We start from the raw sequence: 63670 nt of genomic DNA on the forward strand, positions 1-63670 counted from the left end.
CATGACGGTTGACCTGATACAGTCACATTATCGCATGACATTTGCTTTAGGTCAGCCAGATCGGGTATCAGTATTTATTTAGAGGTGTAAATATATGCATACATCATGCGCAAGCGTATTTTGTATGTGTATGCCAGATAAAATTTCCATGGGTCATGTGGACTCTGAAAGACACCTCACCCTATTCCCTTTAATATTTGGTCCACTCAAACACACTTCTTATTGTCTCAAGTAGACGATAAACTGCGCTCGATGCCTAAGGATGCTTGAATAAACTTCAGCCATCTCTGCCAAGTTGATCTAAACTCACAGCCAAGTCCTGTTTCAGCTGTCAAATATAATTGCTTGGCTACTACTGTCTCCGTCTTTTCTTTGTGGTGTTGTACGGCTGCCAGACTGCTTACTGAACTTCGCATTGACAAAGTGACAATCAAGGAACTGTTTGGTGTTCCTCGTGTGATTCATGTAGTGAGCAGCTACTGGATTATCAATCTTGGAAACGAGTCAATCCAGAGTAAGTGCTGATTTATGCAGATTTGTCCATTCGGTGCTTTGGAAAAATCCATTGTAGAAGAGAATTATTTTTTTAATTGAACAAGTTATAATAGCTTTAGCTAAATGTTTTCACATGATAAGATAGTGAGCTGTTTTTGAGTCTGTTTACACAAACCTTCCCTTTGGCTGTTTGCTCTGTTGTTGAGTTTTTGCTTGGAAGATTTTCTGCATTCAAATATAAATTGACTACATTGCTTGGCTCCAGTGTGCCACATTACTTATCGACTTCTAATTTGCATAGTGGTATAACTTCTAACCTGGCGTGCAAATCACAATGACTTTGTTTACATGCAGTCAATCAATATTCAGGTTAACTAATTCCCACCGAGATGGAAATCATTATACAATTTCTGCCACGAGCTGCTAATCAATTTCATATTGAGACATTAATAAGTGTAAAATTGTATATCTTCATTAGACTGTGAATGAAATTGGGCCTATCTGAAAGTCTGAAAATGATCGAGTGCTGTACATATACTCTGTTTATGTGTAAAATGTTAGGATGACTCCAAGTTACTCTACTTTGGTTGCATCAGTATTATGGAATCTAAAACTAAAAACAGTCTTCAATTGTTGTTACAGGATTGCGGCTTCAGTCACTCGTGGTATCTTTCGGTGTTCAGCGTGTTGTGCTGCCTCGGCATCATGTTGTGTTTGACCTCCTCTGTGGCTGTGGAGTGGACCGGCCTAAATGTGGCCAAGAAGCTCCATCAGAACTTACTGAACAAGATCACCCTGGCCCCCATGAGGTACATATCATTGTTGATGCTGATGTGTTAAAGAGATGTTTGTATTAAGAGCAGACAACACACTTAAGGGCAGGCTTTTTTTCGCCCCATTACTCTAAGCACCATCTGCTTTCCTTCCACAAAGCCCAGAGACATTTGTTACATTGACAGACTGTTGCACATGTCGTGTGTAGACACACGTACACAAGCACATGCACACACACACACATTTAAAATACAATAACACGTGCTTGCATCTCACGTTAAACCTCAACCACTTAGCTGAGGTCCGAAGCTAAAACACAATAAGATCAAGAGGTCCTGGATTTGAGTCTTCCTCCATAGTTAGCGCCCAAATTCCAAAAAGATGCAAGTCACGCTCATTGAAGACTCCAAATTGACTTTTCTTTTTTTTTTTTTTTTACAGGTTGTTTGAGACCACACCACTTGGCAACATCCTCAACCGCTTCTCCACAGACACAAACACGATCGACCAGCACATCCCCACCACCCTGGAGTGTCTTTCTCGCTCCACTTTGCTCTGTGTGTCCGCCCTGGGGGTCATTTCCTACGTCACCCCCGTGTTTCTCATCGCCCTCCTGCCGCTGGCTGTCACTTGCTATTTCATCCAGAAATACTTCCGTGTGGCTTCCAGGTGAGATTGACAGAGCCGAGGCATGTGGGTGGGTGTTTACGCAAGACGCATGATGACACCAAAGTTCTTTGGACCTACATAGCATCCGTTCCATTGTTTGAATTGATCAAAAGAGGAATTGTTGCCTCATTAACTATTATGATGAAGGTGTGATGTGAGTGAAGTCTTTTATTGACTTCATTCTGGACAAATGTATTGGGACGTTTTGAGAGTTGTCACAAGTGTCCCAATTAGCCTCATTTTGCCAAACTTTGCTTAGGAATCTGGTTTTTTTCAACTCTTTTGCAAAGGGACCTGCAGCAGCTAGAGGACAGCACCCAACTGCCTCTGCTCTCCCACTTCTCTGAGACAGTGGAGGGTCTCACCACCATCAGGGCCCTCAGGTGAGCGCACAAGCTTCTTGAATGGGCTCATGCAATTATATCAGGAATATTCTGGTTTCATTGTACTTAGCAAGATCTCTTCTGGTTAAATTACAACAAGAAACACGTTTTCTTATCCTTCAGGTACGAGCCCAGGTTCAGACAGAGGTTACTTCAGTTCATAGACGCCAACAACATCGCCTCGCTTTTTCTCACAGCAGCCAATCGGTGGCTGGAGGTCCGCATGGTAATGACTTATTTGTATTTGTCCTGGTCTTGTTGGCTCTCGCTGTTAGGATTACAAAAAGTCTAGTCTTCGTCCATCTCACATTTACGACATGCAGCCTGGATATGATGTTTTATTTTGGGGTTGCTCCTAGTGGAAATTACTTAGTTTATAGATCCCTGGACAAATCCGGAACTTTTATTGGCGTGTGTTTGTCAGGGAAATAAGCAGTCATCCCTTTTTATTTTTAATATGCGCTGCAGCACATTTCTCTAATGACTTTATCTGCCTGTAGGAATATATCGGGACCTGTGTGGTGTTGGTAGCAGCTGTGTCTTCCATTACAAATTCGCTCAACGATGGGCTGCCTCCCGGACTAGTGGGGCTGGGCCTCACCTATGCGCTCATGGTGAGACTATCTGTTGTTTGGATGATGGCTAAAGATGTTCTCCTAAGACAGTAAACGTGTTGTCGCATCCCAAAATGGAGCCGCAGATTCAATGCAAAAATGTAGGAGTCGATATCGGAGCAATCTTCTGAAATGAGTGGTATTTCATGCATAGATTATTCATGATTATGTCATGTATTTGTTGTGCTATTTAAATGAAAAAATATATTACATTTTTAATGCACTCCATGGTCATTGAAGCATCATCACCTTTTTTGTATCAGGTGTCCAACTACCTGAACTGGATGGTGCGTAACCTGGCAGACATGGAAGTACAGCTTGGATCAGTCAAGAGAATTAACGGCCTCCTCAAAACGGAACCCGAGAATTACGAGGGTCTGCTCAGTGAGTTGTCCCTTTAATTAGAAAACATTAGCAGTTCTATACCACTGAAAACATTGAATCTGTCATTTAAACTTGTCTCTAAGTACGTGTTGTGGTTGCCAGGCCTGTCTCAGGTCCCAGAAGGCTGGCCCCAACGTGGCGAGATCCAGATCCAGAATCTGAGCGTCCGTTACGATGCCACCCTCAAGCCTGTGCTCAAAAACGTCCACGCGCACATCAACCCTGGACAGAAGGTAAGAAGGCTTTTGGCGAGAAGAAAAAGGCTTCTCGCCTAAAAAGCCATTTAGGCTGAGTCGGCGTAAATGGTGACGTCGTTTTGCAGGTGGGGATCTGCGGCAGGACAGGCAGCGGCAAATCATCTTTCTCCCTGGCCTTCTTCCGCATGGTGGACATGTTTGAAGGTTGGCACTCTCAAATCATCACGTTTGATGCAGAGCTTAATAATATACTTAATATGAATCATTTCTTTCCTTTGACAGGGAGAATTGTGATCGATGACATTGATATTGCTAAGCTGCCCCTGCAGACGTTGAGGTCCCGTCTGTCCATCATCCTGCAAGATCCGATCCTCTTCAGCGGCACCATTCGGTATGAAGAACAACAAGCGACTGTTTTACCTGCAAATGTTTTTGTCAGGTCACATTAGATCCGGTGACACTTGAAATAGAGAGACGAGATCAAAGACCCTTTGTATGTTATTTTTAGACAACCGCCTGTACCAGCTTTCAAGAATAGATTTTTGGAACCTTTGTGGTTGAGCATGATCTGGTCCAGGGAGTAGTCTAACTTCCTTGTATTGGTAGAAGGTTCACCTTGGAAGTCATTGAAATAGAACTCATCTAATCCCAAATTTACAGTTAAGAGGTCCCGACTTTGAATCTCAGATCAGGTTTGTGTATTTCCCTTTCTCCGGCTTCCTTCCACATTCCCAAAATAATGACGTTTCCAAATGTGGAAATGCGAGTTATGTTCATATTGAATTTTTTTGGTCTTGTTATGTTGATAAGCTACGAACATTCTTTTCAATCGAATGTAAACATTTCATAATCCAGTGTGCTTTTTACAGACGTCCATTTAATAATTAATGTACGGTGTCCGTTATGCTTTAGTTTCACCTATTGTGTATGTTTGTGTTCGTGTATAGGTTCAACCTGGATCCAGAAATGAAGGCCACGGATGAGATGCTTTGGGAAGCTTTGGAGATAGCTCAGCTGAAGCCTGTTGTTAAGTCACTTCCAGGAGGACTGGGTGAGTTTATACTTGGATCTATTTTAGTGTGTGTACAGACATAAATGCAACACTGTTGTGACCTTGTCATGCCAGAAACAATAGAATCAAAGGTCAGGTTGTTTCCAGGCATCCTCCATTGCACATCTGCTGTATCACAATACATGAGCATCAATATTTCATATAGCCTGCAGATGCTTTTGATACACAGTGCCTGTTCTCAGGTGGCACTCTCATATTCAGATCACATCTAATAGTAGACTTCACCTTCATCTGACTTCTCTCGATGAACGTGATGAGTGCCTGGTATGCTTACGACTTTATTTAGCTCCTCCTGGCTCGCTGGTTATCGCTCTGTACTTAAATGTTCTCTTGTAAGTGTCTGTCATGACCGAAGCGGTCAAGGTGATTATTCAGCATCGTTTGACGCTCACCTCACTCACTCCACAATGACAGCCTATCATTCGTCTGTCTGTCTGTCTGTCTGTCTGTAGGTGTGAAGGTTGTTTGTCTTCACGTGCCCTGTGCTTGGTTGGCCAACCAAGGAGCATTATTATTATTATTATTATTTTGTGTTGGTCGTATGAGATTTGATTTGGAACGTTGTTTCCAGATGCCAACGTGACAGAGGGGGGAGAGAACTTCAGTCAGGGTCAACGTCAGCTCTTCTGCTTGGCAAGAGCTTTTGTGAGGAAGAGCAGCATCCTCATTATGGATGAAGCCACGGCATCCATCGACATGGCAACGGTCAGTTTGTGCTTGTGGTGACAGTGTTTCTACAGAGAAGATGGTGACTGGGAGGTCACAGTGATATTCTGTCTTTATGCTAACTATAAAAAAGAAAACAAGGAAAAGGAGCTTGCGGCAACATCTTAGTAGGTGATTCACATACAAAGAAAATTTCTTCTGCAGGAGGACAGAATAGAAAGAGTGCAAATAAGAGCCTGAGGGCTGGTGCGGGCAGTCGGCTGTTGCTTACTCAAGAGCATCTCCTGAATGCTGGTTGACAAAAAGTGACATTTGTGGTCACAATAACAATAGTGATGCCCTCGAGGAGACAACACTGATCTTTTAACTTCATTCACCCAATTCAAACTCAATAATTCAATTCCATTGGAACCAAAAGGGGTTGAAAAAAGCTTGACACAGTGTGAGGTTTCATTTATTTGTTTATTTATCTATTTGTTTTAAATAATTACTGATTTTCTAAAAGCACTACATGGTGGCACTATATCATCACAGTGAATTCAGCTAAACTCATTTGATGGCAAGCAGAAGCTTGGCAGATAGTGAACAATTCTTCAAAAAGATTTAAAATGCTCATAAGCATTCCAAGCTTACTGCAAAAGTAACATAAAACAAAGTGAATTATATGATGAAAAGAACCACGTAAATAAAATTAGGAACGTTTCTTTCATTGAATGCTAACAAACAACGCAAAACATCATAGATAGGCTAACAAATATCATGTGTGTTGTAGTTTATAATGTTTTCCAAACCAATGGTGAAATAATACATATAGAAAGATAAAATAACAGTACTCACATATTCTTTATCATTTTAAAGAAATTACTATTATGTATGCTGCAACTGCTGGAGTCAATTCTATGTCTGTGTCACACTGCTCCCATGTGGCCAGCAGGAACTCAAAAGTTGGTCTGGAACCGATTAATAGCTTTTCCATTAAATTCAGAGAGGAAAGATGATTTGAGATACGTAGACGTAGTTACGAGCACTATCTAAGAAACCATTGACTGATGAAAATTAACTTCTTTTTTACATGACTTACAACCAAGTTGTTTTCCTGCCCCCATAGGAGAGCATCTTGCAGAAAGTGGTGATGACTGCCTTTGCTGACAGAACAGTGGTTATAATAGCAGTAAGTGCACACGCAGCAGTGTATAATTACCACTCCCCCCCCCCCCACACACACACACACACTCTCACTCACTCTCCCCAAACATGTTTGTTTCTTAAGTGGTCCCTCTCTTCTGTGCCGCACAGCATCGCGTTCACACCATCCTGAATGCCGACCTAGTGATTGTGATGAAGCGGGGGATCATCCTGGAGTACGATGAACCCCAGGTCCTGCTGGGAAAGGAGGAGAGTGTCTTTGCCTCCTTCGTGCAAGCAGACAAGTAGCACAAGAAAAAGAGAACATGTCAAACAAAGGAAGACATTCAAAGTGCAATTGATCCATGGAATATTTACCTTTATTTTTTATTCATACTGTATTATATTTGTAAATAACATTGTGAAATGATTGCTAATAAAATATATATTATCATTGAAATAAAATATATATTATCACTGAGGCTAATGAGGTGCTCTTGACTCAGTGATCTACATTGACACTGCCAGTAACCCATATTCAAATTCTCATGGGTGTCACAAGATCCTGCAGGAGCCATGACTGACTTGAGAATGCTATAAGGTGCCCGAAATAGCCACGGCATGACGATCTATGCCAATCACAACTTACTCTTCCTAAAACACCAACTCCGAAAACATTTGGTACATCAACTTCCTTCATTCCTTCCCTTTGTTTAATTTCACTTTCTTCTTCCAAACTACTTTTCATCCTTTCTTTTCCCTTAATTTTTTGCCCTTGCTTTATTTTTATTATGCGGTAGCTTCCTTCCTACCTTCATGTATTTTTCCATCCTCTCTTGATTATTTTCCTCATTTTTGTCCATTCATTCCTTTCTTTTTCCTTCCTTTCTAAAGACAGCTTTAATCAAATCCATACAGCAGTGATTATAACTTTTTATATTCTGAGTTATGAATATTGCTCATGGTTGTCTTGTTTTTACTCCAGTTAAATTTATATTGTGGTGTCTCCTCTAGTTCTAGTAAGTTCTAAATTGAATAAGTATCAATTGAGTTCTAGTAAATAGCTGGATGCTAAAACATTTTGGAGGCTTTAAATACAAAACAATCAAATTAATAATTGTTTTCAAGACGTTTGCTACTGTCCCCCTTTGTGCATTCTCATTCCCAGGAAGGGCATGACAGAGATTGCGGAGGGAGGGTCTCCTCAATACCCACCCCCACCTCGTGCTATCGAGCAGGAGCGTCAGCACAAAAGCAAAGTGCATTACGGAAATTGACCGGCAACAATAAAAACTATTGGAGACAGTTGCGTCTAATCCGTGTGAATGCGCACTGAATTTCTCACAATGCCGTGTGCGCCTGCTGCGCTGGTGAGGTGGTGTTATTATTATTATTATTTTTTTGATGATGGTGGTGCACTCTGAGTGACGGTGGCAGCTGAGGACGAAGGAGAGGAATCTCCACATGGGACGTCAAGCCACTGACAGGGGGGCAACGTGAAGAGAGCGCATAGCTGGGACGAACATGAAGGCTGTGGCCGAGCGAAAAAGCTGACAGAAAGCTGCAAAGCTATACGAAAAAAACCCAACACGATTTTATTTGTTCCTGCCTTTGGGGGCGTAATGCGTGAGAGCCATGTTGTCCAGAAAAGGCCTCATTCCGGAGGACTACTTGCTGACACGCTTGGCCGAGGATGTCCAGCAACCCAAGTTCAAATCGAAAACGAGGAAAGCCCGCTTCGTGGCCAAGAACGGCACCTGCAATGTGGCGCACACCAACATCCGCGAGCAGGGCCGCTTCCTACAAGACGTCTTCACCACTTTGGTGGACATGAAATGGCTCCACACGCTCATCATCTTCACCATGTCGTTCCTGTGCAGCTGGCTTCTTTTCGGGATGGTCTGGTGGCTCATCGCCTTCGCGCACGGCGACCTGGACCGGCAGGCGGCCGACTTCGTGCCGTGCGTCACGGAAATTCGCTCCTTTTCGTCCGCCTTCCTCTTCTCCATCGAGGTGCAGGTGACCATCGGCTTCGGGGCGAGGATGGTGACGGAGGAGTGCTTGTCTGCCATCATCGTGCTTATCATGCAGAACATCGTGGGGCTGGTTATCAACGCCATCTTGCTCGGGTGCATCTTCATGAAGACCGCGCAGGCGCGCCGGCGCGCCGAGACGCTCATTTTCAGCAAGCACGCCGTCATCTCCGTGCGTAACAACAAACTTTGCTTCATGGTCCGCATCGGTGACCTGAGGAAGAGCATGATCATCAGCGCCACAGTGCGGATGCAGGTAGTAAAGAGAAGCACCACCGAGGAGGGCGAGGTGATGCCCCTGGATCAGATCGACATCAACATGGATACCGCGGTGGGCACTAACGGGGTCTTCCTGGTGTCCCCGCTCATCATCAGCCACGTAATCGACAAGGCCAGCCCGCTGTACGCCATGTCTGCGGCGGACCTGCTGCACAACGACGTGGAGATCATCGTGGTCCTGGAAGGCGTGGTGGAGACCACCGGCATCACTACGCAGGCCAGGACCTCGTACGTGTCCGAGGAGATCCTATGGGGGCAGCGATTCGTGCCCACCGTGTCTGAGGAGGACGGCATGTACGCGGTAGACTACTCCAAGTTCGGCAATACGCAGAAGGTGCCCACGCCGTGCTGCAGCGCCAAGAAACTGGACGAGGTGGGAGGCATCGCGAGGTTTAAACTTACCGAGGGCGTCACCTTGCGGCCGTCGGTGAGAAGGCGGCGGGGAGCCTCCATAGCCCGGCGCTCCAGGTTGGACAGTCGATGAAAACGTGCTTTCTCTAACCGAATACGTCATTGTGGACGACGAGAATGCACTCGTGTGCTATCGCTACAGTTCCAGACAATTCAACGTGATTTGCAGAGCACAGCTAGTATCTCCATTTTGGGAACCAGTCCTAATTTACTTGACGACAGAATGGCCCTTCTCCTTTGTGTCCGCAAATTTCAATCGGGGATGGCTTTGACATGTTATTGAGTGTAGTGCCCATTTCTAAAACGTGTTTACTTTTTTTTTTTTAGCATATCAGTTTTTGAGATATTTTCTTTTTTTTCTGTTTTTAAGTTTGACCTACAAAAGTTGTATTTTACACTACCCAAAAGTGTTGGAATGGCAAGCGCAATTATTTCTTTTTTGTTATCCAGTATACTGAAGACTTGGGTTTATGATAAAAGATGACTATCACACACGAGTTGCACAGAATTGCAGCTTTTATTGAACGTGTTAACATTTAAATGTGTTAAACAAGTCAGAACAGAACACCTTTTGTATGAAGCCACCCACTTTTTGAGTGAGCAAATGTATTGGAATGGATATTAAAAAAAAAAAAAACTTGCTTGCGAAAGCTGCATCAAGCCCTTGACTGTCCTCTTTAGGAGGTGAAATGCATGCTCAAATGGTTAACAGTATTTTACTTGGCAGTCCCAAACATTTCCCCTCTGATGAAGTCCTTTGTTGTGTTGGCAGTGTGTTTTGTGTCATTATCTTGTTGCATGAAGCTTCTCCCAATTAGTTTGGATACATTTTTCTACAAATTGCCAGACAAAATGATTTTGTAGACCTCAGAATTCTTTTTTTTTTCTCATCAATGAAGACCAGCGAGTAGTGTTGGCTCGTGAGTGAACGATTGGTGCAAAAGAACGATTTATTTTCAGTGAACGAGATCACGTCACAGATCGAACAGCCAATCAGAAAGTGGGGGTGAGGGCGGGTGTGGCACTTTTCACTTTCATTTAAGCTTTGACCATGATTTTTCCCTAATGAATTGGCCTGTTAATAGGAACACCTGAAAATGGCGGTGTACCTAATGGAGTGTCCTTGTGACGTCACAGATCAAACAGCCAATCAGAAAGTGGGGGGTTGTTTGGGTGTGGCACTTTTCACTTTCATTTAAATTTTGACCATGATTTTTCCCTAATGAAGTGGCCTGTGTTAGGAACACCTGAAAATGGCGGTGTACCTAATAGAGTGTCTGACTTAACTGAAAGTGAAAAGTGCCACACCCGCCCTCACCCCCACTTTCTGATTGGCTGTTTGATCTGTGACGTCATTTGGACACTCTATTAGGTACACCGCCATTTTCAGGTGTACCTAATCACAGGCCACTTCATTAGGGAAAAATCATGGTCAAAATTTAAATGAAAGTGAAAAGTGCCACACCCAAACAACCCCCCACTTTCTGATTGGCTGTTTGATCTGTGACGTCACAAGGACACTCCATTAGGTACACCGCCATTTTCAGGTGTACCTAATCACAGGCCACTTCATTAGGGAAAAATCATGGTCAAAATTTAAATGAAAGTGAAAAGTGCCACACCCAAACAACCCCCCACTTTCTGATTGGCTGTTTGATCTGTGACGTCACAAGGACACTCCATTAGGTACACCGCCATTTTCAGGTGTACCTAATCACAGGCCACTTCATTAGGGAAAAATCATGGTCAAAATTTAAATGAAAGTGAAAAGTGCCACACCCAAACAACCCCCCACTTTCTGATTGGCTGTTTGATCTGTGACGTCACAAGGACACTCCATTAGGTACACCGCCATTTTCAGGTGTACCTAATCACAGGCCACTTCATTAGGGAAAAATCATGGTCAAAATTTAAATGAAAGTGAAAAGTGCCACACCCAAACAACCCCCCACTTTCTGATTGGCTGTTTGATCTGTGACGTCACAAGGACACTCCATTAGGTACACCGCCATTTTCAGGTGTACCTAATCACAGGCCACTTCATTAGGGAAAAATCATGGTCAAAATTTAAATGAAAGTGAAAAGTGCCACACCCAAACAACCCCCCACTTTCTGATTGGCTGTTTGATCTGTGACGTCACAAGGACACTCCATTAGGTACACCGCCATTTTCAGGTGTACCTAATCACAGGCCACTTCATTAGGGAAAAATCATGGTCAAAATTTAAATGAAAGTGAAAAGTGCCACACCCAAACAACCCCCCACTTTCTGATTGGCTGTTTGATCTGTGACGTCACAAGGACACTCCATTAGGTACACCGCTATTTTCAGGTGTACCTAATCACAGGCCACTTCATTAGGGAAAAATCATGGTCAAAATTTAAATGAAAGTGAAAAGTGCCACACCCAAACAACCCCCCACTTTCTGATTGGCTGTTTGATCTGTGACGTCACAAGGACACTCCATTAGGTACACCGCCATTTTCAGGTGTACCTAATCACAGGCCACTTCATTAGGGAAAAATCATGGTCAAAATTTAAATGAAAGTAAAAAGTGCCACACCCAAACAACCCCCCATTTTCTGATTGGCAGTTTGATCTGTGACGTCACTTGGACACCGCATTAGGTATACTGCCATTTTCAGGTGTACCTAATCACAGGCCACTTCATTAGGGAAAAATCATGGTCAAAATTTAAATGAAAGTGAAAAGTGCCACACCCAAACAACCCCCCACTTTCTGATTGGCTGTTTGATCTGTGACGTCACAAGGACACTCCATTAGGTACACCGCCATTTTCAGGTGTACCTAATCACAGGCCACTTCATTAGGGAAAAATCATGGTCAAAATTTAAATGAAAGTGAAAAGTGCCACACCCAAACAACCCCCCACTTTCTGATTGGCTGTTTGATCTGTGACGTCACAAGGACACTCCATTAGGTACACCGCTATTTTCAGGTGTACCTAATCACAGGCCACTTCATTAGGGAAAAATCATGGTCAAAATTTAAATGAAAGTGAAAAGTGCCACACCCAAACAACCCCCCACTTTCTGATTGGCTGTTTGATCTGTGACGTCACAAGGACACTCCATTAGGTACACCGCCATTTTCAGGTGTACCTAATCACAGGCCACTTCATTAGGGAAAAATCATGGTCAAAATTTAAATGAAAGTAAAAAGTGCCACACCCAAACAACCCCCCATTTTCTGATTGGCAGTTTGATCTGTGACGTCACTTGGACACCGCATTAGGTATACTGCCATTTTCAGGTGTACCTAATCACAGGCCACTTCATTAGGGAAAAATCATGGTCAAAATTTAAATGAAAGTGAAAAGTGCCACACCCAAACAACCCCCCACTTTCTGATTGGCTGTTTGATCTGTGACGTCACAAGGACACTCCATTAGGTACACCGCCATTTTCAGGTGTACCTAATCACAGGCCACTTCATTAGGGAAAAATCATGGTCAAAATTTAAATGAAAGTAAAAAGTGCCACACCCAAACAACCCCCCACTTTCTGATTGGCAGTTTGATCTGTGACGTCACTTGGACACCGCATTAGGTACACTGCCATTTTCAGATGTTCCTAATAACAGGCCACTTCATTAGGGAAAAAGCTTAAATGAAAGTAAAAAGCGCCACACCCGCCCTCACCCCCACTTTCTGATTGGCGGTTTGGTCTGTGACGTCATTCGGACACCCTATTAGGTACACCACCATTTTCAGGTTCGTTCGCAAAGATTCACGAGTGAGTGACAGACAGTGTTGCTGCTTTGCCAGCCGACACACGTTTTGCAGACATTGATGTTTCATTTTTTTATTTGTTGGATTGTAGTTGATGGTGTTATTATACCAAATGTGTTTATGTTTGAATAAAAGGTTGAAAAAAAATCCGTTATGCCGACATTTGTTATTTTGGGGGACACCAACTCCTATAACAACGGAAAACACATTGTTATATAAAGCAGTTTTTGTTTTAATTGGCAAATATAAAAACAAGGAATAAAACACCAGACAAGTTTGAACATAAATGTTTATTTAAAAATAAATAAAAGTAAATTTCATTCGTTGAACGATTCCTTTGAACGAATCTTTTGAGTGAACTGGTTCTAAAGATTCAGTTCACCCAAAAGAACTGAAATGCGCATCACTACCAGCCAGCCATTTCAGACGCAACTGACTTTGCAAGCCCAAGCCACAACATTACCACCATCATGGTTCACTGATGAGTTGTGTTTTGGACCATAAGCAGATCATTTAATTCTTCTTACTTTCCCCTTTCCATTAGATAGAAGTTCATCTTGGCCTCCCCAGTCCACAAAACCTAGTTCCAAAACCTTTGTGGCTCATCTGTACTTTGCAAAAAAAAAAAAAAAAAAAAGCTTTGGTGATGAGTGGTTTGCCTCTTGCGGTCTGGCATGTAGGCTATATTCCTCCCTTCGAAGTCTTTATTCATGATGTAACTCTTGATGGTCGCAGCAGAATGAATTCTGAGGTCTACAAAATCATTTGTGTCACTTTACAGAAAAATGCATCCAAACTAATTGGGAGAATCCGCTGTAGAAGTCTCCCCATGCAACAAGAACCAAAAAAAAAACATTAAAAGTGGACGGTCTTAGACTGACCAAGTCAATCACCACACCTTAACCTAATGGCGCATGTATTTACCCTCCTGAAGATAAATGTATTGAAATTATTTCAAAAAAGTGCTAAAGAAAAAAACAAGGACAGATTTAGAATCATCTATAAAAAAAATCTAGGAAAGTTAACTTGCTTCCCTGATAAAATAAAAAATACTTATACTATAATTTTATGCAGTTGAATGAATGTCATCATTTAAGTCTAGTAAATATGTATTGCTCATTTGTGGATGTCAATTGGGGTAAACTGCTGCGGACGTCAATATTTTGAGACGATCAAATCACGATGCAGACATTTTACAAACATCTCCAATCGACACATTACGGATTCCAAACATAACACGACAATACAATGCAGAGACGAGACACTGGATCAGAATGGCATTTTTCTTTTATTAGATTATAATCAGCAGAGCTTGAAATATTAAATTGCTTTTAACTTAGTTAATAATTAAAATACATAAAAACAAGAGCCAGAATAAAGAACCCTGCAAATAAAGAAAACAAAAATAAATTAAAAAAAGACAAATATAAACTCAATCCTCTTCCACATAGAAGCTGTCTGACAGAAGTCCAAGCAGAAGTTGGTTTTCTATATGTCAGGATAACTATTGTTATTTCCAAACTATCTTTCCTTTCATAATCTTTAAAAACAAATCTTAAAAAGGATGTGGGGAAACTAAACAAGAACAGAAGAAAAGAAGGGTTTGCAGCTCGCCACCAGCACGCTCTGCACCCCTTCTCACCACGTTGGCATGTGTGGGACTGCAGACGTGACATCACGTCTTGGTCCTTCTGTGCTGCTGTGGGGCAGGTGTGTGTATATTTGAGCGGCGGCGTGCTGCACAGAAACCAGCAATCCACTGCAATTCAGACACCAGTCTGTTAAAAGTATCATCATTTCGGTGATCAGATTCAACATCTAATCTACAATCTTAACTTTCCGCGCATGTTCATCTTTTCTGCCCTCTACAGGGAAGTAGGCTACACAACATGTTTGTAGGAGGGGGCCACGTCATCAGTATGCGAAGGTCGCGTAGACTCGTTTGACCAACTAAAGGGACAGAGATTGAAAAGAGAGAAAAGCCTCTCTGGCAGCAGTGACATACTCTCTCAGGTCCTGAGTAGGAGGTGCATGAAAACCAAGCCCCACATAAACAACCCATATCAGGACTGGCTAATATTAGCCAGCGTGGTGCTTCGTGTTGTCGGAGGAGGCCAGCAGAGATGTCTTGTCCGGCCGACACAAGAGCAAGTCCGAGTAAAGTCAACCCCGCCTCGTGTACACAGTGTGCTAGCGAGAGGATAGACAGGAGGGCCAATCACCACGCTTGCAAGACCCCCTACACACGCACACACACACACACACACACACACACACACACACACACACACACACACACACACACACACACACACACACACACACACACACGCACACACACACACGTTCAACCCAACCAAACAACAACCAAATTCGAACAAAATAACTCAACAAAAGTAAAAGTGAAGTGAAACCAAACATGAAACACAGCCGTGGGTTTTTTTGTCCTAGAGAAGATGAGAGAGGGATGTTTTTTTTTTTTTTTTTTTTTTTTTCTTTTAATCCCTGGGAGAAATGTTCTCGCCAATTCCTGCTGGCGTTACAAACCCCTGGTTACCACCCAGCCCCCCCAAAGCCCACCCCTCCCCTTCCCCTTGTCCTTTCGACTGGTTGGTTGGTGTTGCAGCGAAATACGCAAGTTTAGTGGAAGATCTGTCAAGTCCCGGTGGCACACCGCGGCAGGCAGCCAGGCAGTCTTTCCTTCTCTCCTGTCCTATCCTCTGTCGCCCCCGGGCCGGCATTTCGGCTGCGCTCATCTCTCCGTCACGTGGTTATGTGAAGACGGGGAGGGAGACGAGGTCGGTGAGGAGGGGGCCGACACGGTCGAGGGCGGCGGAGGGGCGGGGGCGCACAGGATTTCGGACAGGTCGTCCATGATACAGGTCTCCTTGGGATCGACCAGGTTGAATTCCCTTACGAAAACGATGAAATGTGCATAGAGAGTGTTCAAATGGCCCTGGAGCTCCAGTGCCACCGTCTCTTTAAAGTGCGCCCAGTAGAGGTGAGCCAGCACGTGGAACAGGTACCGGCAGATCTTCTTCACCAACATGTCAAAGGTGTTGGGGAATTCTTTGCCTGGGGGCAGAGTGAGACAATTAAGACCTGGAAGAAACTTGCTTGTGCTTTCTTGCTATGTTTGAGTGGCTGACCACTACCCGAGGCAGCAGGGGGCAGCAGTGCAACATTTGGAGATACACTGTGCCCAATTGCACACACAAGGGGGGGTTGGTTGTACAAAGGATTAACATCAGAGTTGTATTTGGTCTAAAACTATTAAAGATTGGATTTGACAAACTTTGGTTTTATATTATTCAGAAAAAAACCAACGAAATTTATTAGATGCTAACTAACTAGGGAGTGCAGTGTATGGGTGAACAAAAATTAACATCTCCACAATTTACAGTGCAACGAAAAAAAAAAAAAAGTAAAATTATTGTTTGGATCAGCATTCAAAATAATTCTAAGGGATGCATAAAAGCATGTCTTTTAAGCTATGGGCCTTTTTGGAACATATAAATTGTGAAATTGTGTTATTTCCCAATAGGCCTCATCTTCTTTTCTTGAGAAGTGCACTTACCATATTTTGTTGGAAAGACTTCCTCATCTGTGACCAGTTTCTGACAAAGACTCATAACAAGGTCAACATATTGTGGCGCAGTGCACTTTGTCTTCTTCCCCTTTTCATCCTGCCAGTAGTATGTTCTGGACAAAAAAAAACAACAACAAAACATTAACGTGTGTGTTGCAAATTAACATTTGACAAATTAACCTCATGCGGCGTGTAAATGAGGTTATCGTGAATCATGTAAATGTTTTCCTCCAACTGTTCGAGGAAGGAGCAGCTGGGACACGCAAATATTTCTTGCGACACAGTCTTTCATACAAACTCCAGAAGAAACAACAAGTAGGTGATCTTTCATCTGCTCCTCTCTATGATCTCATTTGGGGAAAGCCCCAATATGTGTCACCCTGTGGATGACATCAAAGTCTGTTCAATGGACACAATGGTTGACAGGAACTCACCTGAGGGAAACTTAGTAACAGCATACATCAGTTTCTGTTCCTCTTTGCACTTAAACATAAGTCAGAACATACACTAACTGATGCTGACAGTTACTCAAGTCACCATTCCATTGACAACTCGTAGGCAAAAAAAAAACAAAAAAACAATCAAGCAAAAAAACAGTAATCATATGGTTGAAATATTACTATTGTGCTGCCCAAAAACCTCCGCAGTTTGTGTGCCGTTTTTGTGAGACCTGTTCCTAAACTGATGCATCCTCAGCCTAAGGGGCTTAGAGATGAAGGATCCAAGTTATACTACATTCAAGCCAAGAAATCTTCACTGAAATAACTGTCCAGGTCAACTTTATTTTACACTTCTTAAAAATTCCTTTAAAAAATGGTCGATGCTAGTTTTAGCCTGGAACTGATGGTTTTGATTGTTGTATCGATCAGGGAAAAAGTGTCACTTTTTTTTGTTGCTTTCTGTTGCAAACAACAAAGATCAAAACTCAAATATGAAGTTAATGTAGAGTTCAAGAACATTACAAGATATTGTCCTGATTTTTCTCTGCTCCACATAAATTTCGGTTTAAACGACACGCCATAGCTCATGGAAACATTTTCTTCCTCAAATAGTATTTGGGCAGGGGAACTGACACCAAAGACAAGCAGGAAAGGGCGGACGGGTCATGAACCTTACGTGACGAAATGGATGGAATGGGACGAACACAAAGTGTCATCGCTAACAAATTGTCTTTTGCTCCTTTAATAAGCAAGCCTTATGACAAGAAAGAAACAAAACATGATGAATGACCGCTCTTTTTGTCTTTTGTCCCTTTTATTGTGCAAGTCTTTGGCAGTTTGCGATGCGTCGTTGCAGGTGTCACACTATTTACACAGATGTCACAGCTTTTCCACCCTGCTGCGAAAAGCAAAGCCCGACTGACGTTGCTGTACCTACGCAAAACGTACTTGTTACTGTTCCTCCGTCTTGCCTCCTCATCACAGTGCATTTGTCAGGGTGTGGGAGAGAAGAGGCTCAGCGGCGGCTTAAGGTGACAGCCGCCGCAAAATGACTGTTGACGGAGAGCTTAAGTCATGACAAGTTCTTCTTTCACAGGGAAGCGGGTCATATGTGTTTTGTGCCTCAACGGTTGCTTGTGTCACGTGTGCATGTGTGCAAGAAGGTAATCTGGTTTTTCTAGTGTGCAGAATACAAAGGATGCACAAAGAGCTGCTCCTTAAGACAAGGCCACACACGTTAAAGTCTAGAGTACACCACCCTGACAGGGTAAACTAGTTAGATAAATGCACTACTTATAACCAGCCACCTGCCAATTGTTATATTGGACAAACAGTCTGCCGGCGTACAACGACTTTTGAAAGGCGCCAACTGCCATACAGGTATTCTCAACGGACTTAACGGCAAACACATTCTTCCTTGGTGGGAAATGTAGGTCCTTCTATGACAGTGGTTTTATATTGGCGGAAGATGACAAGGTGTTGCTCACCTTCACCTTGTTAACTGACTTAAGTTCACATCCCAAGACGGACATTTGTGCAGTCTCCAGCTTGCTTGTGATGCTCAAAGTGGCTTAAAGGGGAAGTCAAGTCAAATCTTTTCTTGATAATAAAATGCTCTACTACGTGCCCCTTTCTAGTCTGAATATTGTATACTGCTCAATATAGTTAGTACTTTTTGCAATATGAAATGAGTAGAATAATCCACCCGTACTACAACTTGCTGTCTACTGAAAATAACCACATAGTACCACATGGTTCAGTTGCAGATGTCACATGACCATTGGCAAAAATCAGATGAGGCATATTTGGACTAGTGGGGGCACATAATGAAATTTGACTTCCACCTCAAAAACGTTGTTATTGTTGTTTTTGGGGGGTGGGAGGGGGGTCCGGAGTGACCTTTAAAGGTGTCAGTATTCAGACTAAAAGCGTCCCCTATTACTCACGTGTTGCATGCTGTCATGGCTTGACAGCTGTCCCCGGTGCAGAACTCTGAGATGGTGCTGTACTGCAAGTTGATAAGATTGAAGAATGTAGTTGCTGCAGGAACAAAAAAAAAAACAAAAAAAAGGAGAGGTCACATGATGCCAATGTCAGTTGACATTTGCTGCAAACAATTATGGTGTCTTAATAATGCTTATTGACGTCACAAGCTGCTTGAGGACTGTCAAACATGAGTCACAGTCACAAGTGGCACGATTAACCAGTAATTAAACAAACCCTCAAATGCTTTTGTCTACTTTGACTGAAGTCGTAAATAAATGCAAGGCAAGAGATTTCAAAGAAAGGACAGAAAGATGTCAATTCATGTTTCCCAAGTTCTGAAAAGCGGCTTGGTCAGGTGGAAGGAAGCCTGCACTCTTATTGCCAGATTATAAAATGTGTTTGCGTTTAAATACAACATTGATGATGACTCACTATACAAAAGTAATGCACGCTGTTCGTTTATTATGGCGGCAACATTTAGGTTAACCACTGGTGAGCCATTAAAATATTTCATGCTAAGATGTACCTGCAGGGCTTCCACAGTCCAAGTGTTACTTTCATAAGCCCCCTCGTCTCACGCTAGCGTGGGAAAACTTTTTCAGAGTGTTCATGTGACTGCCGCGCAACGTGACTGACTCACTCTTATCTCGCCACAGAGTGTCGGTTGCCATTGCCAACAGATGGCTATTGAAGTTTTGAAATATTGTTCAAGCTCAACACAAATACTGAGAATTCTCAATGATTTATTACCACTGAGTGCTGAGGCTTAAAAACCAAATGAAATGCCAGAGTCTACAAGTCCAAGCACAACTTTTCAAGACTTGCTGTAGATCGAATGTTAACATGTGAAACGTGTTTTAACACGTCTTGTTTCTTTCTTCCCTTCCCAACTTGCGCAGCCCTTTTTGAATACCAGACGAATCAGGCAACAGTATGCTTTCACAATTTCAAAACTTCTACTCATGAGGACTCGTGTAAATGTAGTAAAGAAGAATAAAAGGGTTAACAGGACTGATAGCAAGAGTTGTGGTGTGCTGTGTTTCTGGGAACGGGTTAATTTTGTGCTAAAAAATCCTGTTAAAGGTTTGGCTCTGTGGTTGCTACACCTCCAGCGGTTTCTCTTGGCTGACATTTTCACTTTGCACCTTTTTGCATTTCCCAAAAATCTCCTGCCTTGTTTTTCCCCTGGCACTGCTCAGTTGCCTTATAGTGACAAAGGTGTTCTGGCATTTTGATATTAGTTAGAGTGGACCGAGTCCAGCCGCGAATAGCTGATCGTAAATATACCACAAATTATGATGCGCGCATGGCTGCTGACACTACAATGCAGTGAATATAAAAATAATGTTGGTGTTTGGCTATGAAAATATAATCATTTGATGTTTTTGTCAATTTCGAGACACAAATTGTGAGTGGGTGAGTTTTCCCACAAATAATCAATAGGTGAATTTGCAAACGCTCAAATCCATTTCAACAGGCAGTTTAAAAAAGTTATGCCCGGCGTAATACACCGTTTCTATTATGGGAAAGACCATTTGGAAGAATAAAAAGAGAATTTTACCTCAAATAGAACATTTATTTATTTCCAAACTAAATATATCCAGTTTCTTACAGAAGAAATGTGCGCTACGTTTTATAAATAAAATGTTCAGTTTTTAATTTTCTTATCAAGTTATACCGTCCCATCAGCGGTGAGCTAATTTTAGAACAGACCCTTGGGCTACTCACGTCCTTGTAGCTCGGAGAAGCCAGTGGCATAATTTTTTAATATATATTTTTTAGCATAATGCACATTCATCAGCGCTAAAAGGGATCCGTGTTTGCAGCCCATCTCCAGAACTGTATCTCTCCTGAGGCTAAGGGGAGGAGGGGGGGGGGGCTTGACTGATACATCGGGCTGCTGAGAAAGCAATTCATAAATATATTTTGGAACCTTATATAAAATGCTGGAGAGGCTTAACTAAGGCTATACGGTGTCACGCCATCTTTGCCCTACTCCTCCTCCTCCTCAGAGCATAACTGCTCTCTACTCTGAGGAAGCGGAAAAAGTTAATTGCAGGCAATTCACTTCAAACAGCCAACTGGTTTACACAAATCTGCAAGCAGCCAGTCATATTGTGCCCTGCTACTACGTCCCCATTGAACAAATCTTAGCCAGTATTAGAAGTGAGTGAAACCTTGAATTTTTTGAAAACACGGTAAACTGACAAAGTAACCAAAAAGTGAAGTGAAGGCTGTCGAGTTCTTCCACAAGAGCCTCACCCAAGCATACTTTATTGGACTTGGCTTGAAGTGTTATTACAAAGGCTGAAAACACGTACAGTACGTGTCCCAAATGTCTAACGAGCCTTGTTCAACACGTAATCCATAAAGTAATTATTAATGTTTAGGAAGTATACCTCAACACTTGTGCATGTAGTGCATGGGTGTCAAAGTCAAGGCCCGGGGGCCAGATATGGCCCGTCACATCATTTTATGTGGCCCCCGAAGATAAATTGTGCATCGACTTCATCTGTCAATACTAAAGTTACAAATTATCTTCACTTTAAAAAAATAAAAAATACAGAAATTGCTAGCAATTCTTGTTACCATTGATCTTTGAAAAATATTTGAACAGTTTTTACTAGTTTCCGGTTTCAAACTATGACTACGATGCAGCCCGTGACAAAAATGAGTTTGAAACTCCTGATGTTGTGTAAATGATATTACTTTCAAACATCAATCAGCATCACTTACTGTTGCTGGCGAGCCATTCGTGGAGGTCTATTTCTCGGGGCAGAACCACCAGCTCCTTTAGGTCAAAATCCACCACTCGGATCTTCGTGAACTCTGGCTCTAGGTATTGCTTCTTCTCTTCTGCTGGAGGCTTCTTTCCATTTGGTTTTGTCTTTGACTTCCTGTCAAACAGAAGAAGAAAAAAAGTCAACATATTGCACTTTCATGCAGTTAGGCAAATGAAACCAAATTTTATTTACATAGCACTTTTCAGGCATCACATAGATAAAATTGTATTTGATAGAATGTGGCATAAGTTAATTGCTTTTTGAATTGCTCACGGCAGTTGACAGCCAAACCATCCAAATGTTCAAAGTGAGGAATGGCACTTTGCAATGGTGGATTGATTGGATTCACACCCAACATAGACTAAACAAAGAGCCTTGTGTGTATGTACATGACCCTTCACTCTAACCTCTAACCTAATGTCACCTCTGGAGCCGCAGACGGCCATCCCCGGTGCCTTGTACTTCCATCGCTAGTTTTAGCACAGGAATGTCACATTACACTTCCTGCAATTTGTGGGCTACAACAGACCCCGGTCTGACTCTCACCCTGTAGCAGTTTAGACGCTGCAATCTAAGGTCAAAGGTTAAATGACTTAATGCGCGAGTGAGTGTGACAAACAAACAGAAGCTAATGGGCTAGTGGGCAACTTCTACAAAAAGTAGAGGATGTAATTAGTGCACAGAATTTTTCATCATGATAAAAGTAATATTTCTTAATCATTTATAATTTTAGATTTTTTGATGATAAAATATATAGTTTGTATAGTAAACAAACATTTTAAATAGTCAAATGTATAACAAATATAATGAAATGAAAGTAAAATTGGCCAAATAAACACATTTTTGTGCAACCCTTTTTCAGAAAAGTGAAAAGAATTCAGATGAATACAACAAAGCTTCAACTAGTAACGTTTAGGAATACTGGACTTCTCACGGATCTGATTGGCTGTATAACGGAGTGGGCGATATTTTGCACAATTTTGTGGTCATTGGCCAATCCAATTAATGATGCAATTGGACCCTTGAATTGAGCCATCTCAGTTGTGGTGTTTCCCCACATATACAATTTTGACTGCAAACACCACCTCATCTCAATGCCTATGTACACTTGCATTGCATGACTAGCGATTAAATGAAGACATTATATTTTACTGTGAACATATTGGAGCTAACAAAAAGAAAGCTAGTTTCTATAGCCAATTGAAGAGAACGGTGACTCCTTTGGAGCAAAGATTATTTTTATATAGAATATTTTTTTTCTGCTCACTCCACTCAGCAGAAATGAGGAAGAAAAAAAAAAAAACTGGCATGAGACCTTTAACCAGTTTTTGTTTCTGTGACCATGTCACATGCTGAGTTCACCTGAGTCTCTATAATTGGCAGATCCTGCTACTGAGTTCTTGATGACACTGGATCATGGATTTTTTTTTTTTTTTCCTACCTCACAGCGCTTACTATTTTCACCACTTATGGGCTGTACTGAAGTACCACAGTGTTTACAGAAACAAGGAGAGAGGTCATTAGAACCAAAATAGAAAGAATTCTTCTTCTATGTATTCTTTGAATCAATGGACATAAATCTGATCAATTTTCTGTGACAAGACATCAACATTGCTAGTTGGGCAATAATTGATCTTTAGGGATTAATGTCGACTTCAGACAGCGACCAATTAGGGATTAACATTTTCTATTTGTACTTTGTCCTTTGCTCTTAGTTTTTATTTTTTTTATTTTTTTTTAATAAAGGTTTTCCGCTCTTTTCACCTGTCAAAACAGCGCGTCGTCAAGCAAAGACTCAGGCCCCCTTCCTGCCCCCTCTTTTCATCTTTGCCTGGACTTTGCCTTCATCTCATGGCAACTAACTGAGAATCCCACTCTTTCACTTCTGATCAGACTCACTTTGGTTTAAATAATAGCAATGCCTCTCTTGAGTGGATACTTTCTACCCTTTTTCAATTCCTGCTTCTTTTTTTTTTTTTTATTCCTAAATATACAAAGTAAGTGAAAGCTACACAGCGGTACTAACACATTTTTAAAACCTTGCGTCATTGCTCTTCCTGTTGCATCTTGTGGATTCATTTCCAGATAAAGTCAGTCTCACATTACAACGATTTTGCAAATAGCTTCCTCAGAAATCTTCGTTTGCCATCCCCCTCGCCACTCCTTTCCTTTCGAAAACTATGTTCTCCAAGCTATTTCCTGCCGCTTGTTTCATCATTTTCCACACAAACACCTCCTTTGCGTTTAGGGAGCATTTGTGTGGTGAGGGGAGGAACATTTCTGGAGCTGTTAGTTTATTTTAGGATAAATAAAACCCCCTCAATAGCAGAATTCCTCCTCCCCTCATACGTGCATGTCTGCCCTCACTACACACAGCTTTTGCCTGTTCTTGGTAAGGCAAGTCTTTGCCATAAAAGGCAGCAGATGCCCCTTTCGTCTCACCAGATCAGAGCAGCCCACAAGACCAAGACCAGAACTCTGCATATGGAGAATGGACTGTCTGGCACCAGAAGGGGCCAATCAACTCTCACAAGTCAAGAAAACTAGGGTCATGTAAAGATCCTATGTGCAAAGTTTTTTGCTGAGAAAAGGTGAAGAAGGAAGCAGACATGCTGGTGTTTATCGACAATAAAGACATGGGGTTTGTACAGTTGGGTGACATGTAGGTCGTTGCAGACAGAGCTATGGAATGTCTGACCTGGCAGCTGTTCAACTCCATCTGTTAGCCACTATCTTGACCCCCTTTCACTTTCGCTAGCAGCAGCACGACCCCGTGGCCACCAGTCCTCTTTAGTCACAAGTGGCCAGCTTACAGTATGTTCGACTGACTGAAAATAATGTAATAGATTTTCTATTTCAATAGTGGGCGATTGCACGTTGTGAAGATACACAATTTATGTTGCGAAACTGTTTTGTTCTTTGTCGACATGTATCAGATGTACCGATTGAGATTGGTCTTCTTTTTAAAGGCAATAACTTTCATCAACCAATCAATGGTAAAGAATATTATTTCTTAAGATGTCTTTTGAAACGAGATTTCTAAATGTGTGCATTTTCTAGATTCACATTGTTTAATCTGTTTCAGTCAAAAACAGGATCAGAGGATGCTGTGAAAGACAACAGATCAACCTACAATACTACTATAAAAAGTTTGAGCTGAAATAAATAGTTGGATTTGAACGTACTGACTGTGTCAAGCAAATAGACGCCTGTGGTCTCAAGTACTGAAACAAGCACATCATTATTGCTTCAATATCTCCTGCCCCCCCCTTTTCACAACCCACCCAGCTGGTCACAACAGCTGTGTTCTGCACATGACAAGCTGCATCACAACAGACCTCAAGACATGTCCATACCAACAGATCATATCATAAACATTGGTAATGTTTTTTGGGGGTGACCAAATCACATCATTATGGAATCATATAGGCCAGGGGTGTCAAACTCATTTTTTTCACGGGCCGCATTGTAGTCATAGCTTCTTTTGAAGGGCCATGATAAATAAATGTATGAGCACCTCATATTATATACAGGAAAAGCTACGAAACAAACTGACAAATAACTCGTTTTCGAATCAGATGAGTGAAAACTGGTCAAATATATACAAAAAAAGATATTAAAAGTGAAGACAATTTGCAATTCTAGTAATGACACACAAATTTGATGCACAATTTGTCTTCGCGGGCCACATAAAATGATGTGGTGGGCCGTATCTGGCCCCCGGGCCTTGAGTTTGACACCCGTGATATAGGCCATGTATTGAGATATGAATCAAACTGTCTTTTATTGGAGATATGAACAGACAGTACAGTCACCAACTAACCCTGACTCCGCGCTATAATGTTGTAATGATGCAGGCAAAATATTTGCAGATACTTGCTTCTTCATCTCTGTGGGCTTCAAAAAATGTAATCACGTTTTATCACACTTAACAGGACCTTCTCATGAGAGGAGCTCATGAGCATCTGTCAGGAGGCTCCATTTACACCAAACCAGACTCCTGGAAATATTTCAGGACCCAAATTGAGCATAGAAAACTGCTCTCTTCCCTGAAACAACCACAGACCGTTGAGACCAGCTTGGTCTCTGCAAAGCAAAACCACTGGAGCCATTACGGGGGCTAAAAACAGCCCGAGCGAGCACGTTCAACAACTGTGCAAAGCTCTGTTGGTCTGTCAAAGCTTTTGCCAAACTTTACGTGAAGATGACCTCATCAGTTTTAGTTCTGTTGGAATGAGATAAGCAGCACGGGCAAACATAGAAAGCACAGCTGCCACTGCTTAATCAGGAGCATCGTCGGGGGGGGGTCAGCCGCAACTGTAAATCACTACATGAGAATTGCTGCCAAGGAACAAGCCTAAATGTGCACACACTGTTCTAATTGAACAATTTTGACTGTCCCAACGCCACTCGGCCAAATGCTGCTTCCCCTTGTCATCCTGTGCTAAATCCCATTCAGTGGCTCAAGTGGCGGCAAAGCATCCACGGCCCCCCCCTTTGCTATTACTATAATAGAACCTCATCAACATCACAACACCAATGTGTGACAAGAAAGTGTGTGCTTGTGTGTAATCCATCACTCTGAGATTGGAATTGTTGTTAAGCACCTGGCACAAGGAAGGTGTTTGTGGGAAGCTTTGCTCAAGACACACAAATTGATTACGATATCTGGCAGACCGTAGAAACTAAAAGTCACACAAGGGTGTTGACAGAAATTAGTTTAGTAAGCAGCAAAACATAACGAACATGCTTCAGGAGTTCCCATTGCCCCCCCACAAAGGAGGAAATGTGTGAACAGAGGAGCTGTTAAACAACCCCAGATTCACATACAATCCTAAAACTATGCAACCTTGTAAACTGTGAGTGATTGAGTTTGGTCATCTGGAGATGTAATATATTAAAAAGCCAAATCACCTCTAATTAGTTGTAATTTAATTGTGGCGTGAGCTCCTGGAACCTTAACAAATTTGTAAAACTATTACGATCACTATTACTATTTCTGCCTACAGAAAACACAAATATGCACATTAAAGCCGTTTAGTGCCACATTAAGATCTGTTTGTTCCCATCGCTAAAAAGACATGGAAGCTATCACTGTATTGCACTTTACATCTTCATAGTCAGCAGATTGAGAAGCATGGTCTGCTGCTGCTGGTAGGTGTGTAAAATTGACCAAACTATTTGCAAAACAAGCTCTGTCACGGAGTAGCCCAGTCATACAATTTGACATGTTTGACATCAAACAAAGTATAAACTGGGTTAGCAGGTGGACTTTGCTTTACAGTAGGTGCGTGTCCCTTGAATGACATTAGAATGCAGATCTGGGTCATATGTTCTTCCTGAGTCATTTCGGTCTGATTTCTGCCTATGAAATGATTTATTGATCAATTTTTCCACAGGTCAGGTGGAGAAATTTAACACTTGGGTTATAAACACGCTGATCGAAACCGGGACATGCACTTTAAGTTACCCCCCAGGGAGCACCGAAAACAACTTTTCTGTCAGTGAAGTCATTTGCATGTGCAACTCCTGAAGCAGAGCTCTTGCGAGTTAAACGATGAGTCTTTAACTTTCTTATTCGTTCAATATTGCAACAATTCCGCTTCCATATCAATTTCGTTTCTGCAGAGTTGAAGATTACCGAACCAATGTGAGTGAGCAGCTGGTTGATGCGCCGCGGAGTAACGCACTAATACACTTGTAGTTACACAAGTTACAAATTCGACGATGCAAGAAAATACCCATGTATTAAATATTTGAAGTACAGTGAATGCAGCAGATGAGAAGTCTGAATTAGACGAGAAGTAACAACCATCATTTTTACCTCAGAACTTTGCCGACCGCTTGAAGCACCATTTTGCAACTTAGCCCGTTTTTAGAGTTTCTCTGGGAGTGCATGTCCGTTTTATCCCCAGAGAAAGAGCAATATTCACCGACCATGGCTCATTTCGGGAAAGCTGCTGTGTGGACGGCTCCGTAGATCAGTGAAACTCACAGACTGCAACTCCATAAACTCCAAAACGTTTGGGGCTTGGCCCGCCTCCTCGCATGACCTTGGTTCAATCAGAGAAGAGCAATGCGCTCAAGTAGGCGTGCGCTGGTGACTTCAGAGCCTGCCCACGTGGACGTTGCTCAGGCTTCTTGCTCGATGAGTGTTTTTACAATGCATCTAGTCACGCTGTAAACCACGATCAAAATAGTACATAAATAGTAGCATTGCTGCATTTAATTCATAAATGTCTACAAAAACGACAAACCAAATGCAAATGGTTATGATTGCACATGGTGGCTCCTAATTCCAGTGACATTGAAGGACTAATGTCCCACTAAGTTCCTAAAAATAACACAGTAAAGCAACCTTGTCGTGAGCAAGGATATAAATAACATGTCTGAAAAAGCAATGCTCATAATAAGCTGTTGGTGGTGTGTGAACTAACATAAACGAGAGACTGCAGTGAAATTCTTCCTGTTTGTGAAGTTCACCTGAAGTCCCACAGTGACGGACGGGATGATAAGCAGTCAGGCGTGTTCGAGCATGTCAACACAAAAAAAAAAAACAGAAAAGTAATCAAACAAAGCCTGAATGAGAGCAAATGGTGAATTACTTTGAATATTTTTACAATTTTCTCTGCATGTTTGGGAATGTTTACAAAATGATTTAAGTCTTTAATTTACTGACTTCTTTTTTTTTAATTGAGGTGACGTGAAAACTATTTCTCAACAAGATGCATCCACCAATAACTATTTGATAAATTACATAGTTATTTAATCATAATCCTTAATGTCTCATTCATTATTATTGGAACTTTGATTTAATGGACTCGGAATCAAGGGACTGTGGATTTAATTGACAGAAAATAGACTTTGGACAGCAGTTGTCAAAGTCTGTTCGTTTCAGAATTGTCTTATGTTGTTTACTGGCGCTGTGGCGCAATCAACAGAGAGAAGCTAGGTATGGATATTTCCAGGTTGTGTCACTATTTTTTTATGGATACACAGTGGAAGTACGTGACATGATCTTGACTTCTTTCACCATGTCAATTAATTAAATCTGCGATTGGATGAATGAGGATGCGGAGGGGGAACTTCCAACATGCAACAGCACGTGTGACGGCTATTCTGACGTTACAGCTACGTCAACCATCTGTTCAAATAGCAAAATAATACATTTAATGTAGATAGTATTACTGCCTAATGACTTTCTTGGCATCCCGTTCTCTTCGACCATTACTTCGTCTTACTGTTTTTGTCAACTTCTCAGACAAAATTTATGGTGAAATGATGGAGTAAGTCAGGGAAAAGCGGACCCAGACAAAGACGCGCTAATCTTTGGAATCTTACAAGCGAGTATGTGCACTCCCAAGTATGTGGGTGGTACAGGAAGTTCAGGAGATAAAAGATCGTAAGAGTGGATGCTGGGTACGTGCACAGTATTTGCAAACATGTCAGTTGAGCATAATTATTGTCGGAATGTCTGAGGCGGTGCATGTTTGTATATACAGTAAAAGCCCCATGTGGGCCAATGACACTATCTGAAAGAAAATCAAAGGGACAATGGGAGTGACAGGTGCTTCGCTGCACCGTCATCCTGCATGACTGGCTCCCTTCCTGCTTACCAGATTGGGTAAGGGTAGGGGGCATTGCTGGGTGGAGCTGCACAACCCATCCATGAAGTGGTAGCCTCGAACAGTGGACTGATTCATTATTTTATTTTGTTTTGTTCATTTGATAGGGACTGTGTACATGAATGATCATTTCTGTAAATGCAAGGGCTATATTTCATCTGTAGTCCCCCGAGGCAAGGTGTGAGAAGTGTCTTGGTCAGAGGTGGCATCGAACGACCCGCTCTATTGCCTGAGCAGTACTATTCGGAAAATTCTTATTTTATTATGTATAATACTATTCCGAAAAGTCGGGGGGAAAAAAACGTCTCTACTGCTCCAGCACGCCTGCAACCTTCATAAGGATAAGCGGTTCAGAATATAAATGAATGAATTATTTGATCCGTGTTTACCAACCTTTGTTGAGCCATGGTATTTTTCTCTTAGAAAAATCTCACGGTTAACCACTAAAAGAAAATGTCATAAAAAGTGTGAAAACTTTTTTTAGTTTAGTCACAAATGTGTGAAATCTGGGATTGTTTTTGCTTGAACAAAAAGATGATATATATTTACAGGGAGCCATGACTCATTCTGTTGCATGACTGGTAACAGTTGGTTACACAGGTTAGTTTTAACTTTTTTCCAATGGAAAATCATTTATACATAGCTGTCTTGGATTAAAAAAAAATTCTGATGACTGAAAATAATCTAAAGAAAGTGTTGGTATTCACTAACGGAGTAAACATCAGGCAAATAGAAAAGGTGTCACCGGGGGGAATGTGTGACTCCACGTTACTAAATGACCATGAGTAAATCATTCATAATAGTCTGTTTTCAAGGTTTTGCTTTAAAAAAAAAATAAAAAAAGGTAACACGGTATACAACCAGGCCTGTCCCAAGTCAGGTTTTGTTGGCTGGAGGCTAAAAGTGGAAGTGCCGACATGAATGGTGCTATAGAACTACACATTTGGACCCCTCTGCAAAGTCTTACGCAACATCTGACGTGGATGGAAACTTACACCCACATTCCATTGTCAGCCAAACACTTTTTTTTTTTTTTTGGCCCAAGTCACACAATTACCTTCCTTTCCTCAGTCCAGACGAGACATGGCATCACACATACGCCACCCATTCTAACCAGACCAGATGTTACTGTATATTGTATGATGTATACCTGCTTCCTCACATCCATCCTGAAATAGAACAAGCATGTGTGCTGAAAGGAATGACTGGACAAGGCAGACATTGACAAAACAGACTAATCAGCAGGGAAAATTTAGACAGGATAAAAAAATTGTAGTCAAAACATTGAGAGAATAATTACATCATAAAAGAAAAATGAGTTAAGTGACACAACAAAGGGAAAAGAGAACTCTTTCTTTAAAAAACAAACAAAAAAAAAAAACATTGGGTACTGGAAATTTACCAGAAACGACAACAAGAACAAAATCAGTTCATGCAAAAGACGAGATCCGACCCTTTGCAACAGATGATGGCATCGGGCTTGAAATACTGCATGCAAAACACCAAAAATGATTGCTCTGCCTGATGGACTACTACAGTACAAGGCAAACAGGCCGCAGTGGAAAACAATGTGAGCAATTCAAATCGTTGACGTCAAAACACCACGGTTAAGACGTGCGTGTTGAAATGAATACACCGTCTTGGAATGTTAACAACTCGGGCAAAACTTTTGTTGATCCAGTGAGACAGGATAGAAGGATTGACACATGACACTTAATTAAAAAGCCAAGGACATGAAATTGTTTTGTTTTTGTTCTTTTCTAAATAAACATGACCACGATAAATGAGCAGCACTTCAACTTCTGTTAAGAGGGATGACTGGGTGGCTCAACAGGTTGGATATGAAAGTGGTCAAACCACCTCATGGAAACAACCACACTGGACTCGTACCATTTTTGCAACACATACGCCTTGGGACATGATGACATCTAAGCAGCTGCCATGTCCAGCCGATCACAGACATCAGGACCATTTACGAAGACCATTAAGGGGATATTTAAACTACTTGTGTGAAACTTTTCAAAGAAAAATACAGTATATGTAACACATTTCAAATGACACTGAAATGTATGGAGCAGATATTGTGAAATGCTGCTCAATAACAAACACACAAACAAACAAACAATTTAAAATGTGACTTCGTATTCCATCCAAAGCATGCATGCTTCCCCCATGGCTCCCTTGGGTCTGCATTTTGGGTGTGTGTAGTGTGTTTAGGCAAGGTCTTAGCCAGAGAAAACACTGCACACTGAAGGTCTTTAGAGCCCCTGGATTTTCTATGGGCCTCTCGAAAGGTCAGCAAGGGCATGAAATATGTTATATATACGTATATTTGCAGCGGTTTTTGTTTCCGTGCTAATCCAAGCGAAACCAGGAAATTTGCAAGAAGGGCTCTCTAATGTTCATATGCACGAGGATCAATGCTCAAAGTATTTGCCTGTTAACTACTTCTGGAGTCAAATGTGTGTGCTACTGCACTGTATTGTATTTCTAATTGAATATGGAGAGTTTAGGTATCATTGAGAGAACAATTACAAGGAGCAGAAGTCAAAATGTCTGAGAGTAAAAAAAAAAAAAAAACCACTGAGAAATGATCATACTAACATGTTCACACCTCTGCTCCAGGCACTAAGCAGTACAACAAAACAGCAGTGAACATTCATCAGGCATTAGGTGAGGAAAAAAAAAAACCCCCCATGACACTCCTATTTTCCTTTCAGCAAATCAAATCATTCTTCCCCACCTTTGGGCCTCAACGTCTGTGCACCGTTTCATCCCTGGCTTGATTTCTTTGCTCTGCATTCCTGTAGGTAGGGAAGGGCTGCATGCTGACACATGTCATGGCTCCCTCATCTTAGAGACAAGGAGTAGCGAGCACCAAAAGCTAAATATCTTACGGTATATGGTTTATCTTCTTTGACATCTAGATAGGATAATCGTTGAAAAAGATATAAATAGAATGGTTTCAACTGGTTTTGATTTGGAGATATGAAACCGTAGCAATAGAATTTCTGCGAACAGCACCGCACCGGGCTCCATCAGCACTAGACCATGAACTGGGACATTTAGCAAAATGAAAAGACAGAAGATGAGAAATATAATATATATATAAGATGGATGAAAAAATAAATATAGGAAAGGAAAAGGGAAGAGAAAAAGAGGAAATTACTATTAACTCCAGTACCATAGTTGACTGAAGGGAGTGAAACATTGAGTGGACAAAGCTGACAGTAAATGTCATGACAAATTGCAGGGGGATGAGAAGCTCAATGTGGGAGTTGTCTCAGCATGCCCCGGACACACACCCGTTCTTCCTTTCCACATTCCTTAACCGGGCGAGTCTCGATGTATCCCACAATTGCCCACCTGGCCGGTCTAATTTATCGGTCGTCAAGTTGAAAAGATAAACACCGGCTGTCATGTAACAGACACAGATAGCGGTCAAGTTGGAGGAGAGGTGGTGACCTCGGGTTGGTGACCTCTGGTGCACACAACCGGCAGTGGTTCACTTACCAGATGTTTACAGGGGAGACAGTATATGGCTCTGCAAAAGGCCAAAAGCAAAGTAAATGGTTGAAAATGTCTGTCTGTGTAATGTGTCTATCCCACAATACCAATCTGGAAAAGCAGTACATAAAAGAATAGAGGGATTCTACTCTGCCTTTGATTTAAAATTAAAAATCAAAGCCTTGTATTTTATTGTAATTAAAAAGGTTCCCCAGAACACAAACAATCCCTTAAAAAGCAGAAAGAATGCAGAATTTCATGGGAAGACTGCATGACCTTGGCACACAGAAACTTGACATATGTTAATCTGTCTTCATTGGCCGCTGCTGATAAAGTTCAGGACATTTCTTAACAAACGCAAAACATAGCCTTGAGATTTCACTTCCAGATGTTTATTACAAGGCAAATGTGAAGAGCAATGGTGAGGAACAACCTTTTCTGGCGTGATCCAGTCACTGACAAATTAGGTGCGGGAGCAATGCTGACACCTGCTGTCAAAAAAATGGGAGTGCACACTGTTCTTTTGATTGGGGATAAACGAGCAAGAACAGCTTCTCTGTTCTCGGAGGGCCATAGGTGGGCGGAAAAAGAAAGCAGGACCTATTAGCAATGGCAACCTCTAGAAAAGGCATCGGAGTGAATACAAATTCAAAATTCATTGTGCTTTTCTGTTCCTTGTCGATAAAAAGCATGAGATAAGAAATAATTTTTAAGTCTCGAACGATCAAATAAGTTCAGATGTTTGGACCACCCTTTAACTGCACGTTCTTAAGATGAATCTGCTGCTGTGGAAAGACTCTGAAAAGGAGGGGAGCACTATGCACTTTGAAGGAGAGTTTATGGCATCAATGGAAACTAAAAATGGCGGCTGGGCTGTAGCCAAACATGCCACAGTTTGCATTGGGGCACAGCAGTTGGCACGAAAGCGCGCGGTGAAAGATCCTCATGAAATACAGGATGGAGTCAGGAAGCAAAGAGGAGGTGGTGGAGAATAAGCATTTTGGGTAGCGCCCATGTTTGCACAGGAAGTGCGTATGAGGTGGAGCACGATGGTACAAGGCATAAGGGCTCGGGAATGAACAGAGCTCTCTTTTCACGGCCGCTGAGATTGACTCAAATTTACAAATTCATAAAGCAATGCCAGTTTGGTTTCAACTTGCATCCAGTTGCTGCGAAAAAAAAAAAAAGAGCATTCATCAGACAATTTTGCGTAGAGTTGTGTTTACTCCATATGGCTGTGCCCCCCTGGATGCAGCTCATTAACTCCCAAGTGAAGGCATTTAAGCCAAGAAGGGGATGTTAATACTTAACTCGTTCCGAGACACAACTGAAACACAAACAAGACGGTTCAGGGTATGATTAAAATGTACAGAATTTCCCTCCAACAATGGAAACTTGAATGAGCATGTGATGCAAGTCAAGCCGATTCATGCATGGACAATTAAATAAGTAAAAAAAGTTTGCATGACACGCAAGGGCGTGGAAGTCAGAAGCCACAACAAAGATGCCATCAGGTCAGCAGACATGACAATGATTTGCAAAGCACTGACAAGTCACATCACATTAGTGTGCTCGTTGTGTTTCGAGGGATGTTACATAACAGGAGTCTGCACTCTCCCAGGCCCTCACATTCTCACAGTAACAACACAGGGGTGGTTAAGGATGAAAGGAGAAGTTTGGGGGACTCCCTTTTCCAAGAAAATGGTCTTAATTTCTCACTAAGGTACACATACTCAAGTTAAAATTGTTATTTCACCGGACAAGATGGAAGAAAGAAAATGTCCTTGGCTAAAAGCTTATGATGAACACAATCAGATTTCTGATCCCATTGCATTTTTTTTTTTTTTAATAATACTAGTTCAATGTAGGGACTGTGTTATTGAATGGAAATTTTCCTTAAACTGTAACATATGTTAGGGTTAAGATTAGATGACATATTTGCCTTTATTTGTCCCACACAGGGAAATTCCAGATTCACTTGCTGATGTTTCTGATATGGCTGAAATGGAAGAAATGTATCAACCGGTTTTATGATTTTGTGACTCATGGTTGGAAATGAAAGGGTGGAAGATGCTCATTGATATTTTTTTTTTTCCCAGCAAGCTTTTCAGATATATGGCAATAAGGAAATGAAATGGTCCATGCTTGTTTTCAGATGTCAGCTACATAATTTCAGACTGAATACACTCCAGTAAAAATATGTCTCTTTGTACTACTTTTATCTCAGCGGTGCGAGTATCCTTTAGCCCAGCTCACAATGGAAAAATAAAGAAATAAACGACAGGACCGCCTGAGCAAAGATGACTAGACGAGATCTAGCCATCTCCTGACTGGAGAGGAAACTGCGCCATTGTCTGGGTTTCACCAAGACTGGAACAGATTTGAGGGCTGGGAAGTGGTCACGCCCAAGAACGTTTGGACAAAGAAGTGAAGAGCAGGCATATGACCAAAAGGTGGCCAATAGATTAATAATCCAAAAAAACAAACTGGTCATGTAAATGTGCAGTTCTTGTACACAGAATATCTTCAGCACTATTTGAAGTGAGTTGAGGAACCTTGCTAATTATTTTGACGCCATTGTTTGATTTGAAATTGTTCACATCTCAGTCAGTAAAAGTTTGAAAGCAGATGGATTTCGAGACAAAGCAACAGCCATGGCATGACCCTGTGCTGTAACTGAGACAAAAGGAAAACAAATGTTTGGATGAAGAATATGGGTGTCAACTCTTGTAAACACAAAAACTGAGTAAAAACATCTCAGTTTCGGCTTGGGATAGTCATGACAGTGAAAGCTCCAGATGTCAATGGGGGCCTTTCAGCTATTATTGAGGAAACTTGAGAACATGTCAGACACATTATACTCAAGGCTATGGAAAAAAAAAAAAAAACACATACAACTGTAACATAAAAGCATGCAAACTCCTTTGGTAGCAGATAAACATATGGAAAGGTCAACTCAGTAGATCTCCTCGAAATTATGAAAGCTGTTATGCACTGGAATGTCAATTCGATTTAAGATTTGCCAACATTTTGATTCTAACTCTCGCTCTTTTTTTAAGGTCATCTCATTTTGAACTCTGATGTTCTCTCCAAAGAATTCTTTGAAACGTATCTGATTGGCTGACAATATTGGATACGGATCGAGGTGAGGTAGTGCAGTGAGATCATTTAAAATCTTATCTAAAATAGAATTAGGATTGGGTCCAAGGCACTGGGGATCGCTACAATGGTCTATTATCACCTGATGTGGAAGAAGCGTCTAGAGTTGATGGATTCATGTCTTACAGCAGCTGAGGCAAGATAGAAAGCACCAAATGGATGGAAGCAGGGGAGGCACCGTCGATGGACTCAACTTCTTACGGAAAAATAATAATAATGGGAGCATAAAGATGCTCATTATAGGAAAGTTGAGCTATTCATTAACAGACCTCCTGCGGGCGCTATAATTCTACACATTACATTGCTAGCAGGCATGGAAACACCAGTTCAAAACATCGAGACAGAGACAATTAAATGATTGTTAATTACTCTATGTAGGACAATTAGTCAAATGACCATAAGTACATAGGAACCTCTGGTTACGAACGATTGTGTTCACTAGGCTTAACACGAAAGGCAAGTAAGGAGCTCATTTGCATTTCCCGTCATTTCTGTGGAAATGAATGTTTCGGGTTACAAACACGATCACTGGTGATAGAATGAATTAAGTTCATGACCCAAGGATGCACTGTACTCAATGATAATATTCCATACCCACTTATTCAACTATTTCCACATTTTGGAATGGGGGGTGTGATGATCTTGAAGAGAACGAGTACCAAGCCAACATTATTCTGACAAATTAACGTTCGTACTTTTCAAAATATTTCATGGAAAGTTTCAAAGCAGACTGCACGAGTAAATGAACGATCTACTTGAAGAATGTATTGCTGGAGAAACTGTTACTGAAGTGTTTTGTCTCCAGAGTTAGCAAATGATCAGCCAGTGGCTGTGTTTGAAATTCCTCATCAACATGTTATGTCATGCCGAAATACTGTGGGAGAAGAACCGAGTGGACAACAGGGTGTTGTGAAGTGAGTGTCCATGTTCAATGTATCTGCTCTCCGTGGAAGTGCTTATGCTATTTTAATAAATACATCATCTGGAAGATGCTTGCGTCAGCAATGCACAACAATTGCTCCTCATCCTGCAGCATCATCACAGCTAGCAATGTTTGTGTTGCTCATTTGCCTAAAAATCATAGATCAAGGTTGAAATCTTTTTTTTTTTTCTTGTTATCTTCTTCAGTCTAGTATCCAGTTACAGTAGCATAATGGACGATTATGAAAACATATGAGGCTGGCACTGCAGCACAGAGGAAAATGACACCGCTGTGCAAGAAATTGTGGTGGTGGACACACCTACTCAACACCACCTTCTCCAGGCTGCTCGGCTGCACAACCACACCACCCTTTCCTTTCACTCTCCTGAGACAACCTCAATAAACACAAAGCGAGGCGCCTAAAGGCTTCCTGTCTCCCTTGAAAAGGCCCTCTTGTCCCGAGAGGGAGCAGAGAGGCTGGGGGCTGTTGCAGCGATTCCAACACCCACTTCACCTGACATTTTTGAGGCGCTTTCATGCTTAAAGGCCATATGAATATGTCTGGTAGGCACAGGTATAAACTTCTTTTTTTTTTTCCCCTAGCACAAGGCTTGTTACAATAATGTATTGAGGCCGATATGTTTCCCCAGAAACGATGAATGCCAGTGATATTAGAGCAAATCTAATTAAAATATACATTGTTCAATTTAAGAATATTGAACATTTGCACTGGAGAACAATAAAAAAAATCTTAGATTAAAAACAACACCAATATAAATGCCAAAAGCTGTTGTTTGTATTTTTTTACGATTAATTTTATGAACAAAGCTAGCGATAGATCAGTAACAGGCAAAAGAAGGAAATGCTTTTCCACTTGATGACTCAAGGCACATAATGCAAACAAACACGCGTGTGAATGACAAAAAAAACAACAACTATAATTTCCATTTTATTCATCGAACGATGAACCTAGTAATTAACATGACAAGCCTAAGCACAACAAGTAACACATTGTTTCGTTGTCAACCATGTATCGATGAAAAATACAGCACTACACTGCGTTTAACTAGCGCTAAATGGAGAGTTGAGGTAAGTGCAAGGTCATCACTTTCAGCTTCTCATGAGCCAGCAAGATGAAGCCGCTGTTGAATGCAAGCAAGTAAACACTGTGGAAAGTGTTATGCAACTGTCCTTGTGTGAGCTCGGCACGCTGCAGTGACAAGACAACGGATGAAGGAAGAGGACAGTCAGTGAACGCTGACAGACCTTCTTGATGTGCTCTAGCCCATGAATGTCATTCTACTCGAGGGAAGGATTAGTGTATTGTATAGCGAAGCAGCTGTCAAATAAATCCATTTGGGGTAGGTCACCGTGTGGAGATTTCATTCAGGTACGAGCCCGACAAAAACCATGAACAAAATCTTGCAGATGTATAATTCCTTTAACTAATTCAACAAACACATTTAGGCAGGTGCCCCAACACAAGTTAACTGAAATACGCTCAGTGCGAGGGCGTTAAACTCGAGTTCGTTGATTGTGAGCCACATGCCCCGATTGTTTGGGTAGAACATGATAAGAAGACAAGGAAATAGGCTAAACAGAGAGCAAACAATGGACACATCCATTCAAAGCAAACTTGCTGATGTTATGTCAGGAACTCTGTTTCTCATGGGATTTCACATAACATTTATAAAACGGTTTTGTATAGAAACTATCCTCATAGAAAAATGTTGAGGAAACTGTGACAAATAAGGGGAAAAACAAAACAAAAAGAATAATGCTTCAACATACTGCACCAGACCAACTTGAAAAAGCAACTTTATGAGCGTGCCAAGGGATTACTGGGATCCTATGATGAGCCTTACACATGATGTTGAACTAACCCAAAAAGATCAAACTACACTGGCAGCCTCACTTAAGCGTCTCTTCATTAAAAATGCCCAACTTAATCAGCAAAGAACATACCTTCAAACTATCTTCTATTTTTTTAAATCAGTGCTAGAAGCTACCATTGACAGAATAATAAATAAGTCTAGGTGAGAGTCCACCAAACTTACTTTATTGAGAGAGTCGCACAGATCAACGTGACCATCGTCACATCTGTCATTTTCAGCAGAGTGAGGCTTGCCATCGCTTCCTTTTTAACACAGAGGGTGTCAAATTGATTTTTGTCATGGGCCATTTCATTGTAACGGTTTTCCTGTTGTCACACTACTTTTTAGGAGATGACACAGCTCTTGCAACCGACACATCCTGCAGTGGTAATGCAAGCCAGAACAAGGTGTACCGTTCCAAACTTTCTTGGCAAGCAGAACCCAAGCTCACTTATTGGATATGCATCTCAACTGAAAGTGAGTCGATATCCAGCCAGCTGTTGAATTCATTGTCTCAGCGGTAAGCCTGTTTTAGTCCGAACCGGATTGCCCAAATCCTGAATGGAGGCTGAAAATTTAAATGAAATGCATTTGTTATTTCACTTAATGTCACACAATGAGAGTGGTTTGCCGAAGTGCTGGCAGGCAGTGTGTAGTCCACACAATGCCTAGCCTGGCAAGCCAAATGCTGGTTGGGAGGTCCATTCAGCACGGAGTTGCTCGGCTCAAAAAAGAACCGATGAATCAAATTTGTTTACTTGCCGTGACGTATCCTGCAGCGCAACGTCACGCTTTGGCAGCGGAAGTCCATCCTCACGTCAAGTGTGTTTAATTCAGCATTAAACTCAATTTTAAAACACAGAGTCATTTATTTCAAACGACGACGTGGATTTTTTCCTCCACCTCACGTCTGTTCTTCAATCTGTCGGTTCCTTTGAAGCGCCTCAGAAATGCACATCAATGCGACTCCCCACCAGCCCAATTGCCGTAGCATTGGTCTGGCTTGCCAGGCTACAAAATGCCACTGTTGAAAGTTGAAACACAAGAGATGTCTATGTCCTTGCACTGAGGTCAATGAGGAGAGAAAAAAAAAATAGACAAATCATGCCACATATTGTGATGGTGACACTATTTGATTAACTAATGGAGGTGGAATAGAGAGGAAAATTTGCTAAAAAAAGACCTGCCGGCTCATTTTGGCTTAATGAGGCTTAGAGACATGAGCACACAGTCCAGGTTCCTCCCTCACCTTCATCACCACGGAGGGAAAACACACTTCAGGAACAAACCCTCCCTTCACTAGACGTGTGTGTGTTTCTTTCATTAAGAGTTACACAGTACAGTGCACACGAACAAACACGCACACGCGAACGCACTCCAAAAGTTGAACAAGGTGAAACAAAGTTGCAAATCCAGCTGTGGTGTGAGATATGCTACAATTTCACCATCGTCAAAAAGCTCCTCAGAGAACTAACACCTTATATTTAGACTTATAGCTTATAACTGGCTCAGCACACAACCACAAGAGAGGGGAACCAGATGCACTAACTGCCAACAAGCCCCACCAAAACCATCTCCCCTAACAAAGTTAGTCCAGCAGTCCCCTGTCAGAGTACCAGCATGTAGTGTAAGTCTGTAAACAGATGGGCCTGCCTCCTAAACATGGCAGTGGCAAGTACCTTCATCAAAACAGATTACAAAGTACAGTCAAATGGCTGTGGGGGGGTCTGACAATACGCCGCAAAGAACTAACGGGGAGAGAGGAAACGCATCCTTGCCCCTTCTTGACGGTACACTATGTTCAAATCAAAACTGAATCGCAGCCAAGAGGCTCACAGGGAGGCAAAGTTTGGAAAGCCTGGCAAGGCCAGCACATCATAAGCAAACAAGTCTTTGCTTATGAAAAAAGAATATATACATACTCCGTGAGGCACCGCTATCCTCACAAGCTTTCCTCCCCCCATGTACATGTCACGATAGCCTGGCTTGGCTGTGACTCCAGCAGAATCTCTGTCTGCTACAGCAGCACTGACCTCAAATGTCACCTCCAAACCACAGCACAATAACAGTGCGACATAGAAAGGGAGGGGGGTGGGGGTAGAAATGGAATTTTCGGAAAACATCATCTCTACTACCTGCAACTTAGGGGAAAAAAGTTGTCACATGGTTAATTACCTATAGAAGAAGCAGTTGCAGCACACCAAAACACCCATCAAGACGGCGGTGAAGCAGAACCGAGCCGGAGACTTCTTGGTTCTCACCTCCCTGTCTGCACTCTTGGCTACAGGTGCAGGGCGAAAATGTCCAGCCTAGCACCTTGTTCAATTACGTAGTTGCACAAACAACCTTTGACTTGCGCACAGGACAGACCAATGCAGGACCAATCCGCGTCCCCGCAAAACGGAGTAGGAAGACACGCACTCCGGCAAACTCCATTCGCAAAAATCGGATAATTTTTCATAGAGCTGGTTACTCATTCTCTCTGACGTCCAGCGTCCGCAACTGCCTGCCTCTTTCACACTCTTGCTCTCGCTCTGCAAAGCGAACAACTCTCTCACTCGCTCTCTCCCTCGCTCACTTGCACCTAAAAAAAAAACAAAAAAACCCCGGGAAGATTATCTTGGCAAACATAGACCCCGTAAACAAAGTGCAGACGGATGGGCAGCACAGGGTGGACTGCAGAAGTGGGACAGAAAAAGGAGGGCGGTAGCAAGAGAGTAGGGGGCAGTGTAGGGGGGGGGGGGGGGGGGTAAACTAAACTCAGGTGACAGCAATCCGTTTCCACAACATCCAGTGCCCATATTAAACCCAAAACATTCAACAATCATTAGCCTTAATACTTTGAAAGCTAGCTTCCCTCTTCTGGTAAATATACAATCAGGGTGACTTTTCATTCTTACAAATGATGCAGTGGAACCAAATGGGAGGGGCTAGCGCTATGGCGAGCCCCCGGGACGGGAGCCAATCGGTGGCAGAGTACTCCAGAGAGAAATAAGATGAAGGGCATCGTTCCTTCACATCATGCACTGCAATGCACTTTATTTACTTGTGCGTGTGCGTGCGTTAAACGCACAAACGAATCCCCAAACACAGCATCACTCAACGGTGCTGTTAAAAACGGTAACCATGTGACCGTAAACAAAAGGGTGACACTGACGCCAACACGGGCTTAACACAGAGTGACGAAGGTGGCTGACGCAATTGAATGCTGATGCTCAATGTCAGACGGTACAAATAACGACAGCTTGCCAAGAATAAGATAAGGAGCTGAAGCACCTTCATCTTAAAAAAAGACCCCTTTTGAACACAAGCAAAGAATTGCGCTCTGGATGAAGGAAACAACACACAAGGGAAAAAAACCGCAGCACATCAGCAGAGGACTTCACATCCAATGACGTTATCACTCCACCTCCTCCTCGGAGGCCTGTCGCCAGAAGCTGCGCTTAAAGAGACCTCCTCTTTTGCGGCGTAATTACATCATCACTCTTACCTGCAGACAAACAAAGATGTGTAGGTTTATGTGTGATCGAACACGCAGAGAGAGACTGATCATTCCAAATATTCCTAATTAAAGTGTAAATATATTCTCATTTAAGATCAAATAATCAAGGGTAAACTGGGGAGGCATTGTCCTTGATTTTGATTGTGTGATTACGAGTGGACATGGGGTGCTTGGAATTCATTCCAAGAGTTTGTGGATCTAAAAGGCAGGATCAGGATGTGGGTTTTGTGTGTGTAATGCCCAGCGGAAGGCCATGTGCCCAATAACAAGGCAAAGAGAGGAAAAGGAGTGCCTGAGAGCTAAGCGTGAAACTGCCATTAAACAAACTGTCACTTTCCCCAAAAAATATGAGCAGGTTATTGTGTTTGTGTGCCTGTACTTCCTATAACTTTTGAACCCATTCATGTAATTCAATCAAACAATAAAAGAATGACATTCTTTACCAGAGGCAAGAAAACAAAGAAATGCGGCTTCCTTTTCAATCGTAGGAGCATAAGACAAAAAAAAAAGGCTAAACCACAACACACACAACCTGCATAAAAACAACAGATTTATACATGGAGGCGATTATTGTTATTGTGGCAGAGAAAAGTGGGATGAGATGGAGGGGAGGGGGTGTCACACCGAGCACATACAAAGTTGCTAGGTGATGGGTCCAAAGGAAGGAGCATTTGCCTTCAGGGAAAAACAGGGGGAGAAGAAAAAAAACATGAAGATGGAAGTCAATGTGAGAAAGAAGACGCACAAACGAGACAAAGAGCTTCTGAAACGGCAACAAGTTTCTTCAAAACACGTGGGGAAACCAGAAAAAAATAAACAAACTCGTGTCATCGAAACACTAATCAGGCTGGTGGGCGGTAAACAGTTTTCCCCTTCGATATAAATAGCCATGTATTTGTTTTTTTTCTAATCGTAACAGCCCCCACAAATAAGACATCATACGGCACTGTGTCCATATGGCCCACATTATAGAATGGTGCAAAACAACAATGAGAGCATGGAGTAGCTCCATAGAAAAGTGATTTATGGCAGGAAGACATAACAAGCAGTTCCCTCCCTCTCACCCACAGCTTCCTCCCCCATCTCGAGCGTCACATCAAGTCGCGTTGCCCACAGCAGCATCTTTACTTGCATACCTATTCAGAGTGTACGAGCCGTTCCTTTTAAACCTCATCCTGGACGACAGGAAGCGGATCAAGAAATCCAGAATGGTGCGATGTCGGAGCGTTTAGGCGGCGTCTCGAAAACAGCACAAATAGAGCCGGCTGCTGATGTGGAACAGGCTGCGCGGCGCACACAATACGGAGTTGCTCGCTGCTCAACACCTTCCCGACTATTTCTCTCCAAACTGCTCCTTGCCCCCCCCCCCCCTCCTCCGTGCAGTTTCCGCGGGGCAGTCTGGATTCCAAACACAAAGAGTCCGTATCGGTGACAGGCGCGCGCAAGTCTGCTGCAGTGGAGTTCGGGATCAAGACAAATGAGCCGGTGTTAAAAGCGACAGTGTGCTCGAGGGGCAGAGGCGCCTTTGTCCGCAGCCTCGCTCGACAGTCACACGATCATCATCTCAGCCTGCCATGAAAAACATCAACTCCTCAACAGTGTGCAAACTACACTGACACCATGACACCGTCTTTGTGGTGGTGGGGGGGGAACAAAAATACTTTCGATGCTACTGCTGTCTTTTGACTATGTATCTATTTACATGCATATAAAGCACCTCATGCCAAACATAGCTCTTGTCTAAACTAGAAGAGTGAAGCAGATCTAAGGCCAAGATTAGGACTCAGGAACCACTAATGCCATTTAAGCACTGGGCTGTACTCTTGGCAAACACGCGTGTGTTAATATATCGGTGTGTGTGTGAGTTGTATTCCTAAATGTTTTTTATTGTCGATAATTAGTAATGACGTAAGACATTATCTGAGAGATGTTATTGCCAATCACAATTAGCAAAGACAGAAATCAAATAGCACCTTATTCTACATGCATCCATCCATTGATCTTTTTAGTGCACGATGCAAAGTTTTACCATACAAATGCGATCTGGCGGACTATATGCCATTTTAACCCTTTATATTTTTTGATGCCCCTTCATCGTTGAGGGAGGGTTGTAGTTGTGACAATAGGGGTCTTTTTTTTATGTCAGTCTCGTGTACTCCAAGGCAAAAAAATAAAAAAATAAATGCTGCCCAATGTTAGTGATTCACTCTATTAGCACACACAACTGGGAGACACATTTACCTGCCATATTGACTAAACTCCACCAAAACCTCTGGTATTTGTACAATGCAATAGTGTCTGTTTTCTTCTTACATTAATGGTGAGAACTAGCTGTCCAGATCCCAACCCTGTTGCATTGCATTCTCAGCACCCTCCCAAACAAACACAAATAAGTGACATTGACAGAGGTGCAGGAATGTTGAAATGTGCTGAAAGCAGATGGTGGAATAATGTGAAGTGACTTTGTTAAACAAAGAAGCTAGAGCAGAACAATATTATAATGATCAAGTGGGAGTTGTGCTTCACTCTGCCTGATTGCCTTTGAGGAGTAAAGCTCTTTCAAACAGAATGCATACAGAAATATTTGATAATCAATATCTTGTAATGTACAAGTTCACGTCAAGGGCTGCGTTTGCTTATTACTATAAAAGCAGCCTGGTAACAGAACTGCTGATGCCTCCGTCAGTCACTACAGTTAGACCGCAACCACTGGAAGGAGAAGACATGGGGGAAGATGGGGAATTGACGATAACACTTGTATGTGGCTTGGATTTTGCATAAAGAGGAAGGGAACTCACAGACCACAAAGGCTTGTTTTGAAGTGATGCCGTTCTATACCTCCTCTTTCGTCCTATTCAGCTTTAATCCAATCCTCTTTCCAGGATGTATTCATAAACCAGGATTTTATTCCTCTCCTAACAGCGCTTCCATGAAGATATTAGAAGCTTGTTTTGAAAATCATTCTATCAGCTCATCCCCACAACTTGAGCCCCCTTCATTTGCCTCCTGAAAAAAAAAAAAAGATTTCTCTAACCAAGCATGACTTTGTCTGAAGGTGTTTGATTAATGCGAATGAAAACATTTTCTTCTCCTGCTTACCCTTCAAAAAACAAAAATAAAAAATCATGACAGATTGCTGTGCTTGGCCTCTAAACTCCCACCCAGGATTTCCAGGAATACTTCTCACAAACACACATGTGGAACTGTGGTCAAAGGTACTTGAGTGCAGACAAGAGCTGGCAGCTTTCGCAGATGACCATGTTTCTGTGTGTGCCGAGTTCCCCAGTGCTTCAATTGACAGAAGACACACTGAATGTGTGCCTCATTCATCACACTGTGCTCTATTGCCCCCCCCCCCCAAAATAGACATATTTTTGAAAGCAAAAACATAAGTTGCTTACGCAATTTTGTGTACACAAGGGAGCACTGCCAAGTCACCAAGAAGCCACTGTACTGTACTGAGCACTGTGCGCACACACTGGACACAGTTTGAGTAAAAATGAGCAAAATAAACAGACATATTTGGAAAGTTTTGGGGGGAACAGGCCCAGTGAGGATTCAACACAAGAGCCTACTGTATGCCCCTAGAAGAAAAATGTGCATTTCACAGCGATAACTACGCGTGGCGAGCCGCTTTCCAATGAGTCACTGACGCCTTCAAAACTTTTTCAACAAATGTAAAGTGCCTTGAGCGTGTTATAGAATTGAATCATTCAGGCTAAAACCTCCTTCAATATTGGTGAATAAAAAGACATATTCAAATACATTTTTATGTCACAATGAGTAATGATATCGGGAAGAGGACCTTGTAAAAATGAAAAAGATCCTCCATGAGAGGAAAAAAACTATACAAACATCATGCAACAAGTGAAACAGGCAAGTTAAGACTTAAATAAATAAATAAATAAATAAATAAATAAATAAATAAAATGAATGAATGAATGAATGAATGAATATATCAGAGGTCTTGGCAGCTTGTAATGTCCTGCAATTACTCCTAAATTAAATCTTAAAAGGGGCACAGGCACTACATGAGTGAAGAGAAATTAAATACTCCATTGTTTTACAATCTAAACTCCAAACAAGGTCTCACAGGTTATTTAAAGAAAGAATGAAAAAGAAAGAATGAAAAGGAAAGAATGAAAAAGAAAGAAAAAGAAAGCAAGAAAGTTGCGAGGACAGATATTTGAGTGCCACCTAGTGTTCAACAGAAATAATGCACAAAGTATGCAGAAATAACTAACACACTAAACCTGACCAATGTCATCTAGTTATCCCGTTATATAATATACAACAAACTAAACTGCTTTGGGGGTGGGAGGAAATAAATTGTAAATGTTTGTGATACTTCATACACCGCTCATTATAATGAGGTTGACCGGGAATGCAAAAAGAGGCAGTATTATTGATCACTGTTTCTGTCTCTAGCCGCTGATGGACTGGTACCACTGGGTCAATACTGTAGCCTCTTGATATAGTCATGTGATCCATGACCGGAAAAAACCCACGTAGAGCCTGATGCACATTGGGAAGACCTGCGAGGCATAATTATACAACGAGATCTAATTTCATGCTTACTGGATCATCCTATACGGGGTCCAACCGATATTGCTTTACTCATTGAGTCACAATATGAAAACCATAAAGATCACCTGTAACTGCTGCCAGGTAGGCGTCAGTGTAGTAGAGTACATGTGAACTGGTGGAATTGTGCCCTCTTGTGGTAGAGAGATGCACTGCATTGTTTCTGTTGACAACACTCTCGGCCTGTACTTACTGTTTGCTATGGATTTCGAGAATGAAATAAATAAATGTATAGGAGCTTTCAATGTGGAATATAAACGTTAAAAAGTTATAAGATTAAGAGCTTTCGAAAATTCAGTTGCAGTACATTAAAACTCAATTCCTCTTCTGTAAGGAGATGATCAATTGTGATCGCCATTGCTCAAAAGCATAACTGCAGCTGCACATATCTTGCATTCTGAAATAAAGTCTCATTGAACTTTGAGAGACAAATTGATATGAATGGAGAGGAAGGCATACAATGAGCCAACTGCAGCACATCCAAAGCTTCTGGTTTGGTGGATGATTCTGAACGCCCATACAGAAAACAATTTTGATTCCCACAAATACCGACGCATGCATGTGCAAGCGTCGTGTACCCGCTAGCTGAATTGCTAACTCGATTGGTTATGCAACAGTTGTGTGCGAGCGCACGTTCAAGCCTGAGTGCACTGCAGAGCTGTGAAGAACCAGTGACCTCTATGCAAAATTGACCCTAGCTCCCAAACTCTCAGCTGAGAATATTGCAATGCGTGCAGACACTTCCATAAGAGTTGCCTCAGTGATTTTTGAGAAGAGTAAAATGGATGCATTTCTTTTTTTTTTTTTATTTCTGCAACATATGCCAGGCTGGCAGTCTGACCACTGCGTTGCTTGTATTTTGAGATACGCGTAGTGGACAAAACCTACAGTCGAGCAGCCAGACGAGTTGCACGAGTCAGGCGCCCACAGAGATACACGAGCGCGGCGTGCAACAGAGCGAGTCGCTTGTGGTTGGAGCCAAAAGCGCACACTGCCGCATTCTGATAAAGGCAGCTCAGTGACAGACGGTTTGGGCAGGGAGGGAGGGAGGGAGGGAAGGACGGCCGCGAGGGGCTTCCTGCGTTTGCCTTCAGTGAGTGACGAAGACTTCCTGCCAACAATGAGGAGGGAAAATGCTATAGTGTGGGGCGACGAGGGAGGGGAATCAACACGCGAGGTCGAATACGAGGTCGTATGCAAACGGGAGGATGCAGGTGTACATGAAGAATACCAGCAGAAAACAAACAAAACAAAACAGGCATTGCTTGCTTGCAGACAGATGACGTCAAAGTAGATCTCGAGACGAGAATGAAAAGGGAAGAAACAACATTCGCGTGTATCACATACAGGATGCAAGAAGCAAAACTGAACCTGTATAGCACACCTCTGACCAGCTGTTCCTTGTGGCGGACGTGGGAACATCACTTGTTCGCTCCCTCACGCTAACAAGAAACACGCAATTCAACATGGCGGATCATTAGGACCTAAGCTTCTGTTTACTTTGCCCTCTGACCTCTTGACATGAGTATTAACGGGAAGCCCGTGAAGGAAACGGAGGCAAGCATTTCAACTGATAAAAGAATCGCTTTTAGAAGTCGACTAGGAAAACTGTCAAGACAAGTTTAACCCTTCTGCGTTCATACGTTTATTTCAAACCATCTGCCACAAGTCACCAAATGGAAGTGTGCAACAACCTTTGACAGTTGACCTTTGTCTTGCCGGTACTTCATGCAAGAAAATGAAATCCTTGTCAATAGAACGAGTGGTGGTTGTCTGTGGAATAATGCGTATCTACAAGGAGAAGGCCCGGATGAATGAAAGGGCAGCTTAGCAGAGGAGTGTGAATCACTGAATAAAAACAGGAGGAGGTCAAGAGCCATTGCTCGCTTCCGAGAACTTCTCTCTCCATCGCTCTTTATGTAAGCTAATCTCTTCCATCTCACTTGGCCTCATTTAGCCAGCTCACAGACGATAATAAATCAGCAGCACACTCCCCAGTGTGTCGACGAGTCTGCCCAGCATGGCACGCTCACGTCCCACTCAAGTGAGCAAACACTACACCCAACGCGTTTCCTCTGTATACACAACTTTTTTTTTTTTTCAATATGTCATTTCAGTAGGATTGTGAGGAGCTAACTGGACTTTTTTTTTGGACTATTTATGGTGCATCTCTAATTATCACAACATACGGAGATGATACTCTCCAGTGTACAACTATGTAAGCTTCCAGTCAGTCAGATTTATCTGTGTTTACGCGCACACACTTCCTTAAGTGGATATCAGAGGATTAACGGGGTCAAATATTTGGTTGTATGTTTTTTGGAGGGTCAAGTCCAGTTTGAACCTTTTTCTCCCTCAATGCTGAGGAGCCAAGTCAGCAACTCCCATACAGTGACCCAGGCTGAAACTTCTCCATGAACTCTGTTAGCCTTGTGAAGGATGTTTTACTTCCCTAAGTCATGCCTCCTCCACATGTATAATATCTGAGGAAAAGTGGTTTACTGTTGTCCATGAGATACAGTGGTAGATTTTAAAAGGAGCTTTGGTATTTGGGCTTGGAGAATCTCAGCCAGTCTGTACAACAGACTGCGTACGTTCAAAAACTTGCGACTGCTTTTAAGGATCCAAAAACCACTGCTATGACAGTGTGATGGCGATAGGAAGCTCAGCTAATGTCCTGACCATATGGAAGGGTCAAATCAATAACGGCGAGCTTCTTGTTGGTAATGGCGTCTTGTCTCGACCACACCCACCAGTGCCTCCCATTTCTTGTGCGTCGCTACTAAACAGGAAACGTACAATCGGAAACAGGTCAAGAGTATGTCGCTCCATTACTCTCTTAAATGAAGTAGGAGGACTTAGATCATTAAAGGCTGTCGTACATTCTCTCGCTCACTTTTTTTTGGATGCTCTTCATTCTTCCGTGTAATCCCATTTAAAGTAAAGGTAGCGGGGCTGTTTATGAACATGCATGCAACCGCCAACACGGATCTCAACAGCCAAGGTAAGGGGGGGGGCGGCCAATCATGATTAGAGAAGGATCACTCATGCAAGGTTGTGGGTTGCACAGCTTATCAGAAAGTAAATGGGGTAAAAAAAAAAAAAAAGAAAGAACTTACTGAGTCCCGATTGAAGCGTGTGTATGTCTGGGGCTGGCTTGCCCTGATGCAACACAGAGATCTCTAATCCAATTACACTTCAGACTAGCCTTGCGGCCTAGCCCCAACCACCAAGGGCAAATCTATTGTGAGCTTAGACTAGTGCTAACAGCTCCACCAAGCCCTAGTTATCAGAGGCTAACTATGGCTATGTGGAAAAAAAAAAAAAATTTGTTTCCACATATCTTTTATTTCATCTGAAAATATATAGTATGGCCGAGCAGGGTCGGTTTCTTTTCCTGCCTGGGGCTCATTTGTCTGTTTCTGGCAGCCTGGGCCCCTTGCAGTTAAATCTCCCCCTCTGTCCTCTATTGCAGACCTCTGCTGTTTCCAATCTAACTCTTTGACCCATGCTGCCGCTTCCTCATCTATCTCCATATCTCACCTATCGCCTGAACTGCACTATCATTTGCCTCCTCTTTCTCTCGCCCTCATTCTTTACCTTCATTCGCATTTTCTGTTTTCTATCTTATCGCCATCACCCTCTTTCTGTCTCGCTCCGATACTTTGTGTCTATGAAATCAGCTATTAAATTCCTTCGAGGGGCTCCTCCTTCTCCTCTGACAGAGAAAAAGATTTTGCAGTTCACAAATGACCACGATGAATGGATAGGCCATCGACGTAGGCGAATACGACACAGTCGACCCTCAAACATGCCAGCCTTGCAGGTAAACATCTGAGAGTTGAGACCGGGGCTGCCCTGAGCCAGTTCAACACATTCTGTCTTGCCACAACTGAAGAGCCCAGCTCAAAATGTAGCAAAGCACGCACACGTCTCTGCACATCAGTGTCCTAAGAGAGAAACGGGACGGAATTAAAAAGCCGACGGAGACAAACTGAGATGGAATAATAGAGCTGTGTGCTTTCCCTTAAGAAAGGAGGAGGAAACAAATCGCACAGTTCTCATCCAGCAAATCTGGTGCAAAAAATGGCCCATTTTGGAAATCCAACATAAAGATCATTTCCAGCAGTAGTACGTTCTCTCATTAAGGTAGTCCTCGTCGCTACTAAGAGAATGCTCTAGCTTCTTTTCCTCTGTTTCAAGATTTCCTTTTTCATTCATTTACAGCTCAGCACTCAGGGCCAACATGGCATCCATCTATCACGGTGGTCTCAAACCTGCAGCCAGGGGGCCCATTTGTGGCCTGCAGGACGATCATTTGTGGCCCCGTATGTCACATCAAAGTTTTATGTTCGTGCGGCCTAATTCTTTTTGGTTGTGTCGTTGCCTGCTCCCCTCGCCTCGATTAATCAATGGAAGAACCAACGAGATAAAGATTAGTTTGGAGCATCCCTAATCAAAATACGATCGGATTACTTCCCGGTATATATGCGGTAGGACACAATTTTCTGAAAAGGTCCTTGTCGTGTCAGCTGTGCCTTTTACACAACCACATAAAAGGGAGTAAGAAAACCAGATTAGTGATGATCCAGAAATATGTTACAATGTCCAATTCCCTCGCTCTTAGTTCAGCATTAGCGAGCCATCACTCAAAATCAAGGGAATTAAACATCTGTCAAAGCCTGCCCATTTCACCGGACAGAGAAAGACACATTTAGGCGTAGCTCCCTGGTGATTCAATTTCGGTCTAAATATGAAACGAGACAAATGAGGTCATGCAGCTTGGAAATAATGCTCACTGTCTGGCTAGCGTCTGGCTTGCAAACAAATGAAGGCAAGTGCAAAAATAACAACAAGGGTGAGTGAAGCACGCTTTCTTGCTGCTGCCCTTGCATGGAAACACAGCTTTGTCACATACAGTAATATTACGAGCCTCAACATCATCTCCTTCCTTTATCTCATCACCATTAGTTCTATTTGAATCCCCCTGGAGCTTCCTGCTTTCTCGTAAACTATGCCACTCCTTCTCCAAGCACCTGCTAATGTCTCCATTGATTCGATACCTCGTCAAATACTCCATTGCAAACTTTTATACGACACATTTTTTATATACACCTCTTTTATTGTGTGTTCTTTGCACCACTATTCTTTATTCATTCTTACTTTGTACAATACCTCCATAAGATTTGACAGATTCTATTACAGGCATAACATTTTGAGTTGAAGAAATCTTTGATAGCAACTATTTGACCTTGCATCATACTAATTCACCTAAACGTATTTAAATGGGAACATATGTGAAATGTCAATAAACCAGAGCAAGATAAGCAGGTTAGAAATTTATTTATTTTTTTTGGCCCTTCAAAGTTGCATTGTATACTGAAAACAAACCTACTCAAATTGGCTGTATCAGCAAGTACGTATTTGGGTCCGTCGACAACATACGTCTTCAACGTGTCGTCAAACGCGAGCTGTCAAAACTTAAACGATGCTATCGGGCTTTATCAGCTGACACGCGACATAATATGAATTCCTAACATACACAAGGTATGACTGTTTGAGCATGACACGAACTATGGACTGAGAAGTGTGGCTGTGTTCTATTACAACGGGGCTGTCAAATTCAGTCGCACACAGAGCAAAAATTCATAGTACACCTTAGATTGAACACTGAGATGCAAGTAAAAAATAAAAAATAAATCCCTTTTAAAATAATTGCTATGTGAAAATATCTCAGAATTACATTCATGAATTTGAAGACGCTGCAAACAAAAAAATTGAAAGCAAGTGAAGGTTTAAATCATATGATGAATAAAAACTCCAGCCTCTTTGCTTTTTTTCTATTTCAAGCTGAAATCTAGAAAACGCACCACTTCACAGTAAAATCCTTCAATTAGTCATCAAACGGCTCTGTTCTCTGTTCTATCTGAAATCTTTTTCCACGGAATTGCACAGACAGCAGTTGACAATGTCCTTTAGGACTTATTGCATAGTTATTTTTCTTAAATGGCAGGCAAGCAGCAAATCAACACAAGGAGTTACAATTGCCCATCTAATAGTTCAACGCGCCCTAAAATTCACCGAGTGACTGAAGGAGTCAAAATACATCAATTCATATTACACTCAAGGTTACTACCTTTTGTAATTTAACAGAAACTGCAATGCAAAAATTGGAATCCCAAATAGCCTAAACAGGAAGCTAAGCTTACTTAGAAGCGTACAAAATGACCTTGTGCAACCACACACACAAATAAAACAAATTTGTGATGCTCAATATGCACAAAACTTGACTAAAACTGTAACCGATGTGAACTAGCTGATATTGTGGTTGCATGTGTTTTGCCAAATGTTATCTCTCAGACAAAATGTCACATGGTGGAGAAGCACACACAAACACGCCCTGCCAATGAAAAATGGAAGCAGCCAGCAAAACAGTGCACTGAAAACTAACTTTTCAACATCATTACAGCAATTACATTGACATTATTTCACAATAGATAGAATCGAATAAAATAGAATGCCTTTATTGTCCATTGGTGCGGGATTGCAATTATCGGACGCTTGAGTTGCTTTGCATCTCGAATTGCACAAGGTTATATTATATTATATATTTTCTTAGTACTCAATACTGTAACAAATCCAGCACAGATATACCTTACCTTGGTCTCTCATGACAAATGTGACGACATCTGAGACAATTGAAGAAGGCACAAGAACAAAGTACTAAAAAAAAAAAAAATAGGGCTGCACAATATTTAAAAAAAAAAAATGCAACATGGTTGTTGAATATCCCAATATCAGTATCATTGTGATTATATAACATACCAAAATGTTTACTATTCAATAAAAGGATAATGTATTTTTTCATGCTAAAAAATAAGCAAGCTCAATGTACTCAATGTATTCTTAATTGTAGTTAACCTTGATGATAGGAGTCAACTACTGGATAGCGATGCACATTTGATCATTTCATTTAGTACTATTGGATTGTTTTATACTTATAGTATGGATGTGGTTTTCATTTAAATAGCTAAATGAATAGTATTGAATAGTAGACTTCAATTGAATTTACTGCAATTGTGACTTTTGTGCTTGGTGCCTGAGGACCACACGGGTCCGTGGGCCTGTTCTAAAAAAGTTGTAATGTTCTGAGAATGTTGTAAAGGTGCTCATGACTGAAAATAAAAACAATATAGCATGTTCAGACTTGTGCACAACTTTGGGATAGTCATTGCCATTGCAATGGAAGAACTTTGAGGTAAACCATGGACTCAGAACATCTCCTTTTACCACACAACATAAAACATGTCAGGTTTAAGGACTGTCCCAAAAAGATCAGTGTCAAGAAATCAGTGGCATTTTCTCTTTTGTTGTTTAAAAATGACCTGCACTCATTTTTGGAGAAGCGATTAGTTCATCTTCAGATTCTTGATGCTCTTAAATAATAAAAAAAAGTGAGCATGTTTATAAGGGATTTTCTAAATCGATTTTTAGTCTGTAAATTCTAGATGAGAGGGTTATTGCTTAGCAATTTGCAGATCATCGGGTGACAGCAATTGAGAAGCACTGGCGTGTTGAGACAGCCTGAGAAGGAACACCTTGCACTCAGCTGGGCATAGCAGCCTTAGCGGGACGCTGCTAATGTTAGCCACTTTGTTGGGTTAATCATCGCTAAAAATAAACACCTCGTGCAGCAATCTGTCCTCGACAATGACAGAATCTAATGTGGGTGCTGTCGTTATAGGACAGACTGCAAGACGCCGCAAATAGACGAAAAAAAAAAAAAAAAAAACTCCCGATCCTGGGTTATGTCGCTTGATCATCGCAGGTGAAGCCTGCTGGCAGCTTAGCTATCAAACTAGCCTTTGCCGGGCTAGGATGGAAGTGAAATCAACACAACATTCTACGGGAATCGTGACAAATAAAGCGGTGACAAGCCCAGTGTCAGAAAAAAAAAAAGGTGAGCAGGTGACATGTTGAAAGAGGAAACGTGGTGTCTACTCACCCCATTAACCAGTCCATGGTGCTGTTTGGAGCTAGCTTAGCTAGAGCGAGCTAGCAGGGGATAACGCCAGGAGTCGGAGGCGACCCCCTCTACTTGATCCGGTCGACTTCCTCGCAGCCCGGCTTGCCTCGCGTCGCCCGAGTCCCGTCGCTCTCTCCGGGGGTCACTTGACTCCCCCCTCCCTCCCCTGGCCGTCCACACGGAAACCGGTGCTCACGCTCCGAGTGTCTGTCCTTGTGCTCCTCTGCTAGCCTGGAGCATGAGGATGCACTATCACAGGCAGCTTGCTCAGCGGGGCAGCCTGGAAGTATTGAGCGACTTTGAGCCGGGAAACACAGCACGCAGAGCGGGGTTGAAGCGCGCAAGGCGACGAGCGGGGGTTCCGACCGGATCGGTGCGCTGAATGGAGACGCGATCTGTCGGGAGGCCGCTGGGCCAAACCGGGCAACCTTTATCATGAAAGCTCGTATGAATGCCGCGGTGCGGTGCTAGCTGACAGCGTGAAGGTCCAGTGAGGCTGCCAGCTTCTGCTGCTTCTCTGACTGCGAGGCGAGGCGAGGCGAGCCACTCTCACGTCTCGGTCCGGAAGTAAACACAGGGCTGAGCCACTCAGACTGCCGCTCCTGTGCGCGCGACGCGCGTACGTCTGTAGACCGTTGGAAGCAATGAAAACGTCTACATGGCATTTGATGCTTTGAAGCTTTTTCCGTGCTCATTCATTTGTACTTGTTTTATTACAAATACGTATCATGTTGTCATCATCTCGATTCATTGCATAATGTCATGATTGGGAATTTCCTCACTGCAAATTGCGAGCTTTTGAGAGGACGTTTAAATGCTGTCAGTGAGATGACACAATGAATTGCAGACAATAATAAAGGGGGGCATTGACAAACAATACAAATATGCCCCCTAGCGACTGTGAGTATTTTGAGGATGACGTCAGAGCAGGTTGACCTTTGGGACGTGCTGATCCATGATTGTGCCATCATTTTTTTTTTGTCCACGATCTCGCCGTTAAAATCTTACTGGGGGTGATATTTAAAGGAACACTTAATTATTTTTGACACGATTTGTCTTCCACTGTCTGCATCATCTATCCTTTCGGTAGTTTTTTTCCAAATACAAATTATGCAGACAGCACGGTTTTAAATTCCTTGAATAAGTATTATTATTATTTTTTAAAGGGCTTCTCGAATAAAGACTGTACCAGACAAATCATGTGAATGACTCGCTGTGGCGTCCCCTGATGGGACAGTCGCAACTGCATTTTGTGCTAATTAGAATCCCCCATGGGGAATCTCCATTTTCCAATCTGTTGTTCTGTTTATGTTTGTGGTGCAGGCACGCAAGCAAACGTGGGACATGTGGATGGTATGTTGCAAAAATGCACTTCTCGTTCAAAAGCCCAATTTGCATTTATCAATCCAGCATTAAAAGTTCTTTTAAACCTTGAAACTTGAGGCGGGTTTTACTTTGGACTGGTTATCAAGCAATTGGGTACATAAATATAACCATTCACAGCCATGGAAAATTTGTCTTCAATATATCTAACATGCATAATTTTGGAATATAGGAGGAGTACCCTAAAAAAAAGAACAGGCTCGAGTTTCCCGTATTATTGAAGGGAAAAAAAACAGTTTCAATACTTGACTTAACCTTCACACGCATTTTGGATGCCCAATATTTATGGATGCTTGACAAACCTGACATTCACATGAGAATGTTTTGCATGCAAAAAATGCAAAAATGTGGGTGCAGCAGTATTACAGAATGATTCTTTTTAAATGTCATCATTCAGCCAGTGTTGACATCCAAAGGCATTTGATCGCAGCAGTAGCTCCAATGCCTGTTTTATGCTCTGTACTGTGGTTCGGTTTGATGACGGTGACCAATACAATGTACAGGGTGTCTAAAACTGTGTGAAAACACCTATGCAAGAAATTCTATCCTCTCTTTCTCTCTCTCCTGCTGCATTATCTCATGACATCTGAAGAAAAACAAAATACCAAAGATGATTCACTAATGCCCTTGTCTTCAGTGAGCTTCCTGTGACATTTTTCACAATCAGACAAGACACTGCAAAATGTCACCCGAGGCCATATTTCTCCCCCGCAAGGCATCCATGTGCACTGACCTCTCACAGGGAAGCGGTGGAGGTGGAAGGCACTTACAGTAACTTACAGGAAAATGATCATAAATGAGCTCACATACAGGCAGCCCTCCAAAAGAATAAACTGTGTTTTATGTATTTGTCATGAGTAACAGTGCATCCACCTGCTGGACTTCTCTCAGCCAGATGAACACTATCAGTTAAAAAAAAAAAAAAAAAACGGAATCCCTTGTGAAATATACCACACAAGTATTTCATTTTGGGCAAGAAAATCACATTTAATTAAAATTTAGATTTTTTGCTGCTTCCCGATGATTTGAGGCTTTTCTGCATGTGTAAATATTGTAATGACTTAATCAGGTACGAATTTAGTATGTTTCTGTTGGCTGTGTAGAAAAAGTCTCATATTAAAAATAAGTGGTGATACAAAGGGTTTGTCAGATAGCAGGAAAGTCTTTTATCAACATAGCCTGTATGATTTTGGAATGTGGGGGAAAGAAGCAGGACCTGTAGAAAAACAACACGTGAGGCCTGATTCACTCCGGACCTCTTAAATGTGAGGCCTGCATGATGTTTTCAAATTTTTTTTGTATTTAATTTTATGTACATACAGTACATCTGTATTTACTTTTGTGAGTTTGAGCCACAATTCTTGCAAAGGTGTTGTATGAATGCACACTTTAAAAATAAATATCATTATCATGCTTTTTCTAATTGAAAATATGTTAACTTTATTATGTCTACATTCCTCTGCTCTGCAAAGGTGTGTTGCAAACAAAATGCCCCTATAATCATGATATAACAAAAATGAATTTGCACACATCTGGTTTGCTCTCTCCAAACTACCTCACAAGAATGAATCAGATGTATTGCAATCATTAGCAACCATCTTTATCCCCTCAATACTAAAAATAACACCAAGGAGCAAAGGGGCCCTGTTGACAAGGGGCAGAGTTCCACGATTGGCCCTTTGAGTTTTATACGCCCGCCAATCAGATATAACAAGTGGGCGCGGTTTCAAATAGGATCGGCAGTGGGAAAATAATCTTATGCAGTGTTGTTCCATGTATAGCCACATGAGGGCAGTGTGGAGTAACGTGTGATCTGCTCAACAAGCGCTCGTCTACACGCACTCAGGTAACGTTTCTTGGGTACGACTACGAAGGACCAGAACCGGGACATACTTACTGTTTTTACAATGGATGAATTGATATTTATGGCTTAATGTTTCCTATAGAACTCCCCCATGAAATTAACATAGTGATGGATCAATTCCATCAAGCTGCCAGTTTCAATGATGTTATTATATGTTGCTCCAACTAGCAAAATATGAAGGCATCAATGTCCTTGATTAGGTATGAAGCTTCGACTGAGTTTTGCTTACCAACCATTCTTTTGCTTCCAGAAGGCCGGGTGTCGCCAGATATGTGCCCACTGTGGGAAATGGAGCCGGCCTCTGGTCAGGTGCTCTTTTTAGCAAGTCAAGGTCACTTCCTGAAATCCAGCCACTCGTCAATAATGCGTCGTGTTGAGGTCGATATTTCCCCATTCCACAACATCCAACTTGATGCAGCTGAAAAGAAACATTACTGAGTTCATATAGTCATTGATGTATATTCGTATTGCAATTAAAAATGTGCTTATCAGGTAAGTAGCAAGAATGGGAGAATCTGTCAAAAGCTTATGGTCCATTACACCAATTCCATACAATTCTCAAAGAAATATATATATATAAAAAAAAAATCATGCACATTCCTCATCCCCAACTGTCAAACATTCAATGGGGCAATGTTTCCTAGTTGGGGGATATCATGATTATTCTAAATTGTGGCTTTAACTTTATGGATTTAATCCAGTCACCTGCTTTGTAAGATCAAGCCTCGAGATTTTCTGAAGTCAAGCAGGATGACACAAAATGATGAACCTATTCAATCACACAGTGATGGCTGTTTGCTGTTGGAGATGTATTATGATTTTTATTTTTTTTTATTTTACTTTGGAAGGTTCACTTTATGCTACAAATTCAAGTCTATAATCGTGAAAGTTTCAATACTAAGTATGGTGTGTAATTGATAGAGGTAAACACTTTTAAATATAAAATGTGGAGTTCTTAGTTGTCATATTATAATTAATAACAGTTTAAACTGCCCCAATTTTTTTTTTTTTATGGCAGACATTTTGCGTGACTTCTTATCATTCTGAATCAGACAGCATGGCACCCACATTTACACACTCATTTTGAGCTTCTTCTACATAGCCAGAGGGTTGTCTGAAAAACAACCAACATGCGCACTCATTTGAACTTGTGTAACAATAGATCAGCTCTACAGCTGCAGGTATCGACTTTGGGGTGACTAATGTCATTTATTCATAGCAGGCAGCGATGAATCAAATAGCCATCACTGGGCCATAAAACGGAGACACCCAACATAATTCTTGCATGAATAATACATGTCTTATGGCGCCAAAGATTATGGGAACGTGATCGTTTTACTTTGCAAAAGTACTGTCCATTTACACCAAACTGCATTGCTAAAATAACAAATCAAATAGTGGGACTGGACCTTTCCACGAAACAATCATTTATAGATATATTAAAGTAAACATAAGCATTGTTTTCCCCCAAATGAAATATCTGGAAACTGTCATATGCCTTCATCAAAATACCCTAAGGACCAAGACCAATAAAGTGGAGCGGAATCGCAAAACATCTTGAGATGCATTTTAAGAAACAGGCAGATATCAAAAGTTGGTTGTTTGATTTCACACTTGATGGGATTCTGGAGACCAAATTAGTTCTATTGAAGCCACTACAAACTGTCATTTATGCTACACTGGATGTTTTTGTTTTATTTCATTTTTGTTCTTGAGGCACAAATTGCCAAAGACTCTTCCACCATGCAACAATTCTTTTTCTTGGTCTTCAAGTACTCTCTGATGATTTAAATGGACATCATATTCCTCAGATTCCAATCTAATATTTACTGTTAGCAGCCTGATCTCATCTAATGGATTAGACCTATCAATAATGAGCACATGATACGCAGTGACGATGGTAATGGCCGTTTGTGTGACTGTGTTTATTTCTGCATCCATTCTTCGCAATGTGCGTTGTGTTATTGTGTCACCTTCGACTCCATACTAATGGCTGATGCGCACATATGAGTCAATCTCAGCCACATTAATCATGTCTGCAAACAATGCAGTACCTGGCTCCAGCACAATCTTCCCGAGGAGAAGAGGTGGCTGGAAAGAGGCAATTTCTGGATGCAATAAAGACAAACGTGTCGGCTTGAAGTAGACGGGATGGAAAAGACACCAACAACAACAACTACTGGGGCTTTTGAAAAAAGGAGGCATAGCAATCGTGCCTCTGGCCATTTAAATGGCCAATAACAAGCAGAACAGTAAAAACATGCTGTTTTAATGCAGTAAATGTTCCATGGCGATACGCTCCCTCCCCCTGCTTTGTCTTTTAAGCAGATCAGACATGATTCACTTCCTGCCAGAAGCAACTTGACAGAAATAGCTTGCATGTGGCTGAAGGGTCACAAACGATAGGGGAACAAGCAGCCTATCAGCAGATAAGACTTCTACTATGTCATCTACATGTATCATCTCAAATCAGTGGAATCATATTTTAGCAAGAAAAACAACCATCTACAAAAAAAAAAAAAATGCAGTTTTCAAAAGAAATATAGTTGCATGTGCCCAAAAAAACCCACAACTTCTATTTTGGGGTGACCTAAACGGTATTTAATGTTGGAAGAACTTACAGTAAAATATGAATCATTGACATTTATAGCAACAATGCTAGGACAACAAAGCAAGCTAGAGACATTCCACTTTTAAATGTTCTGAATTGTAAAACCAAGTTAAACACTAAGAATATAAAATAGTCCACCTTAAAAAGTTGGTTTTTAAATGGGCATTCAGGCATACTGATTCCAGACAAGAAGGAAATGTCTGAGCTGGTGTCAGCACTGACACGTTCACCTGAGGGATGTGGTTTGGGAGGTGCAGACGCTGAGATATAGGATACACACTGAAGTGTATGCACATGAGTGTGTGTGTGTTTTGAACGGGGCACACAGTGCTGATGAAGCTGATTCAAGGAGATACAAAGACAGAAAAGGCACTCATAGAACTGGAATGCAGCATACTGAGAAGTGCTTCGAACATTTTCCATACTGGACTAACAAACCACTAATCCACTGTGCTGCCCCACTTCTGTCTGACTGTATATTCATAAATGAATACTTCTCTGACAATGTTATTCCGAAAGACTTTTTTTTGGACTCGTTAAAGGTGGCCAACTGATGGATAAAATGGATGACTTCGATCTATCGGGACGAAAAATGTCCTTGGCTCAAGAATGGTTGGGAAACACTGTGTGCAAAGTGATGTACCTTCATATAAACAGAGGATGGCAGTAATGCACATGAATTCAAATGACTCCATTTTTGGGGGGTTTCTGTAATTAATAAAAATTCCTGTTTGCACACTTTCTGTTAGCTCTTCAGTTCCAGACAGCAGCTTGAGCCTTGAGCAGTTTCATTCTTTTGTTTTTCTCCTGATTTGTCAGTCTAGACATCCCATCTGAGTCTGCTTGGAAAACTCACATAGGTGGCCATGACAACACTAACTGCATTAAGATGGATTACCTGAGGTCTGCTGAAGCGAGCCAAAAAAGGATTCTTCCTTGTGCAACACACTCCGAACACTAACTGCTGCACACTAAGCATCTGCATTCATTTATTATGTATGCAACATTCTTTAAACTTTCCACATGTAATGAGATGGAATATAAGAATGCTAAAAATGCTTTTACAAGGGTAGCAATGTATTATTATTTTTTTGATTGGCACCTCTGTATTTTGTATTTGCTGGAGCAGTAATTTGAGTTCAATGAAATCAAAAGATATCAGAAACAAGGCAGCACGGTGAAATAAAGGTTCCAGTTAAGAGATTTTAGGGTTCAAATATGGCTCCAGCTTTCCTGAGTGGAGTTTCATGTTCTCCTCATTTTATGTCATGTGTGGGTTATATGCGAACTAATTTCATTTTGGCCAATGGATTCAATTTGGTCTTAGCAATTGTGATGACATAAGTGCATGCTGTGCAACCTGCACCTTTCTGGACTGTGCCATGACATGCAATCATGGGGAAAGCATGCAAACTCCACATAGAAAGCCCAGAGCCTGGATTCGAAAGCAGAATCTCAGAAATGTGAGGCGGAATACATGCTAACCACTCTCCTCCATACTGCCCTTCGAAAATATTTGTGTGGCAGTAATCTGGAGTGAGGGAAACCCCGACTGCTTCCATTTGCGTGAGAGCATAATGGTAATGCAAGAGGAGGGACGGTGAGGAAGACCAGACAAGCCCAGAAGTACTTCCAGGCTGCCTGACTCAGGTTTATATAAGGACAAGAGTCTTCCGTGTGTAAACAGTGCCAAAAATGTTATTTGGAGTCATCCCCCTTGTGACGCATGGAAAAGCATGCATTTCAGCACTGACGCCACTTCAGATGAGGACACATGAAAGACTCAAGGAGGAGAAAGTGGGTGAAAATATGTTAAGTAAAGTGCTCATGTGTGCAATGGAAAAGAGTGCTGGTGCCCCACTGACGTAACACGCTCTAAGTGTTTCCATGCAGGAGGCCCACGAGGAAGGCGTCAGGCCGATCCTCGGCATGGATGCGTCTGGTAGCCATCATCGGCTAATGTGAGCGTAAACATTCGCACACGCCCGGGAGCACGCGGATCAGCGAGACACCATTGAAAAGAGCTATCTTCTTTAGATTTACTGTGCATGGCGCTCACGGTACACAGTAGTGCATATGCGATCCACATGGAAGCAAAAACATACATGTGGAGAGAATTTTACACAACATGGGCTGCACACAAACATGACAGCCTCAGTACAATGTATAGAAAACAAATTGGAGACTTGGTGGTAAGGGTGGGCAAAGTTTGGGATTTCTGTTGCATCTAAAGTTCTGTCATATTTGTTGCACTTAATTATTTCTGACACAATGGTTAGTTATAATGAATGTAATCATTTCTCATAGAACTCATGCTTAATTGATTGATGTAATGTTTTTATTTATTGTATTCATTTCTGATGTTGTCTACAAAAACACTCCCTGAATTATCAAGGTGACCCCCCCCATCGAGCCCCTACCAATGATATTTTACTTTGTGAAATTTTATGAACATAAAATAAAAACTAGATGAAAAAAGGCACGGAAGGAGAACATGACGAAACAAAATCGAATCAAAACAAAGTCAAGACAAACAGATACTGTTGTCTAGTTTAGACATACTGTATATGGTGTTTGTGTATTTCATTACTATGGGGGTCTTGTGGTCCCACTGTGGGAATTTCCCATAAGGGGTGGGGTTGGGGGGGGGGGGGGGTTAGGGTTAGTTCACTGTCTCTTTCTCTCACACACACACACTCCCACACTTGCACAGAAATAGTGGGTCTCAGCTAGGGAGATCCCAATCTGTCCATTACCTCAGCGTGCCCCCTCATTACAGCAACATTGTACCCACAAGCTGTCCTGGCTCTATGGAATTTTGCTTGCACATGTTATTTGATTGTGAATGCTGACATTCCATCATGACATCATGAAACCAAAACTTCATGTGGCTTTTGTGAGAGGACGCAACAATATGACTGGTACAGGACAAATAGCTCTCAGTGTGACCTCACAAACATG

At 41.9% G+C, this 63670-nt stretch overlaps 3 protein-coding genes across 7 annotated transcripts in view; 2 read left to right on the top strand and 1 right to left on the bottom strand.

Moving 5' to 3' along the window:
* Window positions 1–6837, top strand: part of abcc8 (ATP-binding cassette, sub-family C (CFTR/MRP), member 8) — a 32330-nt gene extending 25493 nt beyond the window's left edge. For all 3 annotated transcript variants that reach the window (XM_085914542.1, XM_085914544.1, XM_085914543.1), the window contains 13 exons: window positions 1138–1304; window positions 1711–1938; window positions 2229–2321; window positions 2445–2547; window positions 2822–2935; window positions 3199–3319; window positions 3422–3552; window positions 3642–3720; window positions 3799–3907; window positions 4464–4567; window positions 5160–5293; window positions 6363–6425; window positions 6551–6837. In XM_085914542.1, coding sequence (XP_085770668.1) covers window positions 1138–1304; window positions 1711–1938; window positions 2229–2321; window positions 2445–2547; window positions 2822–2935; window positions 3199–3319; window positions 3422–3552; window positions 3642–3720; window positions 3799–3907; window positions 4464–4567; window positions 5160–5293; window positions 6363–6425; window positions 6551–6688 — 1584 coding nt within the window. In that variant the 3' untranslated portion in view covers window positions 6689–6837. The remainder of the gene's footprint in view (window positions 1–1137; window positions 1305–1710; window positions 1939–2228; window positions 2322–2444; window positions 2548–2821; window positions 2936–3198; window positions 3320–3421; window positions 3553–3641; window positions 3721–3798; window positions 3908–4463; window positions 4568–5159; window positions 5294–6362; window positions 6426–6550) is intronic.
* A 1174-nt stretch (window positions 6838–8011) lies between these two features.
* kcnj11 (potassium inwardly rectifying channel subfamily J member 11) lies at window positions 8012–9175 on the top strand. Its single transcript, XM_085914546.1, has one exon. The coding sequence runs from the start codon at window positions 8015–8017 to the stop codon at window positions 9173–9175; it is 1161 nt and encodes a 386-aa protein (XP_085770672.1). The 5' UTR covers window positions 8012–8014.
* A 4948-nt stretch (window positions 9176–14123) lies between these two features.
* Window positions 14124–55474, bottom strand: mob2a (MOB kinase activator 2a). 3 transcript variants are annotated; one of them, XM_085913830.1, is made up of 5 exons: window positions 54831–55474; window positions 21606–21766; window positions 18830–18923; window positions 16432–16556; window positions 14124–15929 (listed from the first exon to the last, which is right to left on the bottom strand). In XM_085913830.1, exons 1-5 carry the CDS (start codon window positions 54845–54847, stop codon window positions 15607–15609), a joined length of 720 nt encoding a protein of 239 aa, XP_085769956.1. In that variant the 5' UTR covers window positions 54848–55474; the 3' UTR covers window positions 14124–15606. The 3 variants fall into 3 exon arrangements, with proteins under 3 accessions (XP_085769956.1, XP_085769955.1, XP_085769954.1); XM_085913829.1 differs by lacking the exon at window positions 54831–55474 and adding an exon at window positions 40915–41390; XM_085913828.1 differs by lacking the exon at window positions 54831–55474 and adding an exon at window positions 27477–27700.
* Between the last annotated feature and the right edge of the window lie 8196 nt (window positions 55475–63670).

Source organism: Syngnathus leptorhynchus, chromosome 6, assembly GCF_054491065.1.
Source record: "Syngnathus leptorhynchus isolate UIUO chromosome 6, UIUO_Slep, whole genome shotgun sequence".
Lineage (NCBI taxonomy): Eukaryota > Metazoa > Chordata > Actinopteri > Syngnathiformes > Syngnathidae > Syngnathus > Syngnathus leptorhynchus.

Coding starts and splice junctions, on each gene's coding strand:
- kcnj11 (XM_085914546.1), top strand. CDS start 8,015: ATGTTGTCCAGAAAAGGCCTCATTCCGGAGGACTACTTGCTGACACGC.
- mob2a (XM_085913828.1), bottom strand. CDS start 27,592: ATGGTCGGTGAATATTGCTCTTTCTCTGGGGATAAAACGGACATGCAC. Junction 21,767..27,476: donor GCGGTCGGCAAAGTTCTGAG/GTAAAAATGATG, acceptor TCTGTTTGACAG/GAAGTCAAAGACAAAACCAA. Junction 18,924..21,605: donor CGAATGGCTCGCCAGCAACA/GTAAGTGATGCT, acceptor TTGTTCCTGCAG/CAACTACATTCTTCAATCTT.